This window comes from Malurus melanocephalus, unplaced genomic scaffold (genome assembly GCF_030028575.1).
Source record: "Malurus melanocephalus ecotype Western Australia unplaced genomic scaffold, MMel_1.1 scaffold_17, whole genome shotgun sequence".
Classification (NCBI taxonomy): domain Eukaryota; kingdom Metazoa; phylum Chordata; class Aves; order Passeriformes; family Maluridae; genus Malurus; species Malurus melanocephalus.
In genome coordinates, this window is record NW_026623249.1 from 2,244,213 (window position 1) to 2,313,758 (window position 69,546).

The 69,546-nt window shown below is 52.4% G+C and overlaps 3 protein-coding genes across 6 annotated transcripts in view; 1 reads left to right on the plus strand and 2 right to left on the minus strand.

Annotated features, from left to right (window-relative positions):
• Nucleotides 1–15,613: 15,613 nt before the first annotated feature.
• MFNG (MFNG O-fucosylpeptide 3-beta-N-acetylglucosaminyltransferase) lies at nucleotides 15,614–28,265 on the minus strand. Of its 2 annotated transcripts, none has more exons than XM_057387823.1 (8): nucleotides 27,401–28,265; nucleotides 22,740–22,788; nucleotides 22,110–22,212; nucleotides 21,868–22,021; nucleotides 20,770–20,855; nucleotides 19,319–19,484; nucleotides 18,724–18,809; nucleotides 15,614–17,893 (listed from the first exon to the last, which is right to left on the minus strand). In XM_057387823.1, exons 1-8 carry the CDS (start codon nucleotides 27,737–27,739, stop codon nucleotides 17,827–17,829), a joined length of 1,050 nt encoding a protein of 349 aa, XP_057243806.1. In that variant the 5' UTR covers nucleotides 27,740–28,265; the 3' UTR covers nucleotides 15,614–17,826. The 2 variants fall into 2 exon arrangements, with proteins under 2 accessions (XP_057243806.1, XP_057243799.1); XM_057387816.1 differs by having other exon boundaries at nucleotides 15,614–17,896.
• Nucleotides 28,260–49,078, minus strand: CARD10 (caspase recruitment domain family member 10). Its single transcript, XM_057387835.1, has 21 exons — nucleotides 49,015–49,078; nucleotides 45,915–46,133; nucleotides 45,451–45,588; nucleotides 44,795–45,120; nucleotides 42,827–43,009; nucleotides 42,339–42,494; nucleotides 42,091–42,216; nucleotides 41,753–41,947; nucleotides 41,516–41,653; nucleotides 40,662–40,777; nucleotides 40,367–40,407; nucleotides 39,577–39,694; nucleotides 38,920–39,100; nucleotides 37,976–38,099; nucleotides 37,393–37,633; nucleotides 37,057–37,126; nucleotides 36,626–36,725; nucleotides 36,150–36,308; nucleotides 34,466–34,587; nucleotides 33,727–33,842; nucleotides 28,260–33,496 (listed from the first exon to the last, which is right to left on the minus strand). Exons 1-21 carry the CDS (start codon nucleotides 49,019–49,021, stop codon nucleotides 33,289–33,291), a joined length of 3,084 nt encoding a protein of 1,027 aa, XP_057243818.1. The 5' UTR covers nucleotides 49,022–49,078; the 3' UTR covers nucleotides 28,260–33,288.
• Nucleotides 49,079–62,364: 13,286 nt separating this feature from the next.
• Nucleotides 62,365–69,546, plus strand: part of CDC42EP1 (CDC42 effector protein 1) — an 8,478-nt gene continuing 1,296 nt past the window's right edge. The window contains exons 1-4 of one of the 3 annotated variants that reach the window (XM_057387858.1): nucleotides 62,365–62,956; nucleotides 64,220–64,358; nucleotides 66,445–67,318; nucleotides 68,369–69,546. The exon at nucleotides 68,369–69,546 is cut by the window's right edge and continues 1,296 nt beyond it. In XM_057387858.1, coding sequence (XP_057243841.1) covers nucleotides 66,874–67,318; nucleotides 68,369–69,168 — 1,245 coding nt within the window. In that variant the 5' untranslated portion in view covers nucleotides 62,365–62,956; nucleotides 64,220–64,358; nucleotides 66,445–66,873 and the 3' untranslated portion in view covers nucleotides 69,169–69,546. Of the gene's footprint in view, nucleotides 62,957–64,219; nucleotides 64,359–64,443; nucleotides 64,589–66,444; nucleotides 67,319–68,368 lie in introns of all 3 variants that reach the window. The other 2 variants (XM_057387864.1, XM_057387849.1) reach the window with 2 other exon arrangements.

The following is a 69,546-nucleotide window of genomic DNA, read 5'->3' on the forward strand; positions in this document are numbered from 1 at the left end:
CATCCCCCTTCCCACCCATCACCGTGTGCCATTCAGCCCTGGGAGGAGGGGACAGTCGGGCAGGGAAGGCAGCCACGCAGCCTGCCTGCACTACCTTCGGTGTGTGCTGCCAGGGAAGGGAGTCTCGCTGGCAGCGTTTCCAGTGCAGGGAGCCAGCGAATCAGCCCTTCTCCCTCTCTGCCTCTTCCCTTGCCCATCTCCCCATGTCCCACTAGGGTACAGCTGGGTCCCATGGGTGGGGAAAACAGGCCGAGGGAGAAGGCTGGGCTCTGCCCTCGTTGCAGTCAGAATCTCTCCACTGATCTAKACTGCGGTGAGCAGTGACAGATTGATTTTACAGCTCTGCTTGGAGCCGGCTGCTGGCCCTGGGCTGTGGATGAATCAGCTTTCTCTAGTCCTTGGCTTTTATTTCATTATTTTACTGCAACCTTGCTCACAGGCAGCTAAAGAGGGAGCGACAGGGAGAAACACAAAGTTGGCAGATTTCCTTCCCTGCTCGTGTTGTCCCAGCCTCCCAGCTTGGCTTTGGGACTCCAGGAGGCGGGAGGGAAGGGATTGTTTTCCAGGAACTGACATCTGTCAGGAATGAAGACAGGAGGCTCCTTCTCCATGGGTAGATGTATGTTGCAGCAGCTGTGGGAGACAGAAAGGACTGTGCAAGCACTTCACAGCATGAACAGCATGAACAGCTCCTGCTCTGCCAAGACAATGCCTCAATCCTTGCCACGTGGAGGGGGACCAGTTTTCCATACATGGGGCAGCATGCTTTGCACTCAGTCTGTGAGTGCACTGGACACTAACCTGCTGACAGACTCCAGTGTGGAAGTGATTCCAGATCCTCCACTTAGAGCTGTGGACATAGAGGAGGGGCAAGGGCTGGACAGGGCTGTCTCCATTAGGCTGAGARATCTCAGAGCATGCCACAGATACAAGGTTCTCCTGGAATGAGGTTGCACCTCCAGGCATGGAATTGACCTTCTTCCCTCTCCTGGCTGTGGATATTGCAGACACTGSCCAGGGGAAGCCAGGGTTAGTTCTAACTCTCTTCGTTCTTGCACCATCAAGAAGAGCAACAGTGAACTCAAGAAAGGATGGAGCAACAAAATRAAGTGGCAGAAAAGTGTTGGGTTTTTCCAGCTCTGGTCTGGAACCCAGAGGGACAGTTCAAGCCAGTTTGTTCAAGAAGTCTGAAGGCAGAAGAGCAGAGGGACCAACCAAAGTGCAACAAATGTTCCTGTCTGCACCCCCAACAGCTCAACAGCGAACAGAAGTAAATATCTGCTCTATCAGACTTGCTCCTGAAAAAATCTCTTTGTCAGAGCTGAAGATCTACTCAGAGGGGCCCTCACCTGTGYTGGCTCCTGCTCTGCAAGTGGAGGAGTAGCCAAAGGAACCCAACACCAGTTTGGTCTGCTCCAGCCTTCTTCCCACAAGCTCACCTCCCAAGTGGGGCTTCACATCACCATGGGTGGTACTTTCATTGTAATGACTTCAAGGTGCCTTGGAGCTTTCTCCTGCCTTGTTCCAGAGCTCTCCTGAAATACAGACTGCCTGGGGAAGGATTATTCCTCAGAGGACAAGTGTCTGAAGACAAACAGCTGAAGCATTGTGAGCACCCCCAAGCTCACACATATCCTTTCTCTCCACCTGCCCCTGAGCAAACATCAGAGACTGGTCTTGAAGGTGGCCAGCACAGCTCAAAGCATCAAAAGGCAAGGGACTTTTCATCTGCTAAGGATCAAGGTGTGGGAGGAGAACGAAGAGGAATCAAGACAGGAAAAGGAGGAGAGAGGGGTTTCCCAGTGGTCTGTCCCAGCAAGAGGGAGTGAGGCAGCMAAGTCCATCTCATCCACTTTGTGTAATCTTTTAATCTCTTGGTTTTTAATCTTTCACATCAGGAATGAGACACATCCTTAAGAGTAGAAGAAATCCCAGCTGGAAGGRAGATGTGGATGGTGAAGCAGACAAATAGTGCTCTTACTTCTAAGCTTTCTGCCTTGTTCCCTGTCTCCATGTCTCTCTCTCCCCTCCTTCCTTTTTCCTCTCTGCTTACAAGCAATATTATAGGTGACCTGACAGACACAGAACACACTGAGGGTCTCAGCACCTGGAGAAAGGGCAGTGCCATGGCCTAGGTGAGGCGCAGGTCAAGCCCTCTCTTGGTGACAGTCTGCAGTGGTACACAGGCACAAGGATCGGTGCCCCAGCTCCTCTTGAAAAGCCCTTCTGTAGCCAGAGAGACAAACTGCAAACATTGCCAGCCAGGTCTCCTCTTGGCAGAGACAGGGTGACCTGTAGAAGCCAGGCCACCCCTCATGGGGAGAGGAGAGACAAGTTTTTGGAGGGCAAAGGAGGACCTGATGGCACTGACTTACTTGTCCCACAGCCTCGGGCTGGGCACTCCACATCTCAGCTTCTCCCATCTATCCAATCCAGTGGATAACAATCCTCACCTCAGAGGGTGATTGAGAGAGGTTAATGAATTAACATTCATAAAAGCTTTAGATAAAAGGCTAAGGATTATTACTGTTGTTATGCATGGAAACAACTCCTAAGGAGYATTTCCCATCTCCTCCCTCCTGGGAGCCTGGGGGATCATCTGACACAGATCCTGCCACACAGGAGCTCCCCCAGAGATGGAATTACAAGGCGAGTAAGGGAGAGGGCTGCAGGCTGCCAAAGGCACTAATCAGGGGAAGACAAATTGGGGCCACTCCATCAGCTAGCCACACGCTGGGCTGTGGGGCCGAGAGCCTCTCCGCKCACTCGCTAATGAGTGGTGACAGGTCCATGCCACTCCCGTCAAAGTTCAGCTGGAAAAGGCTGCTGACTTCTGACCATAGCGAGCCTGCCCCTCCTCTTGCCCTTTCCAGGCTGTCAACTGACCCAAGATAGATGCGCAAGGATTTGCTTTAAGGAAAGCTTAATCCCCAAAGGAAATGTCTGTGCTGCTGKCTTGCAGCACGATTCAGGAACAGGCCACGCATACATTCCAATCACAGGCATGGGAAGAGGCTAGCTGGGATCAGATTTCAGTGTCTTAAACCTTGAGCAAAATGTTTTCTAGGCTGGGGATGAGAAGTAATTCAAAGCAGAAGTCTTAACGTTATACATCTCTCCCTCACACACAAGTATAACCTCAAGGGAGAAAAGCCCTCCCCAAGTCGCCTGCTATAAATACACCAAACCATTTAAAATGGCTACGTTAAAAGAGAGCTGGTAATTTGATAGTGGTCTCCACTTAATTAGATTAGGCTCTTCTTGAACTCAAGGCCTGAAAGCAGCTGATCCTCCTTTCTTTTTCAGTATTAYCCCATCAGCTGCCGTGCAGGAAATTTTGCTCACCCATGTCTTGGGCAGCTGGATCACCARCCACATCTGTGGCACGCAGTGCAGAGCTCCAGATCCCAGAGGAGGGTGGCTGCACCAGCACAGTGCCCTGCCTGGGCTGCTCAGCGCTGCTGAAGGTAAACAGTGCTGTGCACAGCTTGGTGACAAAGTTCTTCAGTCACATCTGGGGCACAAATCAGCCTCTCTCCACTGAGTGGGTGGGAATTACATCTGAGCTAGGCAAATAGCAAACAGCAGTTAGTCCTCCCTGCAACAGGAGACCAGAGCAAAGCATTGCCTTGTCTTCTCAGGAGACTAGAGCAGATATTAATAAGCCATATATTCTACCAGAACATTTTTAAAATATCTTGTTTGCCCGACTTCTCACTCGGAGGGAAATAAGTGACCTGTTGGTAGGTTACTGGAGCTTTTTGGCAGAGTCTGTACCTGAAGATTATTGATAATAAGACAGAAAGTCACTTGGAAAGGAGAGCTGAAGCTGTTCTGGTCTTAGGACAATGAGTTGACTTGGTCTACTCTTGAGGGATTTGCCAAGCCTCCCTAGCAATGCAGTCAGTCAGTCATTACCTTTCTCCCTGGAGTCTAATCCAGTTCTCAGTCAAACTGAGGACAATTGTGGCACTGCCATTAAACTGCTGTATTGGACTGATGCCCTTCCTGTCCAGGTCTTCCAACCTCTGCTCAGTGCACTTTATTCTGTCACTAGCAGGGACCTGTTCTGCCCCCGTCACAAAACACCTCCAGATTTGGAGAATTAAAATTCCCTGACTTTTCGTTCTCCTTCAACAATGGAGGAAGCTGGCTTTAACAACAGACAATTTTCTATTCAGTATGTTCTTAATTAATAATAAAATATATGTCAGGTTGTTTTGTTGTGGGGTTTTTTTTTTATCTTCTCTTTTTTGTTAGTTATTCAGTTTGATTTTTTTTTTATTTTACCTCGTTAATGTAGTGGTGATTTAGATGCAGTTTCCTCTCTCTGCTGCTCTTAATGAGTCGTCAGCTTTATTCACTCTCACCCGCATCCTCATGGGAGCATGCTTTGATTTTCTAGTGGGTGCATGAAAACACAGATTAAAGCAATTAGACAGAAATAATCTTAGGGAAAGGGAAAGAGATCCAGAGCACCTAATTATACCATTTTAATCAAGATACAATTATGCAGAGACTTTTATAGATTATAAATTAACCAAACTCCAAAGGCAAAAAAGATATCATTTTAAATATGGTTCATTATGCTTGTTGTTTCTGCCTTGTGACCTCTCTCAAACTGGACTTCAGGGTTGATTTAGACAGGAATTGTGGACAGGGCTGTACAGAAATGGAGGAGAAACAGACTCAGAAGACCCTGCTTGCTAGGATCAGGGTCTGGAAATGGCCTGTGAGGGAAGGTGGGGAACCACAGCACATTTCTCACTCACTGTCCTCCCCAGTCTTTCTGCAGTGAGTAGGTTCACCTGCCGGTCAGTTGGGATTGACTGAACACCTCCAGCTGCCTGCTTGGCTCATGTGAGGAAAGCCCCAGTTCAGGTCTTGGTCTTGCTTTGCCCTAAAAGGCTGTGCTGAGCTGCCAGTGAAGGACTGTGGGTACTGTAGTCTAAGGAGCAATTTCCCAAGCTACAAGCATTCCAATTAGAAACACAGTGAGTGGGCAAACAAAACACATCAGGCTGGATGTGTTTCCTTCTGAACCCTGGAGGAACTTAAGCYAGCTGCTCCAGATTTATAGCTGCTCCAGATTTATTGCAGCAAAACCACAAGGCACTCAGGCTCTCAGAGCACGTAGGAAGGTGCTCTGCTCCTGCCTTCTCTGCASAGAGGATGCAGGGAGACCCCCACTCCCCAGAGCTCCAGGGAATCCCAGTTTCCATRTAGCTGTCATACTAACTTTATGATGGGGAAGGTGTGCGGACCTCRGGCAGAAGCAAGAGGACAACTCAGGCACCTCTGACCTTGTGGCTGCAACCCAGTGCTGAGGCATCCTGCTGCTCACTTCAGCCGTGAGCACAGCTCTGCARTCCCTCCTGCACTGGCATGTGGCACTCCTTGAGCTGCTCCCAGGTGACAAGATGACAGGAGAGGGCTCACTGCAGTGATCTTCAGCTTCCTGAGAGGTTTGCCACCAAGTTTTCTGAAAGGTTTTGCTGCACTGTAGCCTGGACAAAATGCTTCTCCGGAAGATTCTGCTGACAGGCACCTCTCACAAGGGTACCTCAACCCATCAGAGCTTCTCTCCATGGCCATGGACACCTGTGCCACTGGCCAGCAGTGCTGAAAGGRCTCCTGTCTTTTCAGGGCAATGCTCTCATTTGCCAAAGGACCAGCCCTGTCCATTTCCCACCGGTGGGTCAGTCCTGGTGACACTCTGTCTGCAAGGTGACAATGGCTGGGATGTGTCCAAAGCTGGTCTATCACAGCGACAGGTACACCACCAGGAAAGGCAGCTGGGAAAGGAAGGAAACTGATGGGTCCTACTGCTGAGCCTGAGGCTCCAAGGAGTCAAAGGGAGYTGCCCTTTCCCTCAGGTGCCCTGTGCCAGAGCCGTGCTGCACCCACTGCCTTAGCGGGGAAAACTCTGGTCTGTGTGTACCGTGTGTCCCACCCATGTCTGTGATGAGTGGTGGGACTGCTGTGAGCTGATGGAGACAGACATGGGAGGTTCCTGRGACAACTGTCCCTTGCATCCTCCTCATACATTTTCTCCTTCCCCCTCCCGCAGTGATGAAAACACGGCTTGCAAGGCTGCTGCACTTCATCATCMTCATCATCATCGCCTCCTTCAGCCGGGGCAAAGCCCATAAGGGCTGTAGGGTTTTGGGGGCGGCCCAGTTCCCCATCTGAGGGCTCGGTCTGGTGGGAGAGCGGTGGTATCGGAGTGCCCTCTGCTGGCCCCATTTCCGGACTATTTGGCCAGCCCAAGCATTGCACACCCCCAGTACCCCTGGAAAGCTGAGTCTCGGCTTGCCCCCACCATGCCCCGGCATCCCTGCACGGTGGGCACCACTCCAGCAGCCACATGAGACAGCCCACGGGGGACACGGAGCCCCAGAGGAGCCAGCATGGCAGGGAAGCGGGCACAAAACGACTGTAAATCAGTGATCCTCTCCTGCTTACCGAGTGCTACGGCAGAGATGTGGCAGAGACTCCCAGTGGCCTTTGGAATATGTGCCCAATTCTGGGGCAGGAAAACTCTATCTGCTCCTCTTTAGCTCAAAGAGGCAAGAAAATGAGCATTGTGATGAAACAGGCAGAGGAGGAACACACTCTCTCTCCCTTTGGGCTTGGTGCCATTCAAATGGCTGATCCTGTGAATGAGTCTCCACAGAGCTGGGGCAAAACATCCTGACCATTTACCTGTTCGAGGTGGCTGGGGACTTCCATCACATTGGGATGCACATACATCTTATTCCCTTACTCTTAACCCCAAATTTTCTTGCAGACCTCCCCCAGATAACTCCCAGTGTYTAGAGCACCCCAATTTTCCATGGTGAAACTGGCAGAGGAGATGAGTTGTTCTGCCTGGACCCAGGACATCCCAGTTCAGAGCCACCCGTGGATTCCTGAGTCATGCTAGGAAAGCTCCCAAGACTGCGTGCACAGAGTGGGGTCTGAAGGATTTACACCAGCAGAAAACCTGTCACACCATCTCTGGGCTCCAGAACCACAGAGGTGACCTTCAGCTGCTCTCAGGAGTGGAGAAGAGAGTGARATCAGAACCCAAGGAGCTCTCTGGAGCTGGTCACTGTGCACTTTGGCATGCAAGTTATTCAAGCAGGGATCACACTGACCTGACAGATAAGAGCTGAGATAATTAGCAGGGCTCTTCTCAGGCTCCTTCCAAGCTCAACTGCTGCAGAAATGCTGAATACCAGGTCTAGTTCCCATTCAGGGCAGTTGTTAGCTGGAAAGAGGTAGTGGAGACTGGTTAACTGGGGAGATGAYTTGAGTTTGGGACTCAAGGTATTTGGGGCCTCTGAGGGAGAGATGCAGTGAGGTGCTGAATATGCCAGTACAAGTGGGCCTGACAGAGCAGAGARAAGTCTCAGAGGAGCCCTGGAGGAGAACCCCTGAGGAGAAACTTCCTCCCACATGTCATGGATAGGCAGCTGAGCCATGCAAGCACTTCCATCAGGAACTGCCCTTTATAAATATTACAAAAGAGTGACAGAAAAATAATCATATGCAGTGGAAGGAGGGTTTTTTAATGGAGAAAAAAAAGGCATCCTGCAGCCTCATGAAGTGGAAAGGTGCTGTGCACTGGAATAAAACATTGAAATCGCTTAGACATGCAGTGCATTAAAAACTTCATCATAGGACTAACACATAGCTTTGCCACCCTCACTGGGACTACTTGTGGTCTTSAAATACCATGCATGGGAGGGAGCTATGAGTGGATACCATTCTTTGCTGGCCTTCATTAGAGTAACGTAAAAATTAAGCTGACAGCATCTAAGGTGAAATGAAAACTTCCTTTTCCCTCAGCTTTTCATTGAGCACTGCTGAAACCACTGTCCTTTTTCCCTCTCTGATAGTCATCAAAATGTCAAGCCACAGACAATGAGGAGCCAACCTCTGCTCCTATTAACCCCATGTGCTGCAATAATTGCAAGGCAGAAAAACTACTTTGCCTGCTAAGAAATGTAAATGTCACTTTACAGAGGACAACTACAATTTGACAGAAAATCCACGGCCTCTTCCAAACACTTTGTGAGCTCTTTTGGATGCCATGCTTGTTGAGCAAGCAAGGTGGAACACAACTGCTATTTTTCCAGACCCATTTACTCAATCCCCATCTGCAGTCCATTTATCTGTCACTGGATGGGCCTGTCACTGCTACAAGGGCTCTCGTTTTAAAAGGCACCAAAAAAAAGTGAAGGGCAGCCAAGACCTCCTTCCTTTCTCCTCACTAGACAAATTCAGATCCCCAAGATGTTGGCATGGATCCCATTCTCCATGGACCCCTGGCTAAATCCCAACCAAAGTGGTGTCAGGCTGGGAGTTCCCTGGGCTCCTCTAAATGAAAATGATTTTCTGCAATTGAAATTGAGATCCCATTATCCCAAACTGGATCACTTCCAAGTAGCACAGAAGCTTTCAGCCTGTTTTCTCACCYACGAGGTACCAGCTCCTACAAGTAAGTCAATACCCTTTACTGGTGTCCTGCAGCAGTGTTGGGTAACAGCTTCAGGGTTTGCAAAGCTCCTGGGGGAAGAAGCCTGTGATGATTCCTGTGCCATCAAAACTAAACTTCCAGGGAAAGAGCTGAGAGATAGAAATCCACATTGAAGTCCTGGAACAAGCCCTGACTACAACTCTCTGCAAGCTTCTTTTCCTCAAGGTCTCTCTGGCCTTCTGCCCCATTTCCAGACTGGTTGTTCTGTGTGGGCACAGCCCATGCGGKAAACAAAGACCAGAATTCTTCTGAGATACAGGAAATGCTTTTTATCAGATCTCTACCCAATCCACCCCTCCATTAGTCAGCAACTCCCACTGTCTGCCAGACTGCTTCAATTCCTTCTCTGTGAAAGCTTTCTGCCTCCACCACCCTGGAAGCTCCTCCTTGGATCGGGGGGAAGGCAAAGGGCAGTGTGTTAAATAGTTAACTCCCATGCTGAGGATGCCAAGCTCCATCAGCCCTACCACGGTTACAAAAAACAAAAACACTCCAAGTATTTTTCACCTGATCTCAACATGAGGCACTCCAGAGTACAGAGGGCTCTTYGAGAAACTCACAGCACTGTGGAAATAACCACAGAGAAACAACCAGGAGAGGGAAGGAGAAAAAGAGATGCAAAAAGGAAAGCAGAAAAATGCACACATTTGAGGGGAGGGGAGACACAAAGAGCAGTGTGGAGGTGCAGAGCAACAGAAAGTGAGCAGATGAAATTATATTCACAGATACCTGGCTATATGGAAAGAAAAGGGGAGGGGGAATATACAGGGGAGAGCACAGATGCAAGGAAAGAGAACACAGGGCATGGAAGGGAAGGGGRGAATCAGACAGGGAGAAAGGGAGGGATCTGGAGGGATTGCCTGATGTCAAATCTGATAGAAAAGAGGATTTATCTGCAAAAATAACCCAGATCTAAGCCACAGSTTCAGAGCAGCTGCGTACACAGCCACAGCACTATTTGTGCTTAAGCAAGAGCAAAAATGAGCTGGTGCAGGTTGCAAGGCAAAGCAGGGTCGTGCCACACCAGGAGGCTGCCCATTCCAGGCTCATCCCAGGCTGCCCATTCCAGGCTCATCCCAGGCTGCCCATTCCAGGCTCATCCCAGGCTGCCCATTCCAGGCTCATCCCAGGCTGCCCATTCCAAGCTCATCCCAGGCTGCCCATTCCAGGCTCATCCCAGGCTGCCCCTCGGCCTGGACCAAGACAAAGGAAGGCAAGACAAAGAAAGAAAGAAAGACAAGGGCGAGCAGGAGCGGCGGATCCGTTCCTGTCCAGGGTGCTGACCAGAGCCCGCCGCCTCCAGCCCCGGCCCGTTGTCCTCCTCCGGTCCTTTCCCGTCCCAGAGGGCAGGGGCCACTCTGGGGACTGCAGGCAGACAAAAGCATCTTCTCAGAGAGAGCTGAGCAGCAGGGAAAGAAATACACAGTATGCTACAAACAAAAGGTATTTTCCCCATTCCTCTCTCCTGCCAGTAATTTCAGCTGTGGGGCTGGGCTTTCTCAGGGCAGGACTGGATGACCAGCAGTAAAGTGTATGCTCATGGCTGGGGGAGTGAACGAGCATAAGGCACCTCTGGAGCTGCATTTCTGACCTGTCTGGTCACTGTATGGATTGGACATCCTCTCACTCCTCCTGGAGCCTCGGTGCTTACAAAAGGCTGTTTGAAGAGAGGTCTTAAAACCATGGTCCACCCACCGAGAGGGCAGCTGCTCTGTCCACACAGCAGTTTGGGCTGTGACTGTGGACTGCCAAGTCATTTCCAAAGATGAAATGGCTGGAATGGWGCTTGGCTTCCCCTGCTCTCAGCTCTAGGATGTGTCTCTGCCTCTTTCCAAACATCCTGGCCTCGGTAGGACATTTTTGTTCCAGAGAATTGCAGATCAGCTGCCTCACAGAGGAGAAAGCAGTGCCCAGGACCCTGAGAGAGCTGCTCAGTGGGCATCTACAAATGGTGCTGGCACAGAGTTGCAGAACAAACCTGTCTTTTCAAGATCAACCTGGTAGCAGGCCTTTACTACCAGCAACCTSGTTTTCCAATCCAGCACCAATAGTCTGGAGCAGAACAATGTGTTTTAAGAGCCAGTTGAACAAACATCTCACGGAAGGGGTATCAGGTGGCCGGCCCTGCAGCAGGATTAGATAATCTCCTKATAGCTCAGTGACACCACCTCACTAACTCTCTGCGATTCTAATGTGTGACCAAGGCACTTTTTCTCACACAGACCCTCGTGCACCAGACTAATGAACAGAAAGCCTTCTTTCCAACACTGAAATTTTGTATCTGCTTAACATGTAGCAGGAACTTGACACAGCATGAACATGATTCATGCCCTGAGCACATAAAAGCATGACTCCATAAACACCTTTCTCCAGGTCACTGTAAGAGGCAAAATGACTTCCAGGGATGCAGAGGTAGGGCACCAGTTGGGTCCCAACTCTCCAGTCAACTGAGCAAATCAGAAAGCTTTTAATCTACTGGGCCCATGTTACATGAGGTGCTGCCTGTCAGCAAGCCAGCCCCATCTTTTGGGATGACTGAAACCAGGAAAATAAACCAGGAAGAATCAGAACAGAACAGCACAGTCGCAGATCAGCCAGGATAAATTGCCTGCCTTGTGGCATCCCCCCCARCTCCTGGATGCATCTAGCTCCGGGCTAGACATGTGTCTAGTGGCTGGGCACAGAACAGCTCTCCTCGGCTGTCCAGCAGCCCACTGGCTGAGTAGCCACCCCTCTCCGGAGGGCCAGTGCCACATGTTTAAGTTGGAACATTATTCTCCAGTTCTGGGAAATTGGATTAAGGGTCAGACAATACTGACTGTTATTTACCTTTGATTAAAACCAGCCCTCCTCCCCCCGAGCCAGAGAGACCAGTGTTGCTGTTATTTACTCTGCTGCCAAACGTGGAGTTCAATCCCTGCCCTGCGGCACTCAATAAAAGTCAGTGCAGAGGTGGGCGTGTGCAGCAGGCAGGGCTGAGTGGGTGGAAGGGAGTGATTATCCAGGCCACCAAGTCCAGTTTGTTTCTTTTGCAGTCAGACTCTGGCTCAGCAAAGACAGGGGTGCTCTCAGTGCCTGCACCAGTGTCTCACRGGGCTGATAGGAACCCAGCCAGGGTGACTCCAACAAAACCCTGTTTGCCCCTAAGCCTGTCTCTGGTCCTCTCCCCTCAACAAATCCCCTTCCACACAGCTCCCCTTTTTGTTTATGTCCTTCTTTCTTTCTCTTCCTCAGCCTCCACCTTCACCTTCAGCCTCCCATCCCTGATTCCTCTTTCTGCCTTTTCCTCTCTTCTGCTCCCACTCTTTCCCACCCTCTTTCCCCCAGTCCCTTTCTCCTTCATCTCACTCTCCTCCTTTCCTCTCCCCCACTCTCCAAGCCGCTATTCCAGGACAATAGAGCAGATGGCAGGCTGTTTGTTTTATATGTCCCTTTGGAAAATCAGCTCAGCTGTTGAATCTGCGACTTTTGCTAAAAACAGCCACTGTCCAATACAGCTGAAKGCCAGGGAAAAAGGCGAGGGTAAGGGGGGGCCCGCTCTCCCTACCAGCTGCACCAAGACCCTTCTGCACCCCACAAGARCCCTGTCAGAGAGCCCAGAGAGGAGCTTCTCCTCTGCAGAAAATCGCCATGGCAARCAGAGAGAGCTCAGCCAGCTTCTGCAGTCAGCCTCAGTCCAGCCAAAGCTGATGCTGATGTGAGAAAGGTGGGGCAGTGTGGAAGGGGCAGACTCTTGCCAGCACATCAATCCTGCTCATTGCCCCAGCCTGCTGCTTCTCTGAGTGTTCATGAARGCTGGGTTGGTGGGGCATGCTCAGGCAGAGGCAGAGGACAGCACAGAGCAGAGACTGATGCTCTTTGCCAGCCCCACATCTCCTCCTGTGCTACTGGGGAAGCCATGAGTGAGAAGCCACCAACCAGCAATGAGTGTGTAAGGAGGGGAAGACAGTCCTCGCTTTTTTCTTTACAGCTTCCCCTTTTTTTTTTAACCCCTAAGCCCCAAGGTACTGGTCATCAGGCCAGCACTCATTATTTGCCAGCACAGCCATGAAGAGGATGTAGATTTTGTTCCAAACCCTTTGCTTCATCCCTCACTTCTCCCTCCACATGCACTTATACCAAACATCTTTCAGACCTTCATGGTATTTCTGGGTGGAAACTCTGCTCCTGAACTCTGCCCCTCCCTGGCCCAAAGACCATCTTCTTCTCCCTGCTTAAACAAGACAACACTGTCTCATTGATCATGCAAGCCCTCCACTTTCCCTACCCTGTCTCTGCTTTTAAGTAATTCAGAGTAGGCACCCTGTCCAGCACACAGTACAAGCCTGGCTCAGAACCAGGGCTGCTGGATTCTCTGCCAGTGCAATTGCTGGATATTTCATGGCATATCCTCCATCTGATAGAGCATGGCCAAAGGCACCAGCTGTATGTTCTCTTTGTGCCCCACTTCTGGGGGTGGAATGGGGAAAGCAGGGTTTCAGAATAGCAGCATCTCTCCCCATCCTAATGCCTTCTTTCATTGCATTTCTTTTTCCTACACTGCTAAAATCAACACTGTCTTGTTTTCAAGGAGTGGCAGAAGAGTCAGGGCCAGCAAATCCTGTTTAATTTGTTCTTAAAGTTCACTATGGATCAGATGCAGCTCCCAACAAAACCAAGAGAGGCTTAACCGAGGCACAGCCAGCTGTAAAATCGGAAGAGGCTCCTTAGCCTTGCAAAATCCTGGAAGGCAATTTAAACACAAGAGATAGGCAAGGAGCCCATTCTTGGGGTCCGTAATTAATCACTTACAGTTCAAACAGGGAGAGAGATAAGTCCCCAGCTGGATCAAAGAGGAAGTGAAAAAAATCTCAAGGAGCTGTCAAGGAACAGCTTTAAAGAGGCAATGCCCTCTGAGCAACAACAGCTCAGATCTGCACTCCTTTAACCTCCCAGGTATTTAGGCAGRAAGTCTACAGGAAAAACTTCTGCATCAGCTGATGAGAACAGGCACAGATACCTGAACATTTATGATGTCGCTCTTCTTCCTGGCCTTGCTTATGTCARTGGCAGCACTTGCATTCTCTCTAGTGGAACCACATGATGAGCACTATTTGGCACAGGAGAAAGTTCCAGTCAGTCTGAGATTCCATCTCTGGCACCAATTGCCAGCAGGCTCCTCAAGGAAGAACGCAGGGACAGCCCACGCCTCCCTGTGACCACGCATTCACTGAATGGAGGAGTCACCCACCCTCCTTTGGCTTTGCAGCCACCCCAGAATTGTGTAGAGCTAGCTGTCAAGGTTTTTCGGGGACTGAAAAGTTAATTAAGAACGGCTCACCCCACTCTGGACTGYCAGAAAAGCCTGCATTGCAAGCAAGGGCAGAATAAGTACCAAAATTAAGAAGCTAAAACTGCTGCAAGGAAGTGACTGCAACATTGATGAAAAACATTGGCTTATCTGGAGTGTTACCAAAAAAAAGAACAGGTTCAGGGCCAACCAAACTGATCTCACCTCTTCCAAGGTGAACTATGACTCACAGGCTGGCATCCTCGGTGGCACTGGGGAGCTGCAGTTGCCCTGATCACAAAAAAAAAAACACCATCCAGACCTGGGGGGGGCAGGCAATACCCCCTTTCCCACTCTTTCTGGGCAGCTCCCAAACAGCACTTTCAACACACTGCTGAAATTCCCATGCTCCTCCAAGGCCTCAATTGGTGGTTTCTTTCCTTCCAATCTCCTTTCTCCCTGTTCTTATTTCTCATCTTTTGACTTCTGTCTAATAAACTGCTTGTCTTTTGAAGGCTGCTTCTTTAGCAAGAAGCCTGGGGAGAGAGCTGAAGGCTGCAAGCTGGGTAMAATTTGGGTAAATCCCACAGTGGCTCAGGAATCTGCTTTTCTTCGGCAGCAGAGCTGTTAAGAGGAGTTGGCACCAGAGACAGAACCATTGTCTAGTGTTGCTATTCTTCTCTCTCCCCTTCAAGTCTTTAGCAACAACTGCAGTTTCCCACCTATTTCAACTAACTTCTCTTTCCCCTAAAGAAAGGGTAGTTATTAGCATTTTTTTTGCACTATCAAATAGGTTTTTCTTACAAAAATTCTTCACGCTAAGGGGAAAGTGAAGAAAAGATATTGTTAACATGAAAGCCTTACTTAATATTTTACATTTCAAATACTGTAACTGCGKTTTTTTTCCCCTCTTTCTCCTCTTTCTGAATTCTCAGTGTACAGTTTAAACATCATTATTAGCATTGGTTGCTATGGTGTTGGGCAGGCAGAGGTGTCTCTACTTGAAACCTTGAACTACACTTAATGTTGTACAACAGCAGGGTCATGCCTACACCCTTGACTCTGACCCCATTTTTCCCAGTAAAATATAAAGACCATATCTCCATTCCTTTGCATTCTTGGGAGAGGGTTGGTTTGGTTTTTGTTTTTTTTTTCTCCCTGCAATGAGAAAATGAAGTGTGAGCTAGAGAAAGGTAGATATAAAAAMAAAACCCAAAGAAAATACAAATTTAATAGACCCAGCAGAACATTTCCAAAATCTTTTGCTACATCAAGAGAAAGAGAATAAAAAAGGAGAGCCCCCTGAAAAGTTTCACATGAGATTGTTTCTCATTTTCCCAAGCAGCTAAACATTTTAATAAACTAGGAAAATGAGACTGTGAAACCACAACATCTGACAGCAAGCCCCAGGGGCAGGAACCATTCCTGAAACTAATTTTAACTCATGTTTTAACATTGATCAGATTTCATGTGGTGAATGTCCCATTAAGCTGTCTCTCTGTTCYTAGAGAAAACCTGGCTTCTTTTGTCGACTCAGAAGCTATTTTCTTCCCAGCATATTGTCGTCACAGGCATAGCAGGACTTTTCTGTCATTCATTCCTCCACAGCCCAAGAGATGCCCTGCCCCAGACATCTTCTCATCTGTTCTGTTTCCTTATGAGACRAGACATTTTCCACAAAAGTGGCACTTAACTGCTCCAGCAATGAAGCCCAGTCTTAAATGAGTCCCCATGCAGTCACTCAAGGACTCAACCCATTAAACATCTGATCTTCAGCCATGCAAAAGGCACCAGGTCAATTCAGACGGGGTGAGGCCAGGTTTCGGTTTCTCTGCTTTGCTTTTACCCCAGGGAAGCAAAGCTGCTGTACCAGTTTCCTCACATGAATCGCATTTTGCTCTGACTGTCACTGGGATATCTACAGACAGGAACAGCTTTTTAACTCAAAGTCTCCATTAACATCAGCTGAAAATCTGAATGAGGAAAAATGATATATCCAAGTAATGCAGGTTTCTCTTAAAGACTCCTTYCTTCTTACAAAAGCGTATTTCATCTTCTGGTTGCGTTCAAACCCAACAAAACTTGTCCTGTGGGGCAAGATTTCTTGGAGCTGCATCTCTCTTCCAACAGCTGTGTCTGTTTTGTGCCACGTGAACTCTTGGCTGGCATAGCTGTACGAGCCAAGTGCTTTGCACAACCCAAGGAATGGTTGTTGGCATAAGCTCGCCCCTGTGCWGCTCAGGATGAAGTGGTTCAAAGGGCTGTTGTGCAACAGAGGAAAGCAAGGTTGTGTGCAGTTACACCAGCTGACTCAATGCCAGTAAGAATGACCAGGCTGGGAACAGCTCTGCAGGCTCCTGACTTCTGTTTTTCCCGAAATTAAAGTGCTTGTTCCTTTCTACACCCCCCTTTGCAGAGGTGGAAGGTCTTTCTGACGCCTTTCCTTTAAACTTCATGTGTGCTGTGAAGGAGATGATGGTGCTTGGGGGTTTGGTAGGAGGTGACAGAGTGGCCAATTTTCAAAACAGCAAAGCCACAGTGACAGTCGCCTTTGGCTCTTCCAGCCCACCAGCAGCAGGCTTAGTCACATCAGCAATATCAAAGCTGAGCAGCTCTTTAGAGAAAGGGCATTTGTCCTTTCATCTGGAGATTACAGGATCTCTCACAGATCCCAGCAGTCTGTTTTCAAACGTTCTTTAAAGAGAAATACCTGTTTGTGGCACCACCTGCCATTTCAAACAGCCTCTTTGCCTTCCAGCTTTCCCTGCAACACTCTCCCCCAGCCATTTAACTGTGTGCACAAGGACAAAATGATGCCAAAGTCCGTTCCCCAGCAAGGACCATTGCCAGCTCTCACACCAGGCACTGCACTGAAAAAAAGAACCCTTCACAAACATGCCAGAAAGCTTGAAACCTATTTGGGCCCACTCCTTCCCCCTGTTGCGCTCAGCAGGGACAGCAGGAAGGCAGAAAGCTGCTATTAGCATCTGGAGGAAAGACCCAGTGACATAAAAAGCTCTTTGCCTTGCTGTTTCCATTCCTTCATGCCTTAATTTTTTTGGTTGGGGACAGAAGAGATTATAAAGCTGTAACCTCTAATCCGCTCCCGAGCACTCCATCTCCATCTCTTCCTTTCTCCTCTCTTTCAGCCAGTTCTAATCCTTTATGTCTCTTCTCACAGATAGGAGTTGGAGTCTAATCTCAGACGACAGGTTGGTAATTAGAGCAAGAGATTATCCTGACCTCACATCAAGAAGGTATAAGGAGACGAATAATGCAGTGCCATACAAGATCAAACCATCAGTGTTCAGGGCAGGAACCATCCTCATCTTGCTCAGTCTCCTCCTGGCTCCCTTACCCCATGCCCTCTTTTTYGTCCCAGCAGAGCAGGGGATTCCTCATTCTTTGTACTTCCTGTCCACCTCCCCCGTTGAGCAAGGACCATGTTTTTCCAGGATTCACTCAGCACAGAAATGGTTAGATTTTCCATTTCTATAGACCTTGACTATGCAGACACTCAGCAGGTCTGCGGCTGAAAAGTGTGGCAGTAGGGAATGAAGATTTGGAGGAAGAGGTCCTGCTCAGAGCATCTGAAGCCATGACATGAGCTGGGCACCACCCACCATGAGCTGGGCACCAGGGACACACACACAGGGCCCTTCTAGCCCAGCAAGATGCAGCCAGAGCACAGGGCAGCAGCAGCAAGTCCTCATCTCCACCCAGATGCCCAGCAGTCACTATTGGATCCTTGATCTGCCCAGAAGGCACATTGCTCCCTCCCTTGCACATATTCCAGCACAGACGAGAACTCATCCATGTGTGCAGCCCATCTTATCCATCTTTGGATGATGACAAGGACCTTGTCTCTTGTCCTGTGTCACCAGTATTGAGTGAGGACCAAGAAAGCCATCACAGAGCACCACAACCACCACAGAAAAGGCAAAACTGGGAGCACCAAGCTTCTTCAATGTCCCACTCCCCACATACAGGTGAACAGGTGTCACCCAAATCCACTGTAGCTGAGGCTCAGGCATCACCAGACAACAGCCTGCAGGCACCAGGGCGTGTCGGGATAGAGATGGCAGTGGAGTGATCGAAACCTGCTGGGGARAAAGCAAAGTAAGGTCAGAAGATGGTTTTTACACCAGCACACAATTGGAAGATGGAAGACCTCTCCCTCACGTCCCATTCCACATCAGGCATCCACCCTGGACCACAGAGCTCAGGACTGGTTRTTCACCTCAAGACGAGCAAAGCCTCCTCTGATACCCAAACCCAGCTCTCAGCCCATGGAGCCCAAGCTCACAGCTCACCCTGATCACACGTAGGGAAATGGGCACTGCACCAGCCCCTGCTACATGATTCTGTTGATGCTCTTTTCATCACCTAGCTGCTTCCCACCCCTGCTATCTCCAGCCAGGATCTTCCTACTCATGCTCTGCAAATAACAACTTTAGGCTTGTTCACTCAAAGAGGAGAAGGTAAATCAAAGAACGGTTTTGTTTGCAGTCAGCCTGAAATGAACCTTTTTCTTTTTTCCCTTCAGTTTTCTCAGCAAAGCATAAAATGAAAAAGCAAGCAGAATTTCCTTTCCTGAGTTTAAAAGAACATTTCTGTTCCTGTCCCTGAGGTAAAAGGTTAGCTTGTTCAGCCTCATAGTGGGAAATAAACAGAAATACWTTTGGCTTAGGAATTGTCCAAATAAAATCTGTCAAACGTTTCATTTCTTCCCACTCATCCAAAGGTTTGCAAAGTTTATAAGCATTCAAAAACCAGCTCAATGCTGGTGTGCCCCTCACCCAGTTAGCCATGTGACTGCAAGGTTTCTGTCCCTCTGTCCCTCCTGCACCTTGCTGGGCTGCCTCCCCCTCCCAGTCTGTGGTCAGGGGACTCACACAGCAGCAACAGCCAGAGCACGCATGCCCCATACCTTGAGGGATCCTCCTGGGGCAAGAAGGGGCCACTGAGCTCAATGACGTTGAGTTTGTTCTCAAACACACCATAGCTGAGGGTGACCTACAAAGCAGTTGTGAGAAAGGATTAGAGAGGATGAGGAGAGTTCAGGAGCAAGGAAGTTGCTGTGGGTGACAGAAACTCCCATTCTAGCTCTTTCTCTGCTGGCTTGGCCTCTGTCTTCCACATCTCTCCTGTCTTCCTTCCCATGATGGCCCACCCCACTGGCCCTTTGCAAGGCAGGCACAGTGCCATGTCAAAGGCCCTTTCCCAATCAATCATCATCTCTGCTTGTCCTTGTGCCACATTCTCCCAGGGATGCCCTCCATCCTCCCATCACTCCCCATGCATGTGCTCCTCTCCACTGCTCCCAGGGCACTGTGCCTGGCAACTGTGCTGCAGGCTACATCTGCTCCTTATTTCAAAGAAGCATTTGTCAGGAAAGCCTCCCCAGAAGAGCAGATGACTGATTCAATGCACATCAGTGCCATCAGTGGGATAACGTGCCTGTAAGCTCCCCTCCACTTCTCCTTCCTCGCACATCTCCCTCTTGCTTCATTTCCCCTCCTCACCTGCTGCACAAGCTGAGAGGAGGGGATGAGCTGCAGGTTCTCCAGGTGGGAGTGGAAGAGTGCGTTGGGAATCAGCTGCCCACCGACCTTRCACTCGATAATGAAACCCACAGTGCAGTCATCCGGCAGGCGGATGAGCTCGGAAGTGCTCAGGAAGTTCCTGCCACTGGAAGACAGTAGAGCTGTGTGGGTTAGGAAAAGGGTAGGGGCAAATGTAGGCATCCACTTGGGCAGGAGATTACTGAAAACCAGAGTAAATCCTGTAACTAGGCAAGAAATCCCTGAGTTTCACCTGCAAAGATTCAGCAGTGTGTTTGATCCTTCATCATTCCCAGCCATGCTGCCCCATGAATTGTCAGATGCTGTCTCTGATGTAYTTCCAGGTCCTTGGTAAGCTGATGCAGAGACTGGACACACTTCACTAAGTCACTTCTCCACCTGTTTGGGTGAACTCTGAGGGGTCAGATAAGCCCCCACAAGAGAAACACTGGGAGAACATGACCAGGTCCAGGAGGAAGAGCAAACAGGACATGCAGCTTGGATAAACCATCCATGGGTCCACTGTAATGTAACACCACATACTTGGCCACCTTCTGATGACAGACTAAACGCAGTTTTAAGGCTTCTGTAATTGGAATAGTTATGCAGTATGAAGCACTGTCTCCTATAACAATCCCCAGCCAGTTCAAATGTGTTCTAAGCATTTTAAAAATAGTAATGCCAACTTTATGACAGGTTAGGCATTATCCATCTGTGCCATTTTCATTTTACTCTATCTCAGATCATCCTCCTGACTGGGTCTACTATAAAACACACGTATCATAGGTTTTGGCTGAAGCAGCCATCTGGTGGGGATCAGATCTGTCCTTCTGGGTATGCTCATATCTGGCACAGTCAATGCCACCAACGTGCGTGTGAACAGCCTGTGGAATAACCTAGGGCATCATGGAATACATCCCTTATAGGCTGGGCTGACACAACCCTGGGGCCTACCTCTGTTCTGCCTGCATCAAGCTGAGGAAATGATAGCGGGCACTCTGAGAAGCTGAAGAAGGTTTGGGGTGAGGGAACAGAAAATTGGCTCAGGAGGAGGGTAGAGAAAGTTGGAAAGAGGCAGGCAAGGGGCAGATGAGATAGGCAGATAGGGAAATCATTTAGGAAAAAACAACAGAGGAAGCTAAAAGGGATGGGAAGGAATGTGGAGAATAACCATGATCTTTAAGGAGATGGGGAGAGAGCACTACATCATCCTCTGACCTTGCTGATGTGCCTGCTCCTACCAGTTTTCAAACAGTTGGCAAATGCACCATTCCTCCAACCCCACATCTTGCAGATGCACAGCACGCAGCAGTCTGCATCTCTGCWAACACCATATGCACAAACCCAGGTCTGATACCACCAGGAATTGATGTGCAGCCATTCCCCAAAGGCTCCCGTGCTCCCCAGCTCACCTGGCCCAGGGCACCATCTTCCTGGCCAGCTCRCGGCTGATGCAGAACCCAGCCCCTCCTGTGGCAAACCAGAAGCGCATGGATTTCTGGGGAGAAACACCAGAGAAATCAATGCAGAGGCTCAGATGATACCAGACTCCCAGAAATAGGAATGCTGGAAATCTGGCTTTGATGCCAGGACAAACACAGCCCTACTGTCACCCCAGCCCAATTGCTGCCCAGAAGAAGGACTTCCCTGGATTTTAATTCCTGCTAACTGGAACAGCTAAGCTCCTGCTGGAAGCAACAGGTGGGCTGCCCAAGGCAGGCTTATGTGCTGTCAGACACGTGTGCAAAGGCAGAGCAGCCTGGATGATCAAATTCAGTCAACACCTACAGACATGTTCAGACAAGATGGCAAGTTTTCAGCTGCTGCCCATTGCTCCTTGCAATATTGTGCCGGTTTCAGCTGGGGTAGAGTCCCCTTTCTTCATGGTGGCTGGTGTGGGGCTGTGTTTTGGATTTGTGCTGAACATAAGAGCTGATAAAACAGAGATGTTTTTGTTATTTCTGAGCAGGACTTACACAGAGCCAAGGCCTTTTTTTTGCTTTCTTACTGRCATATTGGTGAGGAAACTGGGGGTGCAGGGGAGKTTGTAAGGAAATACAGCCAGGACAGGTAACCCCAACTRACCAAAGGGATATTCCAGACTATATATATAAGACATTGTGATCAGTATATAAACTGTGAGGAAAAGGAGGAAGTGGGGGGACATTTGGAGTGATGCCATTTGTCTTCCCAAGTCACCATTACATGTGATGGAGCCCTGCTCTTCTGGAGGTGYCTGAACACCTGTCTGCCCACGGGAAGCAGTGATTTAATTCCTTGTTTTACCTTCCTTGTGTGCATGGCTTTTGCTTTCCTTACTAAACTKTCTTTATCTCAACCCCCCAGTTTTCTACTTTTTGCCCTTTCGATTCTCTCCCTGGTCCCCTCTGGTGGGAGAGTGACCAAGCGGCTGTRTGGGGCTTGGCTGCTACCTGGGGTTAAACCACGACAAGTGTGAGCTAAAGCACCAAAACAATAATCTGCCCCCGCAGCACCACCACAGGCTGTACCGTCTGGTTGTTTGGCAGCGTTTCGGAGGCCCAGATGGGTCGGTTCAGGCTGGGTTTGCCCAGGTAAACATCCCACGTCTCTGAGTAGGAGGACAAGAGCTTCAGGAGGGCCCGAGGGTTCAGGTAGTTGTCATCGTCCAAGTGGCAAAACCAGCTGGGGCAGAGAGGAAGACACAAGAGGTTTGCAGTAAGGAGGGTGCCTCCTGCTCTCGGAGGCTGTCCCCRCGGCAGCCCTGCCTCACCTCAGGCTGCTGGCCAGGAAGGCGTCGAACTCCGCGGCCATCTTGCAGGACAGGGCCAGGTGGCTGTGCTCAGCAGAGCAGTTGGTGAAGATCACATGGCCACCTGCCACAAGAGGGACAGCTCAGAGCCAGCCCCCTTAGCACAAGGATCACATGGAGGGCAGTTGGGCAGGAGGGAAGGGGTTTGTTCATAGACAGTCTCCTCATGGCCCCCCAACAAGCACCAAGCCCATGGTGACACGGACTCCACTCWTCCCCCTGCCAGGAGATGAAATCTGGACAAAGCCAAGCAACTTGGCCAGGACTAGGACACCGGCCATCCACACTTACACCCTGCCCACTGCCAACCACGATACAGAGGCTGAAGGGCTCTGTCATGTGCTGCTCCTTACCCATGGATGCTTTCAGGCAGACAGCACCCTGCCTCCAGTTGGCTGCATGCCCTGAGGAGGCACAGCACACCAAATCATCACCAGCACAGTTTGGGGCCCTCCCAGGGCACATGGCAAGGGGCATATTTCAGTGCTGGRGCAGGACAGCCAGCCCTCACACCTGCCCCCCTTTCAAGGCCAGGGCAGTTCAGAGTCTGAAGGTGGGATGGAAAGAGGGCATCACAGGACAGGTCATTACCCATTCTCCTCTTCAAGGCATCATCTTCTTCATCAGTGAAGATGTAGGTCTGGGGAAACAAGGAGAAGAGGTTACTCTCAGGGATGGGGCTGGTGCTGCTCCTGGCTGCTCAATTCTTTCTCCCACAGCTGGACATGGTTACAACATGGTTACCCCCCTCCATCCTCAGCTGCTGTACCCCCTCCCAGGCAGCAGCTGAACACAAGGGTGCCTGTGCTCCCCCTTCCTACAGGGCACAACCATCAGCGCTTGTATGGCTTCATTTCCACCCCCATGGTGCTCACCACTGCCCTGTGAACAGGGGACCTGTGACACTGAGTGAGGTAGCCCGGGATTAGGTGCAAGTGGTAGAAAAATGAAAGCATTGTGGTTAAATAATACTTGGGTTAAAAGAACATCTGCTTGTGTGTGAAGAGTGCACAGCCCCCTGCCACTTTCTGCCCCGTCCTCCTCCTCTTCCTTCACTTCCAGGCTTCTCTAATCCCCCTTGCTGCCATTATGTGGCACATCTCTCCCTTTTCAGAGCCAGGCGAGAATCAGGGCTGGTGGAGAAAAGCTTCCCTCAGGCAGAAAATGAGCTTTCATGAAATAAAAAAGGAGTCACAAGCCGTAAACAGTCTCCCTACCAGCTGCCCACAGGCTGGTTAAACACAGCACCTGYGCAGGCACAAAGGGAACGAGGCAGGCAGACAGCAGCTCCAGGAGCCCTCACTGCTCCCCAAGGCTCTGGCAAGAAGACTCGAGTCTCTACATCTCCCCACACCCACCCAACACTGGGAGATACATCCCTGTCTAGAGGACGKAGCAAGAGAAATGTGCACGTGAAACAAGGGCAATGAAGGATCCTCAGAGATCACCCGGCTCAAGCACAGACACCAGGATGGTCTCCTGATCTCAGATGGATCTCTCTCTGTCTCACTGAACTCACCAGAGCTGGGTGAATTACCCCCAACAGCTGAGCTGCAGCAATGGGCCATACACACATTCCCACCCCTCCAGTGAAGCCTCTTAGTTAAAACCACTTCCAAGGGGATCATGTGACAAGAAGCAATTAGCTGAGTGTCAGSTAAAGGAATTGCTCTGGGTCAGGGGACCATATCACAACCTTCAGGCAAGGCTGGGACTGTCAGCRGCATGGCATTTCCCTTGCCAGCATGTCAGAGTTAGAAATTTCCACTCTGGCTAATTTTTTTAATCTTCAGAAAAAAAAAAAAATCTGAAACTCTTGAAACATTTTGATATTYAAAAGAAAAAACCCATGAAATATTGTTGCTGGAAATTACTTGCTTAGAGATATAAAACCAACTAGATATCACGTGTCTAACAAGCATCAGATTTGATTGACTTAAAATAGCAATCTGCATCTTTTCCAAATTTTCTACTCATAAAAATATTCCGAGGTTCCCAGTTTTCTCTTGATACATGATGAGAAATGTTTTTTTTTGCAGACACCCAACATGTTTCTTTGGAACCCAAGGATAAAAGTACATTGTCACCACAGGCAACACCAGACTCTCCAAAATAACTGGGAAAAGGGAGCTGGGAGTGTAGGGACTAGGCGAGTCTGATTTTTTTGGCTCTTCCAAACTTTGATCTCCATGGCACACCTGGCTGTGCTGAATAAATGCAAAAGAAGATCGCAATAGCACAGGCAGCTGCCTCCATCCTGAGGGTGGGAAACCTGGAACAGCAATTGCTGCCAGAGATGAAGCACAGCACATGAAGCATCCCTCTATCCTGGAATGGAGAAGATGTCTGTGTAGGAAAGGATGTCTGCTGGACAGCAGTGCAAGCAGTGATAYGGAGCCACTGCATCAAACAGCTTTTTCTGGCAGCTCTCCGTGAACATAAGAGCCCTTGCAATTGGTAAATACTAGGCTTTGATAACTCTTCACCCCAAACTGGAGAATGAAAATAAAATAAAAAAAAAAATTAAAAACTAGGAAAAGAGAATAAAGATATGGAACCTGACAATCCAGGGCTTTGTTCATCTCCCAGGCTCCCAGGGTATCCGTTCTCTGTGAAGAAACCCTCTCCAGAATGCAAACACTTCAGCAGGGTTATTATTGTGTACTGCACAGAGAATAGACTCAAAACCTGTGGTGCGTTCACAACACTAGAAATCTGAAAGCCAGCTCAGGATGGGCCATTCAAAGGTTTCATTTCAATTGGCTGGATGTGTGGGCTTCTAAAAGGAGGGAGGGTGTTGGAATTAGTTCACGCTACCACACAAACTCCATTTCACACCAGAAAGCTGGACTTCCCTCCATCAAAACTATCTCCATCTGGGGCCAACAGTGCAAGTCACTTCAAGATTCTGCCCAGTCTAAACAAGGATTAGAACCAACACTTGTGTTTAGATTGAGCTTTTGCTGAGAAAAAAAGTCTTTCACTAAAATGACTTTCATGTCAATCTCCTGTGGAAAGCTTGACATGGATCAGTTCTCAAGAGGGAGAGCATGGTCCAGCAAAGAGTGCCCACCTCACACTTCCCCATCTCTCAYCAACTGCATGTCTTCAGATTAAACAGAGCCGTTCCAGAGACAATCTCTTTCTCTCTCTCTCTCTCTACCCCAAGAGTTCAACACAGAGGACTTTTAATTTGGCCCCCATACAGTCTGTCCTTGACATCAAAACCACAGCTGCTCCTGTCTTCTGTTACAGCCACCTAAGCCTGACCTGGGAGGTCTGGGTTGCTTCCTCCAGGAAGAAACCAGGCAGGCAATCCACTCTGAAGCCAAGCTTGGCATCAGCAACATGGCCAGCTGCTAAAATTTCCCTGCTGGCCATTGGTGGAGAAAAACGCATGGAATTGAGTGAGTTCTTCTGAAGAGCAAGTGAGACACTGAGACGCTGGGTCAGCTTTAGGAGGAGGCAGCCTCTGCACATCAGGACTTCTGAGACTTGGATTTCTTTGGGACTGACTCCTAAAGCCTGTGCCTCTCCATAAGGACTCAGTAATAGCAGGTCAGACGCACTGTTCCTGTTCCCACAACAATTAAATGTCCTTTGAAAATTGAAAGCCGTCTTTTTTTTTTTTCTAAACAAGGTTTTCGATAATGTCAGATTTTCAAAACTACCCCTTTCCCGTAAACTTTTAAAAAATCCTTAAGCAGGAATATATTAAGAAAATATTTGATTTTCATGTACTTCTCTTTACCTCCCTTTCCACTTCCACTCCCCTTCCCTCAAAGAAAAGCAGAAGAAAAACACAGAAAATTGAGAGGGGAGAGGAAAATACTGAGCTTGTGACAAAATTTGATAACACTGAAAAAAATGTTTCAAAATGAATGAGGCCCACTCTAGCCTTCCTTCCTATTTTCCTGTTCAGTCTGTGTAGCTTTCCCAGAGGCTGGCAGCCGCAAGAAAAATGCAACACCTCTTTCCAGGTTTGGACATCACTTGCATGCCAGAGGGGATCAGATRAATCTGGGGAGCTAGTACCTAATTCCAATCATCAGCAGAATGGCCAGGCACTGGCTTGTCGAACAAAGGAAGGAAAGGTGAATTGCTCCCTAAAAGCCCACTGGGAAGGGAAGGGCCCAGAAGCAATATCCTAATGCCAGTGCAGCCATGTGGCTGGGTTTGGTTTCTCCAAGGAGTTGCTGGGCCAGAGCCCGACGGAGAGGGGAAGTGCATCTGGAGGAAGAAGCAAAGCACCTCAGCTGCTGAGAGGGACACGCAGCCAGGAGAGGAAGCATGCTCAAAATAGGACACAGCTTCCTGTGACGACYGCAGCACATCAGACAGTTGCAGCACCGTGAAGTGGAAAACCATCCTTACCCAGAAAACCCCGCATTGCTTCAGGTGCTCTCCTACCCAGTACCTCCGCCCCCATCCCCCTTCCTCGCTGAAGCCTGAATTTGCCTTCTAGGCACCCATCACACACAGGCAGAGGCAAAAAAAACCACCCTTCAGGGCAGCCCCAGGATTTCTTCTGTCTTGAGGAGCAGCTCTGCGAGGGAGGGAGAAAACCACTGGAGCTCTGGGGAGTACTCCTGCACACCAGTAAGCCAGTCTGCACAGTACCACTAATGTGGTGCCCCACATCAGCTCCTCTAACAGGAAGGAAACTCTCCAAACTCTGTTTTAGCAAAAAGTGGAAACATCAGGCCCCCAGTTGAAAAAAAAAAAAAAAAAAAAAAAAAAAAAAAAAANTTCAAGATCATGCGCATGAAAGCATCTGCCCAAGAAAGGAAAGTATGGATTGGGCTGATATGCTGGGGGTTGACTACAGGAGGTCCTCCACGTGTCTGCCTTGTTCTCTTGCCCACTGCACCGCACCTTTCCAGGGCAATAGGTGCCCAGGCACAGTGGAGGTATCCTGAGGAAGGGCCAGGGGAGCCTGCCAGCTCCAAACCCAACAAACTCACRGCACCAAGAGTTAGAAAACCACCATCTCATACAGGCACAGGATGGTCTGTGCATTCAGTCTGGGGTGGCCTCTCTGCCAGCCTTTGCCATGAAGCAGCTCCTGGTGAAACATTTTGCTGGATAGCATCTCCCTTTGAATGCACAGCGAGAACAAGAGAAAAAGGCAAAGTACTGAGGGGCACTACAGTGCCCAGCCTCCTCATCCTTTGGCTTTTATCCCCTTCCCTGACACCCCATCCCTGCCCCATTACCAACCCCTCCTCTTTAGTCAGAATCCACACACTCACCTGCTCGCTGGCCTGGGATATCCACGTGTCCAGGAGCAACTCCACCCTGCTCTGGTGAAATCTCTTGGTTGTCTTCACAGCTATGAAAATGTCCCCAAGTGTCAGGTTTCCCTCAGTCCTGTGTCCCTCCGGAGGATGGAGTCTGAGGTCCTTCTGCCCCCTGCCACCAGCTCCGTCCGGGCTGCCTTTGCTCTGTGGCCCTGGTTTCCCCAACATACCCTCCCCGATCCCTGAGTACCGAGCTGTTTCCTGAGCCTCACGGTGCCGCATGGAGAGCAGAGCCACGCTGGCCAGGAAAACTGCGGCTCCAGAGACACCGCGGATGAGCCGCCGGCCCATGGCTCCCAAACAGACCCCGCCGTGGCCAGTATCCTATCGAACGAGGACAAACTCTGCCTGTACCTCCACGTGAAGCTGTCGGCTCTTCTGGAACCCTCCGAAGGCACAGGATTAGTCAAGAGCAAGGTCTGAACAGGATGTGGTCAAGGAACGGGGTGGGCAAAGACCAGGAAGCCWAAGAGTCAGCAGAGCTGAAGGATCCCAGTGAAGCAGGGAGGATTTCCACATGTTACGGAGGGCTCAGTGACCCAGCGAGGCAGGGACACACGACGGGGAAATACACCGAGGCGATGGCACGTGGCTGGCACAGCCTGCCAGGAGGAAAGCGAGCATCCCTSCTCCCCACGGAGCGGCCGAGCGTCCCAGGCTGGGTGTTGAGGGGGCGGCAAAGCAGATCAGAGGCACGAGTGGGAAGTGTGGACCGAAGGCATCAGTTCCCCAGAAGGCACCAGCCCACAGATGCGAGCCGGGGGCTCGGCAGCGGGCGAGCGGCGGGACCAGCGCTGCGGGGACAGGGACAGGGACAGGGACAGGGACAGTCTGCGGCGGGACTGCCTCCCCACCTGCTCCGTCCCGCTGCTCCTGCTCCCTGCCAGCCCCGGTCCCGCCTCCGGGCACGGGGCGGGGCGCCAGCCCGGGGGAGGAAGAGGGTGGAGGGGGGAAGGATGGAGAAGGGCGGAGGTGTACGTCTGACGGTGGGTTTGCCGGACCAGGGCATCCGCGGCCTGCGACACTTCCGAGGTGGCAAACGGCAGGTCTGGGGGGACAGACCTGTTTCTTGACTGTTTTCCCCGCTCCTCTGTGACAGTCCAGTCCGATCTCTGCAGCCCTGCTCATCCCCAGGGTGCTCTCGAGGGAGGAGGGGACACGGTGACACTGCTGTGAGCTCCGGTGAAGTTAAGGTGTGGGGTCCTATATTGCCCTTAGGAGGAACGATTTTTCTCCAGGAATTCCTCAGCCCCAAAATTTTCCTGTGGACACAGGCCTGAACTGCTGCCTCTGGTTTTTAGTCCCAGCCTGACTCCCTGAAGCAAGATGTGTGCTCCCTGTTGTCCCTCCTGCCGCCACACTCCAGGGTCTCAAGCTGGGGTGTGACCCCCACTTCTGATACCCATCTCTRTAAAATATGACTGCTCCTGAAGATCCCTTTTCCACTCCCTCCAGCCCCGCAACCCCCTCCTTCTGCCCCATCTCACACCCCCACCAGGATGCCCAAGGACATTCTGGTGCCCACGTGGCTGCAGAACCAGTGACACTCACAGGAACAGGTACATCAGCAACCAAAAGCATGAGGAAGGCCTGCTGCCACCCTTTCAGTTGTAGAATCAGAGAATGACTCAGGCTGGAAGGGATCTTAAAGATCCCTTTGCCCAGTTYCAAGCCCTGTGCTGTGGGCAGGGACACCTTCCACTCGACCAGGTTGCTCAGAGCCCCATCCAGCCTGACCTCAAACACTTCCAGGGGTGGGGTGCAGTGCCACACTGAGTTTATATCCCACCCAGGTCCTTGCCCCCTGCAGCAGGGCTGAGCTCAGCAGCTTGTCTCTTGTGGCTCTTGTGCTGTCCAAGATGAAGATTCCTTTTCCCCTTGCCTGGGCAAGGAAGCGGGGATGTCCTCTCTCTTTGGAAAACCTCAGAGACSTGCAGGCACAACAGCAAAGTGCCACCTCCACGTCCTTCCCAACCTATCTCACTTCCCCACCAATCTCCCCGTGCCACTTTCACTCCCAGCCCTCTGGTTGCCAACAAGGGATAGGGATATCAGAGACCCTCAAAAGGTATGAGAGCCCCTTCCAAGACAAAGACCATGATGGAAGGGAAATTTTGCAGTCAGCACCACAGATGGCTGCATGCTTTTGGTGGTTCTGTTAGGTATGGGGTAAGTGACCATGCAGTCCCCCACTTCACACCCCTTTACAGAGTATCCAGAAGGATACAGAGAGACAACCAGTCCAGGAGGGGGATGATATCCCTACACCCACCGCAGCTTCCCTGTGCAGCAAGCGTGGGGACAGCAGGATGGCAGTGCTCTACATAAGCTGCCAAAATCAGAGCGCCTCCTCAGGGAGCTACAAGCTGTGGGCTTCCAATCTCAGCACACCAAAAAAAATAAAAATAAAAAGTAATAAGCTGGGGCCCAGGAGAAATGGTGGGGGTGTGGAATAGTTCCCTGTGGAAAAGGGCACCTCCACACCATGCAAATGTCAGATCATGGGACCTTAGAAAGAGGGGCAGGGCAGCAATCGGAAACCCTCTGTTCCACACTCCCGCCGTGTGTCCAGCCATAGACACCTTCCAGGCACACAGGGAGGACCTGCCTGCAGGGCTAAAACCGTGTGCTTAGTTTCTCCAAGTCTCAGACACACTTTCACTCCACCCCTGTCCCTGGCTACAACTTTTTTTCTTTTTTAAGGAAGACATCACCGAATCACTTCTCTTCCCTCCTCCCCTGTATTTCTCCAAGTCTCCTGCCTTCCCCTGAAGCAAGAACGTCTCCAGAGCATCTTCCATGTCCCTTTGGAGGGTCCCTGCCAGTTTTATTTTTAGATCCCTTTGAATACTGATGTTTTCTTACTCTGATTTGGGGCACGGGGGGAGTCATTCACCTTCAGGCTTTACATTACTGCAGGGATGTGAACCTGGTGTGACTGATCCACTGCCTCTCTGCTTAGTACTGGGATTGCTCACATGGCTGGCCACTGCTCCTGAACCAGAAATTAACCTCCCCRAGTGCTCCTGCCACATGCCAGCAGCCTCAGGCACCTGTAAAGGAAGCCTCTATGGCTTCAAGGCATCCTGCACCTCCCAGCTCTGGCTTAGGAGATCATTGGGGAGGTACAGGTGGGACACGGGCACAGGATCCTTAGTGACGGCCCCAACAGACATTACAAATACTATTCAAAGCTAGCTCATACAGAGCATGGTGCCAGGAAACTTTGCTGGGGCAGGAGACCACTGTGGGCAGGGCTGGTGACTTCCCAGGGTGACACATGTGCCACCTTGACAATCCCTTCCCTAGAGAGAGAAATCTTGCTCTGGGTGACTCTTTACAGGGGTTTGCACAAGGCTGTTACAGCTGGTAATTGGTGCCCAGGGGTTGTAATTGTATTTGACTGTTACCTAACCCGTGACTCATTCCTCCAAGCGGGCAGCCATCCCCCCAGGAGGTAAAAAGAAGTGGGCCAAGGTGTGCAGGGCAGACAGGGTCATTTATGTTTGCCTTGAAGCCCTCTGCCCCACTTCTCACCCGTGTCCAGAACAAATTAAGGCTGGATTTTGAAAGCCTTGGGGGAGAGGAGCTGGATAAAGAGAGAGCCTGGAAGAAGCCTGGGAGCAGGGGAGGCAGCGCTGCCACTGCTTGGCCAGCTGGGCAGTGCCAACCTGCCTCCAGCAACCTTCCTTTGCCTCCCTTTCCTTCTGGCTGAGAGCACTGATGGCCCAGGGCAGTGCTGGGGATGGGATTCTTTGGTGGGGGGCAGCAAGTGCTAAGCTGGGAGCACAGCCTGACTCCCCAGAGTGGAGGGGCTGCTGTAAACCACCTTCAGCCTAGGCCACGGGGCTGGGACTGGTTCCCAGTGCCAGCAGAAACACCAGGAAGTTTCAAGCCCTGAGTCACAGTGCCTCACACCCAGTGTTTTCCCTGAATACTCAAGCACTACTTTTTTCCCCCCCGCAAAGATGCAAATTCCAATCTCCAAATCTATGATAGGGTGAATGGGAGCTTGTTTTGGGATTTGTCTTCTCATCAGCTCAACAAGAATCCCACTTTGTTTGCCTGCAGGGCAAGCACCCTCCCAGGGGACTGGCTGTGCCGGGATGCTCAGGCTGCATCCCCTGGAGTGGATATCACTTGGGAGTTTTCATCTGGAGCCCTGTGCATGCCAGAGCTCCCTTCCCTGAGAGAAGAGTTGCATGGCTCCAGGGCAGAGCGAGGACTTTGCTCTACATTTTAGTGACTGCAAGTTAAAATCTTCATTTTCTTTCCTCCCCCCCGCTTCAATCTTGTCCTCATAAAAGACACAGGCAACTGGTTTAGAGCCTGAAATAACACCTCACAGGGGACTCGTGAAAATCAGCAAGTTTATCTTTGCTCAGAGCTTCCCAAGTGCATGGCACCAGCAGTGCCAAATCAGAGGGGCAAGGAGGACACAGAGAGGACCTGCCTCTGGTGCTGGTTGCCCATCTTCTCCCACTGACCCCAGAATCAGTGGACTCTGCCTGACCTTGTGCCCTAAAAAGCCTCCCAGAGCCACAGACTTCATTTTCCCCTGGCATGCCTCAAGAAAGAACACCTACCATGACGACCACCACTTTGTACAGTATCCCAGCACCCCCTTTCCATGGCAGCTCTGGTAACGGTGGCTGTGTAACAGCATTCAGGACTATGCAGCCTAGGTGAGCACTGCTGTGGCTACCCAAAGCCTCCATTCTCCATCTGTTAAGAGTCTGAACCCCTGTTGGCCCCATGTCAAGAATCCCCCTTTGCAGGGGCACTGTCCCCCTTTCTCCTAGCACCATGGCTGGGCTCAGTCTCCTCGCTGTCCCCAGGAGGGTGAGATAGCTGGCTTGTCACTTCACACTAACCAGGGCACGGAGGGATGCAAAGCTCTAGGGATCCCTGCCAGACACAATTCAAAACTCAAGYGAGTCTTTCCCTGACTTTCCTAAAGCACCCTGACCAACACCAGTGCTGGGGAGAGGCAAAGGACTGAAAATCAGGGACCAAGTAGAAAAGGGAGGGAACACTTAACCTGTCCTCTCCCCACACTTCTTGCTGCCCTACAACAGCAAAGGCAGTGCTCTCTCCTTCCCCTGGAGGGCTGGACAGTTGAATCTAGAGGAGAAAAATAACCCGTCGTGCATCACGCGTGCCTTTCCAATAACACACAAGCCCATAGCCTGCCGCCTGTTCCCATTATGAATGGTATTTAATTCTCCTTTACAGGCAGTTTGCCAATAAAAGGCTCCATTAATAATTTACAAGCAATAAAGAGTACAGCTCCTATAAAACGAGGGTTTGTTGCAACCTTAGTGTCACTCTGGCCGCAGCAGGTCACAGGCACACGAGCCACGCTCCCTGTGCCTTGGGGCTGGAGGCGAGGTAGATGGGAAGAGGGGACCYGGAGCACACGGTGCCACCAGGCAGGGGAGATGGTGGTGATGGGAGAAGAGCTTCAAATGTGTGTGAGAAATGCTCCTACGCAGCCTGATCCCACACAGTTCCCCTACGTTCCCTATCTGTCAGTCTGACCACGTGCAAGGGCAGCCCAAGGTGACAGGGAACAGCCCACAAGGGTGGTTTCAACCCCCATGGCAGAAGATATCTTCCCAGTGAAATGCAGAAAGCTCAGACAGAGGAGGCACTATGTGTTACTTCCTGGCTCTTGGTGGCCCTCAAGGGGATGAGAAAGGCTACCCTGGGRGGCCTCTGCTGCCAGCATCCCCTCAGGGAGGAAGAACATGCTACCTGGAGGGACCTGGGAAGGCAGGGACCTCTGAGAGCAGCTCTCGGGGACAGTAGGTGACAGTAGCCGCTCTGCTACCCCCAGTTCAGTCATCGCCCTCCTCGACCCACAGTGGGYGGGTTTGCTCCTGGAAGATGCATCCACGAACCACCTTGGGCAGCTCCTCAGCGTGGCTCCAGGCGTGGGGCTCCACACGGGCCCAGGAGCACGGCAGGGTGTGGAGAGCCTGCTCCACAGCACGACATGTCTTCAGCACCTCCAAGTCCCGCTGGCCTGCCTTCCCCAGCAAGCTCCTGGGCAAACACAGGGACAAATGTTACCCTTGGCATAAAGAGGTGGCGTGGCAAACCCCCCCAGGATTGCTCTCTCACGCACAGAAAGCCAATTATTCCCCTCACAGCGGCCAACCCCAGCACACACATCCAGTGCTCTTGCCTGATCCTTGCTCTCTCTCTGAGCAGAGACGAGGGCTTCTCTCTCCTCCCATGACACCCTTCATCCATGCCACGCCGTCCTTCCTCACCTGAGTCCTCTAACGTTCTTCTCAGTGACTTCAACATGGATAAYGATGGGGTATATTTCACTTTTAATTAGATCCCTCACAGCCTCAACTCCCAGCTCTAGCAGGCAGTGTTTATTCTGGAAAGGAAATTGAATAGATTTACTGATTTAAATGGAGAAAAAATAACCCTGGTCCCTGACAGTTACATTAAATCAAATCCCATACTGTGCAATATCATTGCTTTTCCAATACTAATTCCATTAAAAGTGAGATTTATGGACAGTGCCAATAGAGAAGGGGAGAATTAAAAAGCAYGGTCACCCACTCCAACACTGCCAATCCAGTCCAAGAGCCCACTGAACCCCTCTCTCAGCCAAAGCCCATCTTCACATCCCCTTTGTCATCGCTGTCACCACAGTCCCATATTTCTGCCCTGAGCAGAGTTGTTGCCACCTTGGTGAACATGAGGAATGTGAGAGCAGGGAGGTCMCTTCTGAGTATGGCATGTCCCACTGCCTCCCCCACAAATCCTCATTTGCCATTTATTTTATCTGAGCTCATCAGAGACTCAGAGAAATGTCAATATCTGCTGCTCCACAACTCCACAGCACCTCGACCTAGAAAACTCTCTGAATAACACAGCCCCCAAGCAAGCAGCTCCTTCTCTATTACCACCCCATTCAGCTGCCCTCTCCCCTCCTTCCATCCAAATGAAATGCTCCCTTCTGGCTCTTTCTCCCCACACCAAACACCTCAGCACCTTCTCCATCACTTCCCGAATCATGCAGATTCTCCTGCTCTCCCTCTGGTCCTGGGGGGCAGCTCTAGACACAGGGTGCTCCTGAGCGTGGGTTGYGCTGGGATCCCCTCCTGCCAGCTTCTCTGCAAGCCAAGAGGAGATAGGAAAATGGAAATGTCAGCTCCTTCTCCCTCTTGCACTGACTTCCTTCCTCAGATCCTGCCTTGCATGGCAAGAGCAGCACCTTGTGTTGTACCACAGCAGCCTAAGCTGGCTCACAAACAGTAACCAGCCACTTCCCCACTGTCCCAACCTCTGCCTAACAGTGTGTGGCAGAAAAATAACCACTTTATCTTGCCAGAGAGGTTTTCTGCAGGGTTTGAGAGTGACACAGGTTTATAGATGCCTCCTGTAAGTGAGCACCATGGCTGGGGAAGCAAGCAGAGTGGGTGCCTCCTGAGAGAGTGGGAGGAAAATGTTGATGAGTTGAATCTCCTTTTGCTGGTGGCACGGTGCTGCTCTAAGGCATCTCCCCACACTGCCACAGAAACTTGAGCAGGGATCATAAAAAGGTTTTTAGCAGCTGCTTGTCCCTAAGATAGAAATAAAGTAATATTTTTAGCAGAAGGCATGTTTGGAACTGGGTCCAGAGCATGCTCCAGTTTTCCCAGGGCCCAGGCTGGCTGGGCATCCTCTGCTTCCTCTGTCTGGTGGCACAGGTACTTCCCAGCTAGACCTGGTGCCTGCAAAGCCACGTTTCCTTTGCAGGCAGCAGGCTTCTGTGGAAGACCAAAAGAAAATACAGGCAGCAAAAACAGCTTGGGGCTCATGGATGTTTTCATTCCCTCTCAGCAGGCAAAACTGGCAGGGGACAATGGAGTTTCTGCCCTCARTGTAAATTCCCAGTCGCAGTAAAAGCTTGGAAGCAGGTCCCCGTGCAATGTGAGGGGGACCCTGCAGAGGGCTCAGCAGGACAGGATATATGGCCAAGTCACTCAGCTGACAAGCCCAGCAGCCAAAATGTTCAGAGCCATCCTTCAGCAAACCAGAGATTTTTCACTACCTCCATYATTACCCCRCAAACAAATAAACCAACTCATTTTWCAGTCCTGCAGATGGCAAAGGGAGAACTCTGAACACTGGGAAAGGAGAGCACTGGAGAAGTAAGGAGTAAAGAGAGAGTTGTCCTCTGACTGAACATTCCCTCTGAGAGAAATGCCCTTTTTCCCAGCAGCCTCTTCAGCCATGTGTCAGCCTCATGCTGCTGGCAGAAGGAAGGGGATAACTGCACTAAGGCTGGATCTTCCCATTCCTGGGCAGGAAGAGCTGGCATGAAGTCAGCCTGCAAATCCCACATCAAACAAGGGTTTCACCTCTGGGAAGAGCCACCCAGAGCAGCAAGACAATGTTACACCATCACCCACCCAAGGGAAGAGAGAAGATCCCCCTGCCTCAGGTGATCAGAAGGGAGGGCTGGCTTCCCTATGGGCCAAAGGGATAGGACACAGCTAAAAATAGCAGGGAATATCTTGCAGACACTCAGCCCAAAAAGTGACCTGTCAACAGGTATTACTAGGAAGACTAAGATATTCTGAAGAGAGACCTCACGTGCTTTCCCAGACTCTTATGAGACCATAGCTCAAACTGCCAAGAAAAGAACAACTCTTCACTGAACTGGACTGAGCAGCCACTCATTGCTGCTTACCTGCTGGGCACACCTGGAAGTCCAGGCGAGAGGTGGGCAAGTCCAGCAGGTTCCTGATGAGCCGCGGTGCAATGCAGCTCGGGGACAGCACCACTGGACGGGGTGTCTTGACCAGCACAGGGCGCACCAGGCTGTATGGTTTCAGGCTCGTGTCTGGGCCTGGAAGACAGCAATGAAGAAGAGAAAGCCAAAGGTGAGAACACAGGAGACCAGATGGGCCAACAGACCTCCCATCCTTCTGTACCAGCTCCTCATCCTGAATCATGGAGGCACCTACCAACCATCTCATGTCCCAGGAGAGACCCTGCCCTGGTTACAACCCTAACTCATGGACAGATACCCTGGATGTAGACCCCTTGCCCATTTTCTGGGACTCTCTTGAGTTACACAGCTGTTTATTCTTCACTAAAGTTGGATGACATGGGTACAATTGGCTCTCCAAGGGTGACAGGGCAGGCACAGGGCCAACAGCTCACCTGAGCAGGGGTCTAACCACAGCTGCTGAGGGGGCTGTTCCGGGCTCCTCTGTGGTTTGGGTTTCACCAAGCGCAGCTGGCCCAAGGCCCATTTCTTTAGCTGAGGAGAAAGTGAAGGCAATTAGGCTGAGAGCACTGACCTTTTCACACATGTGCAGACTTGGCTTGCTCTGGCAAAAAGGATGGMGCACCCTTGCAAAATGCAAGGGATTGAGTCTGCATTAGGTTTAGTCTAGGAAGCAGGGATGTGGTAGAAAAGCAGCCACAGAGCAGTAATACTGCCTGGCCTAAAAGCTGTGCTGCTAAACCATCTCCAATCTCTGTACGAGTTGGTTTTACCAACAGAGTGGGGCAGGTTGCATCTGAGATGGATGGTGAGGTGGCCATGGACACACACACACAYAGCTCTCATTGCCACTTTTTTGGCTTACATTGTTTCTGTGGCCYCTCTGCTGCCCAGGCATCTGGTGCTTCTCCTGGATCTTCAAAAGCTGATGAGCCCTGAAAAGACACAGAGCTCRCACTCAAGCAACTTCAGAGGCTCCAGGGACCATAGCCTGCTGTGATCCTCTTCACCAGTCCCACAGAAGCATAGGCACGTCAAAGCCCTCACTCACACTCCCAGTCCCCCCAGGGCTCCCAAACACTACCACACTGATTCCCGTACAAGAATTAGACATCCCACACCATTAAGAGGCCAGTCTGCACCCCCAGGACTGATAGGGGACGATCAGCACAGACCAGTGGGGCAGGTACCCCCTGCTTACCTGCTGTAGTTGGGCACGGTGCCCTTGTCCAGGTCCCGCGCGGTCAAGGGATCGACACGAGAGCAGTACCACTCCAGCCGGCCCTTGTGCATGGTGTCCGTGACRTGCAGGATCTCCTGGCACTTCACGCACAGCGCGTAAGGGTCTGACGGCTCCAGCAGGGATAGGTTGGTGCGCACGTAGAAGGAGTCTCCGGAAAATTTCTTCCCTTCCTCCAGGGCTGCCCGCAGAGGCTGGTATCCTGGAGCGTGAAACACAGGTCACCGCTGGTGGGGACATGGCAGATGGCAGTCACCAATGAGAAAGCCGAGTCCCCAGCACAGTTGTGATGCTATGGATAGGGTGGGGTGCAGAGGAGGCAAACAGACAGAAGGTCTGTACCTCCATCCCGTAACTCAGAGGATGTCACACCAGACAGGGAAAGCTACCGGAGCTATGGCCAACCCCTGTGTCACACATGGTGGCCTAGGACCAAACAGGAGAGGAGAGAGAATAACTGATTTATCTCCAGGTCTGGGTGGAGGGTCTAGAAAGGGAGGTAAAGAGTTCAGGCTCAAAGAAGACCCAGCTGCCAGCTCCTTACCTTCTAGGTCTAGCTGGAAGATGAGACTAGAGGGCTCATCCCAGTGCAGCAGACTCAGGTAGGCAACCTCCCGTGTGCAGTTCTCCAGGGAAAGCACCTCTTCCTTCAGTGATGGCACCCTCAGCTAGCAAGGACCCAATGCCATTAGACCTAAGGGCTGGAAGAGCATGCATCCCCCAGGCTTCCTCACCCACCAGGGTTACACAAAAAGTGTTAAAGAGTGAGGGCAGGTCTGGGAAAAACTCTGAGGACAAAACATCCTCAGTCTGCCCCTGGCTCCCTCCTCTGCCTCTGAAATACCTGCTGCCAGCTATCACTCAGTCTGGATGGTGAGCTGTCATGAAAGGAAATGTGTGTGTSCGTGAACGTGTGTGGGAGCAGGAGTACTGGTTTGTTTTCAAACGGGATATTAATTCAAGCAGCACAGCTGTATTTCAAGTGGTGTCATTCTTGGTAAAACAAATGCCTGCCCCTCCCTCCAGGAGCCTTCTTCAGAGCAATTATTCTCTACAGCTCACAAGGGTCACAAAGGCCTGAGAAAACTTTGCTCCAGAACTGACTGCTTTGCAATGGACATGTGCAGGATGCAAACTGCTCTGAAAAACCACAAGGTGACAGGGACTCAACCGGAGGGTGTCAACTTGAGGGACACAAAGCCCTACTGGCATCTTAATCGTGTGACTCCTTTTTGTTTCCCCCTTCTCACAGCTCAAGGAAGTGTTTCAGAAGGTCTTGGCATTTTTATATGCACAGGTACACTTGAGTGCCATGAGACCTGGGTGGGTGTTTGAGAGGGAGAGACAGAGAGCAGTCCTGGAAAATTAGAGAAATGGAGGTGGACTTCAAGCTGGGCAGTGGTCAGCTTGCACTGGGATCACTCCACATTCCTTGCATCATCTCAGGTGCCCTGCAAACCCACAAAGTGAGCCCATTCCCAGACTCACCTCAATGAGCCGGCATCCTTCCCTGAGTCCTGCTTTTTCAACCCGTGAGCCTGGTTTGACCCACTGGACATAAATTCCTGTCCTGTTCCCTCCAAGGATGGAGATGTCTGCTCCGAGCCTCTTCTCCTGGGGTGAGGGGATGCTGGGATGGCCCACACTAGTGAGCTGTACCACCAGTGACCTGGCAAGGAGAAATGCCAAGTCTGGCACTTGAGGTTTACTGCCCTTCCTAAGAACCAGTCCCCCATGCCTTGTGTCCAGCTACAGGGTGTTTTCTGCACCACAGAGCTCGTGTCTTACAGCATGCCCATCACCAGGGCATGCAGACAGAGCTTACAAAGCCCCACAACCCCCCTCTATCCCACCAGCCCCATCACCAAAGCCAAGCTGGGCTCCCACAATCCTTCCATACCCACACAGATGTGTGTTCAGCCCACAGCCTCATCCCTGCCATAAATTTTTTGCAGTGTCCTATTTGTTAAGTCCAGCTAGGAAGCAAGAACTATAGGATCTTCACTTCTCTCCTCTCCCACTAGAGAGAAAGAGCCTGCAAGGGGAGGGGTAGAAAGGAAGGGTCTCTCAAGTGTGGTCCCTGGCACCACAAAATGTCCCCTCAGGCACTGCCACGGCGTGCCCAGCTCAGAGAACAGCAGTCACCTCCTGGTGACCTCCTTGCATCTGGAAAGAGTGGACAAGCAGATCTCCGACTTCACCCTGGTGTAGGTGCTGCTGGAAGAAGAGAAGGTCCCCAGCAAGGTGCTGGCAAAACCGCTGCCTGGGAAAGAGCAAAAGGGAGAGAGAGAGCACTTCATTTCCATTAACACCACAGGGAGCTCATGTTCTGGGGGTGGCAAGGGTCTGTCATCCTCTCTTGACCATTTTCTAGCATCTGACTGGGAAACCAAGGCTGCAGGGAGGCTCTGGATGGCGACCCTTCAAGAAAAGGGTTTTCCACTTTTCCTGAGAACAAGCAAATCTTYGTTCCCTTCATCAGCATTTTGGTCAGAGGGCAGCAGCAGCCAAGGCCACTTGGATGTGCCCAGAAATCAACCAGCAGCACCCACCACAGAACCTGTCAGCACCAGGAGCTTCACTCCAGGAGATTTACAACCCATCACACAGGTGGTAGCAGATGAAAGGAGTATCCAGTAACACCCCGGGGCAAAGGTATTTCCCTCTATTTCCCTCTTCTACTACCTGCTCCTCTCCAACAGCTCTCCACGAGTCAAACAGAGCTGCCTGCTGTGCAGAGGACAAGCCAGCTTTTCCAGCTGCTGTGCCTGACAAGGCACAGGGGGATATGCAGGTCCACAGCACTGCACTACAGGTGCAGARCCCTCACAAGTGAGCTGCACAAGCCAGAGCTGGGGAGAGGGTCAATTGTCCAACTCCTCTACCCACAGCCACCACTTCTTTTTAGCTAAACCCATTGAGAAAATCCTTGTACCTGATGCATCTTCAATGCTGCTAAAGGAGCCACAGGACAAGCTACAAAGGAGACACAAAGTGGATCTGTAAGGCAGGAGCTTTTCCAAAGCCTGTTTGCATCCCGTTCTCAGTCTCACCTCCACAGACTTCCCCACCAACCCCAAGCACCCCTGGAGCCAGCACACAGCTCCCAGCCAGCCTTCCCACTCAGTTCCCACTCAGTTCCCACTCCAGGTTCTCTCCTAACCCTGCCAGGCAGCTGTCCCTGGACTGCACAAACCCCACAAAGGAGACAAGCAGCCCCCAGCAATCACCTTTTGTAGGGCATGCACCTCTCCTCCCGCTGCCGACGGAGGATGGAGCCGATGCAGGGAGGAAAAGGGAAGGTGGAAAGGCGGTTGATATCCTTCTCACTGTCGGGAGTCACGTCCTTGGGCAGAATGAGACACTTAGCTTGCTAACATCAACACCCAGCATCACTTCTCTCCTCCTTTCAGGCCAGGGGAGTAAACAGCTCCTCGGGTACCACAACCCTCTTTAGGATAATCCATATCCCTCCAAACTCTAAGGAGCAGCTTGCTTTCCCAAGCAGATAGCTCAGACAGAGATCCATGGCACCGCATCCCCATCTTTTTGTAATGTGCAAGCTGTGACAGCAGTAGCAGTTGAAGAGAATATCCAGCCTTGTCCTTATATTTCTGTTTTAGCTACCAAGCACCCAGAGGTGTGAGTAACCTGTGGGACTGCCCAYTTTAGGGTACGCTGGGATGACAGCTCAAGGAGTTAAAGAAAAGAACCTGACTCCCTTAAAAGCAACCCAGTGCTGCTAAAAGATTCAAAAGAGCCTGGATTTCTCCTCCAGTATATGTAGATTAAATATGTGTAGATTAAACAGCATTTTGGGGATGACAGCATTTTACACGAGGCTGTTGATTTCTAAGGTATCATGTGGGATGAARTTTTGCTTGCCCCTCTTTCCTACAGTCTGAGGCAGCATTGGCCAGTTTGATAGAGACTGTGAGAGCAAAGCTTTGCATCCGAGATCTGCTCACACCTTACACATCACCCCATGCCCAGCCTTCCATCGAGTCACAGCCTCACAATGAAGTCACTCCAATGCCTCTATGGCCCTCTGGGCAGTATCTCCACCACAGGCTCAAGCACTCACCATGCTCTGAATGGCTGAATCCCCTGGGAATGGGGTAACAGAAGTCCCCAGAGTATCCATGAGTCCAGTTGTAGGGTTGTCTACGAGGCTCCAGGTGCTACTGAGGTTGGAGCAGAGGGAGTAGGAAGAGCTGCACATCTGGGAGAGAAGTGACTCCATCAYCTCATTTGCATCTCCCAGAAATCAGTCCTGACCCCTTTGCCTTCCCTCTTCCCCTTTCTTTCTAGCCACCCTCACCTTGCTGAGGCTGYGGCCGCCTTGGCACCGCTGCAGCTGTGCCTCCAGTGTGCTTTTCAGCCCTTCTGCCTGGCTCAGCTTGCTTAGGAGCTCATCACGCTCCTCCTCCAGGGCCCGCACACGTTTGCGGTACTGGTCCTTCTCAATCAGGCTCTGGGAGTATTGCAGCTGCACCCCCTCACGGCTCTGGATGGCCTGCAAGGAGCCAGAGCTAGAGTGAGAAAAGGCACAGAACTGTTAACCCACACCTCCTACCCTGGCACAGTTAGACAAGATCCACTGGGGAAGGAGAGGCTATCCAGAGCCCTGCTCTTGCTGGGAGGTGAAAAGCAACTTACCTGGTCCCGCTCTTTCTCGATCTCCTCCAGCTGCAGCAGCACCGTGTTCATACGATGCTTGTAGAGATCACAGTCCTTCTGGAGCGTCCGGTATTTCAGCTGCAGATCTTCCATCTCCTGCAGGTACTGGGAACAGCAAGCAGCAAGCATCAGCTTTCCCAAAAGAGATTGCTTTACAGTTCCCTCCCTGCCCTCTGTTCCAGGCCCTGCTCGGTGTGCAGGGACAGGGGCCGTGATGAATGCTCTACCTTGTCCCTCAGCTCTTCGGCCCACTGCAGCTCGTTCTGCAGGGAGTTGAGTTTCTGACAGAGATCCTGCCGGTCGTCTTGGGCTTCCTTCCAGTCATGCTCCAGGATATCCAGGAGGATCTGCTCAGAGCCTGGCACTGGGCCCTCACCAGGTGTCTAGGAGGTGAGAGGGTACTGCCACTGCACCAGAAGCACCACAGGAGTGACAGCCCAGAGCACTGACTGGCACTACTGCCATCATCATCCTGCACCAATCTGCTGTGCACTCCAAGCACTAAGTCACACTTGTGAGCACAGTCAAGAGTTACAGAGCTGGAAACCAGCACCCATCACCACCCAGACCCAGACATGATGACAGGCACCACGTTGTGCAATATGCTCAGAGGATGGGACAGGTAAGCCCAAAACAATGACTTCCCATCTTTCCAGTGGCTATGTAAACAGCCCTAGGGATGGCCCAGGAAAGGAGGTGACCTGGAACCTGGTACCTGCAACATGCCCTGCAGCTCCTGCAGCGATGCCGTGAGCCGCTGGTTCTCAGCTCTCAGCTCGGACACGGCGTCGGGGTGGCCCCGCTCCTCCGCCTCTCGCTGGGGCAGTGCGGACGCCTGCCTCCGCAGCAGGCTGCACTCCTCCTCCAGGCTGGAGACTTTGCATTTCAGCTGGTCCACCTGAGACCCAGAGAGGGAACAGTCTGACACACACAGCCCTGCACCTCTGCCTTATCAGTAAAGCGGGGCAGAAAACAAGTCTGGAGGTGAGTAAGGCACAGGAGGCAACCACAGGCAACCATGTGAAGGAGCATCCCACTGCTGGGCCAAGGTTAGCAGCACAGCTGCACACAAAAGCTGCTCCCTCAGGGAAAGGAGGGAAAGGCACTTGCATAAGCACATTCAGGATCGTCTCTTGGTGCAACAACTTTCTTGCTGCACTGTGGATGCCCCAGGGCATCCGCCTTGACGGTGRGTGGATGTGGGACCTCTGGTAAGCTGCTAGGGCCAGCAGCTATGAGGATCTCAAGGACTCCTAGAGCAGCAGAGAAACAAATTCACAGCAGAAATATCCACTGGGAGCTACTGAGTGTGGGGAGGCCACCACTGGCCTGGGAGGTATTTGAGGTTCAAGCTCCTGGGGGCTGCAGCATATCACAGGGGCATCATCATTCCCTGGCCTGGTCTCACACCCCTCCACCAGGTCAGGAACTTCTGAGAGAGGTCCTCATAGACCTGTAATAACTGATTAGATTGAGCGAAGAACCAGTTTCACAGTTAAGTAAGGCTTTGAGAGGAAATGGGGCTGCGGAAGCCTATCAAAGCCRCCAAGAAGCACTGCCAAAATTGCCAAGGAGGGATTCAGGAACTGAATTACTTCTGTAAATCTGTCCAAAAGACCTAGAATGACTTTTGAGGACCAGACACTACTGGACTTCAGAGTAAGGAGGGAAAGAAGGCAAGCTGAGACCCACTTCCAGGGGAGTTTCTTCAGCCTACAGTTACCTATAAGTGATTCACCTCCCTGCTCTTCCCAGAGGCCCAGGGGCAGGCCAGAAAAATGGTGGGGGAGGATCCCAGAAAAGAATGAGGTATGAAAGGCTCACAATGCTGTGTGAGTGGTTAACATCCAGACTGGTAGGGGGAATGCCAGGAGGCAGCAGAGCACTTAAAAATATGGTAGGGCTGTCCTTGCCCAGGCAGGAAATGGGCGTGTGTCTGCTGGAGGTGAGAGCTTGGCAGCTGGAGTACAGTGTCACGAACTCCTTCCGCTATGGAGGGCATGAGTCTTACACACRTCATGAGAGACATGAGGAGGCGGTGGGGAGTGGCAGGGGGACCGAGTCAGGGCCAAAAGGCTCCTCAAAGCAGCAARGTGGGCTGGGCAGCTCCAGGCAGCACCCAGCGTGGGCAGCTGCACAGACACCGGCCTCACTAGGGAGGGGAAAAAGCAAACCCTTTAAGGGGAAAAAGTAAATACGAACATGTAGCTTGACAGAGCCAGCTGCCTGCCACCTGCTGTGCTGCCCATGGAGCAGAGCGGGCAGCACAGAGCAGCAAGCACATGCAGGAGCACACAGGGCATCTTGTGGTGCCAGAGGCAAGGCTGAGTGCTGAAAAATGCCAGGGAGGGCTTCAGCCCAACTTCTGGCTCCTCTAGGTGATGCACTAGAAAATCCACTTTGAAAATCCACTAGAAATCCACACTTTGAAAATCCACTGTGGCAGGAGCTGGTAATGTATCCCCAGCTGTCTCTGGGCAGTGAAGAGCSTCCTGCACTGTGCCCATGTCTCTGCAGGACACATTCCCATCAAGAACAGGACAGCGGCCCCAACACACATCCCATGTGCCATCAGCTCCTTCACGCTCACAAGGCACCATTTTGGACATCTGTGTGCCTCCTTCTTGGCCAACAGACCCCCACCACCTCCCGCTGCCCATCCTGGTGCTCCCCAGGATCCTACCAGCARCTGCAGGTCCCTGCTCCGCAGCACAGCCACATTCTTCTCCTCGCAGAGTTGCGCATAGCGCATGGCCATCAAGTAGTTCTCGTCCTTCAGCCTCAGCAGCTCCACGCTGTTGGAGTCCCACTCCTCTCTCAGCCGCTGGCAACGCTCCTGCACCTTCAGGAGCTCCTTCAGCTGCTGCTCCAGCCGGGCCTGCTCTTGCTCCAACATCTGGTTTTTCACCAGGAGCTGGTGCTCCTTCTGCAGGTGCTCTTTCCGTTGAGCCCTCACCTTCTTCACCTCCATCATCAGGAACTGAGTTAGTCCCTCAGGGCCTTCCTCATCTGGGGAGAGACAAAGGAGAACCTGTGCCTGGCTGCTGAGACAGGGGTGACCCCAAGAAATAGATTTGCCCAACGCTCTGTTTTCCAAAAGGTGACAARTCCTCCTGCCGGTTTGCAGCCTGTGTTGTCCCAGGCTTGTACCACCACAGTCTGTCACACTTGTGTATGTGACCCCCTCCCTGCTGTCAGTTCCAGAGCACCAAGCTGTCAGGATTCCTCCCACACTGGCAGCATGAACCCAGTTTTTATGTAGGCATGTGAACTTGCACAAATTTCTGGCCCTTCCCATGCCAACAGCAGCTGAAGGGAGAACAGAGCTCCTGCCCCTACCCAGGATCATAGAGCAGCGCTGGGCTGGCTCCCTCCCCGTGAGCCGTGTGTAGTGCTCTGGGTAGTAAAACTCCAAGGATTCCAGGAAGGCTTCGTAGCCTCGCTTCCCACGGCGCCGAAGKATATCCATCAGGTAACCTGGAAGAACAAATAAAGAGCTAGGATGAATTCCCTGTAAAACAGAGAAAACCAACTTCATGATATGAAGGAAGCATCTCCACCAGTTCTACTTCTATCCACRAAAGTGGGAATGGCTAAAGGAGAGAACGGGATGAGAGCACTGCCCTCCTCTGTGTGCATGTAGGGGGCAGCCCAGGGGAGGATCAGAGAGACAGTCTGGGTGCAGAGCACCTCAGAGAACAATGAACCTGAGGGAGCAGTGCAGTGCAGCATCCACTGTGTCAAAACTGGGTTATCCCCCACAAACCAGGCCCGTCCAAGTGCAAGTTTGTGTCTTCTCCCACCTGTCTGGTTGCTCTTGCAAGGGAATCTGCAGGAGTTCAGYACCTCCTCCTCATCCTGCTCATCGATGACACGGCACTGGCGCAGGTATGGGGTGAGCTTGGCTGGGTTCAGGGAGCGGGTCAGCTGGTGTCGGGCACTCTCGATCTTCTCCCAGATGGTGTCTTCCTCCTCCTCCTGCTCTGGAAGGCTGCTGGCTTGGAGAGGCATATTCTCCACAGCTGGAAGGATAAAAGGGAARGATAAAACAACGAGCGATGGAGGTCCACAGGTAAAAGGTGTGAGCAGGTGTCTTGGCTTGAAAGACAGGTGCTTGCCAATGAAGGCAGGGACCCTCCTTGGAGTGGTGGATATGACCCCCCTTCCCTCCGAATTATTACAGCTTTGAAAATCACGGGCTTTCAGGCAAGAATACTGGTAAAAGGGAATAACAATTTTTACTAATATGTACAACAAGGTGAAACAAGTAACAGCAACGATAGCAACAGCCAACCCAGTCACAAACCCAATGACAGCCTCATACAGAGATACACCCTCCCCTTTGGTGCAGTTACGGTCCCAGTCGGCAGGGGCGCTGTTGGCTCCCGGCCAGGCAGGGCGAGTGTGATGATTCCCCGGTGGCTGCAAGGGACATTGTAGCACAGGTCCTGGCTGGTTCAGAACTCCTGCATGGCCAATGGTGGACACAAACCGGCAGAGGTGGATGGAGAAAAGTTCCTCTGCAAACTCACACCGGAAAACGCCGATCTCAGTGCTCCTCTGGACAGCAAGAAACCCCAGAACGGGCAGATGAGCAAAGAGAAGAGCAGAATCCCACAGCTGCAGACGGGATGCAGCAGAACGCAACCACTGCAGCTGGAATCTCAGGGGTCCCCGGCAAGGCACAGGGGCAGAAGATCACAGTGCAGCAAACAGGAACCAATGAGCGGAGATGCTGGGCTCTGCAGAAAGCAGCAGGCGAGCTCTCCCCCGCTGGCAGCAGGTCGACCATCCTCCCCCGAGCCAAGCAGGGCAGGAAGTGAAACTACCCCCTGCCCCCCCCACACACACACACCCTCCCCGAGCCCAATACTCCCGCGAGAACTTCCCTCTCTCCAAAGAGAGGGATAAAATAAAATTGACAGGCAGGAGGAATGCCCAGGGAGATCCTTCAGGTGGGGCTAGGTTCTGTTGTCTTCACCAATCACCCAGCCATCAAAAGGATGACCTAGCAATCAGTGTATCCCAGCAACAAAATGGGAAAGAGAAATTCCCCAAGAAAAGAAACAAAAGGAGAAACCTTAACCCCCAACAGCAGGCATGGGATAATAGCAATAGAGGTATGATCGTGCAAATGATCCATTAGTCTTGTAAATGGGACTTAGACACATTAGAAAATATTTTACATATAAAGGGGCTCACCAGGATCTGGAGTGTCTACCTACAGCCTTAGATATGCAGAAGGCAAATTGTGCATAAGGGAATTATAAGCATATACAGTAGGAAGTTTAGGGAAGGTATCACCTTCATCTCTCAAACATTCTTAAATTCCCCCAAACCATCACACACCTTCTCTTTTGCCACGCCCTGAGAACAGCAAACTCTCAGGACCAAGAGTTTTCACAGCCTGGTACGTGCTTTCTCACACTTGGACTGGAGAGGATCCAGCAAATGAATCCCTGGCACTGTGCACTAAGAAYTGGTGACCAACAAGTTCTCAAGGGTCATCCCACAGAGAAGCTTGGCCACAGGCAGTGGAATCAGCAGGGGATCACATGAGCATATCTTACATGTATCTTCCACACAGCTGAAAATATGCAGCAACAAGGCAAGCACCCTGCCAACCAAATAAAGTAAGAGAGAGCCCTTCAAGTGAACAGGCCAAAACCTCTTCAAGCCACAGYGAACCTCCTCCATTCAGTCCTAGAAGCTGTGATGGAGCAGATACGGGCAATGTGCTCTCTCCTCAGCTGTGGATCAACTCAAACCGTGTTAGCTATTTTCACATGAGAAATGAATTCTGTTTCACAGGCCAGCACAAATCCTTTTAGCTGTCAAGGCAAAGCACAGCAAAGATCTCCTGACACTTAGAAGACATCTCTCCTCCAAAGTGCTGCTGGTGCTGGCTTCCAGCTTTGGTACCCCAGGCATACAAACAACCCCAGGGGCAGGGCAGAGGTTCACATTTCATGGGGGAAGGAAATGCCCTGGTCTTTTTTCCTTTTCTTTGGAAATTTGGGGATGGGGTTCTGTCAGGGTTTCTACCTTTCTTGCATTACAAATTATCGAGCTATTTCAAGTACAAATCGAGCTATTTCAAGTACAAATCAAGCTATTTCAGACCGACAACCTGCACAAGGAAGATGGCTGAGAGAACTGTTAATCATTCAAATACAAACACAGGAGGCTTGGGGTCTGATGGATGAAAGATAGCAGGGACAGAGAATTGTTGACATCACGAAAGATTTCCAAGTGTCTCATTTCCTCCACCAAAGAGTTTAGGAGCCTAAATACAGATACAGATATGGATTGTTCTAGGTTGAATAAAAACAAACTCTTTCTCATATAAATTGAACTCTTATTTGAGACTCTTGCCACAAAGACACAAGCATGCTGGAGGAGGACGCAGCAGCATGTCACAGAAGTTGTTCTGTTTCAAACTCCACAGCAGATTTACCCCTTTAAGTCCAACTATTTCTCCAAGAAACTCAAGCCGCTTGTGCAAGCAGCGACCAGCTTCTCGGCAGGCAGGCTCGGCAGAGAGGGAAAGGGAGAGGGAGGGAGAGAGAGGGGGAGGTGGGCGGAAGATTCCAGAGCCGGTAGCCCCGCTCCCGCCTGGTGTACCCCCACTTCCCGCGGAGGGAGCGCTTCCCTTTCGCCGGTCTGAAGGCACTCTTGGATAAATGCCGAGCCGGAGGCCGTTCCCGAGGAGGTGGGTGGGAAAGACGGCAAGAAGCGCAGACATCTTCCCTTCCCTCCCACCACCACCACCACTGCCGAGCSAGCGCCAAACTCTGGGCCCGGGGCGATGCCGACGGGCAGCCGCTGCCTCCGCGGCAGGAACAGCCCAGCGGGGCCCCGCCGGCCCCGGGACCCCGTTCCCGGACGGGAATCGCCCCTTACCTGCCATCCCCACTCCGGGCGGCTGCTCCCCGCTCCGCTCCGGGCCGCCGCCTCGCCGCTCCGGCAGGTGTGTCTGAAGAGCTCTCCCCACCCTGCCGCACTTTCCCACCCTCTTTCCCTGCCTCCCTCCCTCTCTCCCTCGTCCAGCCGGCTGGAAGGAAGCCGGCAACCCCTCGGGCTACGTCGAGCCGAGCTCTGCCCACCTGCGGGGGTCGCGGGGCACTCACCGGGGAGCGGGGGCGGATCCCACTCGGCCACTCCCGGTTTCTCAGGGCCTCCGGCTGCTCCTCACCTGGGCCAGCCGGGGAGGAGTTTTTCTCTGCGTGTGTCCTGTCCTTCTAACTCGCTTCGGTCCCCAGCCCCGGGATGGATTTTCTCCCCGGAAGGACGTGGCTCGCCAGCCACTTCTCCTACAAAACGCACCCAGCCTCAGCCCCCGACATCAGCCCCCGACAGACCAGCGGAGGAACGGGGGTGCCCGCCTTGTCCAAGACCCTGCCGGGGCAGAAAGGGGGTCTCCTCAGGCAAGGCACAGTGCCCTTCCCCGAGCTCTGCCAGCAAACAAGATATTCATAAGGAGAAGCTTTCTTTGGCTCCAAGGCTGCAGAAATTGCAGCCAGGCCACCCGAGGTGTAGGACTGSCTCTGGATGGAGGGGGGATCCAAGCAAGGGGGAAAAAATGAGTGCTGGAAAGATGCCTGATCCAGACCAAGAAAAGATCCCACAGATTTTGGCCCCAGTCAGTCCTCAGCTGTGTCTGTGGGTGGAACTGGGTGTGGAGACACCCTGGGGCAGCGTGATAGAGATTTACCCCAGGGCATGCAAGGGCTTGCAACCTGGGCCTGACCCAGCACTGAGTTCCCCAGGCCAGGAGTGGATCCCGGGAAGCTTTCCTCTGGTCCAAGCAGCCATGGAACTCCCAGGAACAGACCTGTGTGTCCACATAGCATCCAAAAGTGTTCACACAGAGTACCCTCCACACCTCCTGTGTACTCACTTGCCCAAAGCTGTACATACCACTGGACAAAGAGGGCTCTCTCTCTCAAAGAGGGAGAGATTGAATTGGACACCATGGTTCAATCCCAGCATCAAGGACCCTTCAAGRCTAAGATGTTTTTCATTTTCTCTAGCAACCCTATTTCACTATCATTTCATCCCTCTCAACTATGTCAGACTTCAATAGCCAGGCTATGCTGTGCAGGTTGTGTAAAGAAATCCCACTGCAATATCAAACTCATAAGAAATGGGAGTTTCCTGATTCTCCCCAGCCTTCTGGTCAGCCCACAGTGTAGCCCAGAAGGCTGCTGTGCATCCCTCCAGGGCTCTGGAATATGAAGGAGCCCTACATTGTTCCTGCTCCTGCCAGCACACCCCCAAGAGGGAGGTGCCCTCAGCACTCCACCACTGCAGCTTCTAGACCCTGCCTCTGCATGGAAATCTTTCTCTTCTCATTCCATAAGTGRAGAAGTGGAGGTCTGAACAGGGCCACTTCACTAAAAGATTTCTGCTCTACCCAAGCTGAATATAGTTTGTTTCTCTTCYAGGGCCAGTGACAGACACATCCCCTTTGGTCCCCACAGGGCTCCTGCATCAGATTCAGTAAGGTGATTTGAGGGAAGGGACCCTTCACGACCCTTTCACCATGCTGCTAAGTTCAGCACAGCCATCACCCAGCAATAGAGAGTGTATCTGTGTGGTGCACAGAGCACACAACCTTTTTGTTGCAAAACATACACAGATATTGAGCAAACTCCAGGCACACGCACACACATGGAGCTTTCAGCAAACTGCCCTTGGATGGCATCCATCCCAACAGGTATCAGTTGACACCCCAAACACGTGAATTTGTTGGGGACTCACCCTCCCTGCGAGGGGTCCCAACAGCCCCCTCCCCTCCCTTGTGAGCCAGCACTGCAGAGCTCCCACACAAAGGGCRCATGCTGACCCAGGACCACCAGAGCACGGCACAGCTCCTGTCTGCAGTGCTTACCTGCAGCCAGAGGCATCCCGCTCAGTGATCAAAAGCAAGTACGAGCAAGGCTGCCTGCTGGGAACCCCTTCTGACTCAGGCAATGTCAATTTTTGCCTGCTAGTTATTCTCCCAAAAACAACCCAGGTCTCTCTCTCTCCCTCTCTAGTGAAAAGATTTCCTGAGCCGGATATTATGCCGTGATAGAAGATAAGATCTTCGCAAGCCTGACAAAAGTCCCAAAAGAAGAGTTGGTTTCTCTCATTCACAGAGAGAGAGAGACAAGCTTGAGCTGATGACAAAGAAAGAAATCCTCTCCCTCCACCCACCGTGACCCCACGGGCAGTGGCTGCACTGCTTTGTGACTCAGAGCAGTCAGACATCAGACAAAGCTGGTCCCACATCAAGAACAGCTAAAGAAATATCTTCACCCTAGGTTGCCCACGGAAGAGTCTCAGACGTACAAGTCGAGGGAAAAATAAATAATTCAATAATTGACTGGTACCGTATAAGGGCAACTGACTAAGTGCCTAATTTCCTTAACTTTTTTATAAGCTGTATTACCTGTTCTCCTTCATGGAGAGTCTCTGAGCTCAGCAGGTACTCCAGGAGCAAGAAGATCCCCCCTGGCTCTGGTAACTGGGCTGGGTAACTGATCCCGATGGATCAAGGCAGTCAGTTCCTGAGAGGAAAAACACATTCCATAGCTGCTTTTTGGCCAGGCTGTGGAGGCACAGGGATACAATGCTCATGCTTTGGAGAGAAGCTGCAGTTGTATAAGATAACCCCAGTTTGCTGGAGATATGCAGTTCCACCAGACTGTACATGCTCACAGCAGGTACTACATTTCCAAAATAGCTTTACCAGTAGTAGTTACTTTTGTGYTGGCACACTTGAATTTACATTAGGAATGACACTGGGATGTTTGGGTGGGATTTTTAGTTATTGKATTGTTGGTTTGGTTTGTTGTTTTGGTTTTTTTTTTCAAATCCTAACTACTTTCCAAGCCGCACGGGCTCACACAGGAATTCKGTAGCAAGCTAGCAAATGGTGAGCCACGCGTCCTTTCTACCGCCAGAGGCGGGGCTTACACACAGGGGTCACAGAGGGTGACAGGCTGCTGGGCTTTCTGCAGAACCTTGCGGTGTGGAGGGACCGATGGCACTRAGAGGTCTGCGGGATCCCTCCAAGACAAGTGAGCCGTGCTACGGAGAGCTAGGCTGGGTATGCCGCCCACTGCATTGTTTGCCCCCTCCTGGAAACAGCTTTAGGAAGGTCTGAGGCGGGGCAGGAATTCAATAAATTCCTGCTTGTGTGGCTAAAATGCTATCGGAACAAAGCTCAAGCTGCGGTTACAGATGGTGAGCTGGGTGCTCTGTAAAGTCTTGCCCTCTCTTTTGGGAAGCACAGTGAATTTACAAAGCTGCCCTGAAACTGCCTACCCACACGGTGTCCAGCACGAGAGCCAGTCAGAACATCTTCAACAAAATATTTCTTGCTTGATCCTTCTCCTCCCTGCCCCCCCCCCCCCCCCCCCCCCCAACCAAATATGCTGTTCTTCTTGCAGCCTGGTGATTTGCAGACATTTAGGACTTCCACTGAAGTTTTAGGCAGGAGGTTTGCTAAGGTGTCCAGGGTGATCTCCCAAATCAGGTTGGGGAAACGAGTTTGAAATAACGCCCTATTATAACAACTTCCACCTTGCAATAGCTGTCCCAACATGATTTGGTGTTGTGAAAAAACTCTCCACAGTTTCTGTTCCTGCGTGGAACAAAACAAATGCCAAAAACACAAAAGAACTTGTGAAACAGAATTACCAACTCCAACCTGTTCTAATCGGTTCATACGCTGCTTCATGCTGGATTAGTTAACACACACAGAAAAAAAAAAAAAAAAAAAAAAACAAAAAAACTTTTCCTAATGACATTCATCAAACTCGGTGTTTATATTAACAGCGTTTGCAAGGACTTTGACTACCTGCTCTTCTTCCAAACGCTTTCAATAGCAAATGTAAGACTGCTGCAGCACACTGTGCAGTGGTTATTCTCTTCACAGTGGTGGCTGCAGAAGGGAGGAGGAGTGGCATTTATAGCCGGAAGGAAATGCCTGTATCTGTGTGGAAATAGCAAAACAAGCAAATATTTCCTTCGGCATTCCTCCCCCTCACCACACCACACACCCATTGCCTGGAGCTAGAGGAGGCAAAAGCATGTGGGAGCCTTTTCCTAAGGTATTGGCAACACATCTCTGTCCTCATTAGGGCATCAGAGGCATGCAGGGTAAAAAGGAAGACCTGAATTAGAGCAGAATGACAGGATTAGAGTCACTGGGATGAGCTTTCTCGCCCAGCTGTCCCTGGCACAGGGGCTCCAACTCAGCAGTTGCCTTATTCTTAAACATATCCCTGTGGGATTAGTCCCAGCTTTCTTCCCCTSTCTCCCCAGAATATAAGCCAGTCAAGGGTCCATCTCACTGCTCATTGTGAATCCAGTCTGGTTGGCTGCTTCTGCATCACCCTGTGCAAAAGGACCATTAAAGTCTGCCCTCGACTGCACAAGAAGGGTCTGAACACTGACAGCACAGAGGTTACAGTGAATACAGGGGAGCAGTGTCTGCTCTCCCCAGATATGACCCTCTCTGATTAGAAATTGGTAGTGAATTCAGCTCTCCAACAAATGATCTGCCTTTGTTCTTCTTGGTCTGTAAGAGCAGAATTTGTTTCTCAGGGAGGAGAGGCACATGGACTGAGGGTGTACCCACAAACAGTAGGTACCTGCTTTGAGAAGAAAACGAATGGCTTTCCAAAAGGAAAGGTGATGGGGAATGGAGCCTATAGAGGGTACAAACCCAATGGCATTTCAACCGCAGCAAGCAGCAGCTCACCAAACCCTTAGCACCTCCTTGCACGCCAAGGCTGCAGCCACCAGAGGTCAATGTGACCACGTCAACCTCAAGCAGCTGCACAGAGCCCCTTTGAAACTGGGACGTCAAACAGAAACATGAAATAGTGTTTTTCCACCTCTTAGGATATAACTTCGGGGCAGATTTTCATGTAAACCAACATTCAAAGCAAATCATAATATGAYCTCAGCATTATCCTCGAATAAAAAGAGCTTGAGAATGACAATGTCCCCAGTTAGCATCCTGCAAACCCGCTGAATTGAGACTCTTACTTGCCCGTGGACCCCACAGGAGCTCCTTATATCCCGGGCATGTCTCATCCTGCTGGCTTCAGTGTCACCCAGATGTTTTCACAAATCCCACCCTAAGTAGCAGGAAAGGGGTGGAAATGGGCAATCTGTCCTACCAAGTCCCACTTCTGCTCACTTTAGGGTATAGGTTGGTCATAGTAAATGAGGTTTATCCCAGATCCAGGCTGGCTGAATAACACAAGTAGCTGACCTGCAGCCAGAGAAAGGCACATGGGTTAAATGAGCAGGGTCATCAGTCTGGGTTAGGAGTCAGAGAGAAGATGAGAGTGAGGAATCAGTGTCCAGATAGCTTTTAACAGCCAGCCATTCCTTTGCACTCCCACGTGTACCTGTTCTCCTCTCCATCTCCCCTGTGTCCACCCCTAGAGCTCCTCAGTCACGGAGAAGCCCTTTCCATCCTGGCCTCCCAACCCCTTCATCATCTATGTGGGTACCACCTAGTCAGAGCAAACAAGAGATGATCCCAGTCCTGTAAGGCTCCTCTCCTGAGCTGGTACATAAACATGCCCCAGGGTGTTCAGCTGCCTGAGTCCCTGAGTCACTGTCGGGCTGAGACTGGCCAGATGCTGATGGAGGAAAGACCTCAGGGGTGAAACCATCCCACAACAATCATTATACTAAACATGTGCCATAGTAGGGAAAGGGACCGGTCAGGACTGTACCAGGATCTTTTCATCTTGGCAGAGTAAATCTGTGCAGGACATGAGCAGTGAGAAGAACTGAACACATGCTACAGCCTCTGGAGAYGGCAGAGAACAGCCAAGTGCTACCATCACTTGTAACACTCCTCCAGTGCCATAGGGTGTCACCACCCCACCAGGCAACCCCTTGGGGAAGGAGGTGGTTGGGCAAAGCCCAAATGCTTTTAGTCGGTCTGGCCTTAAACTGGAGCCCTTGCAAAGGGAAGGATTTGAGCCAGGGGCTGTGCCTGTTCCTGCCACACAGATGTGCTCCCTGCTTCTGACTGTGAGGCCTTTCCCAAAACTTTTCACAGAAGGGCTTTAAACTGAGAGACAGCATGTTTAGATTAGATACAGGAAGAAATTCTTAACTGTTGAGGATGGTGAGGCACTGCAACAGGTTGCCAAAAAAACAGTGGATGCCCATCCTTGGAAGTATTCAAGGCCAGGTTGGATGTGGCTCTCAGCAAACTGGTCTGGTGGAAGGTGTCCCTGCCCATGGCCAAGGGGGTTGGAACTGGATGAGCTTTAAGGTCCCTTCCAATCCAATTTTATTAGTCTATGATTCTAGGACCTACATTGCTCCCAGCTATTCTTATCCTACAGCTGACTGGAGACCATCGCTGCACTGAGCCAGCCCACTGGACCCCCCTGTGGGACTGCAAAGGGGCCATAACTCCCGTCTGTCCATGCTAATGCTGCCTAGCTGGTTGCCCATTTCCCCTTCGAAGAAGTCACACCCTGCCACATAAATGCTATCCCTGGGCTAAAGAGTCACAGTCAGTCGCTTGCTGGAGCCCGCCCAAGAACAATGAGCTTTCCAAGCTTTCCCTTTCTTGGGGGTCTGGTAGTCACATAAACAGGAAGAGCCTGGCCCTCTCCCTCCCCCTTGCATGGCTCTGCCTCCCTCCCCTGCTCTGCAGCGGACGCCAGCGTGATGCAAGCCCCAGCGCTGGGCTGCCTGGCCCCCTCGGGAGGAGCTGCTGGCTGGCCCCTGACCTCCAGGCTCCGCATTTCCTGTGGCAGACACGGAGGGAGACGAGGCCCCTTCTTCCAGACGCTGGGGCTGGGCGTAAAAAGGGGCCTCTATGGGCCAGCCTGCAGGGGAAAAGGAAAGGTCATGGTGGTCCTTTGCCTGCAGAAGCCCGAGGTCGGAGGAGGCAAAGATGCCAGCAGCTCCAGCAGAGGTGGGAGCATGGCTGGGACAGAGGCGTCCGGTCTAAATGACAGGGCAAGGGCCGTGCTCCCACCCCAGCCCTGCAGCCAGCTTTCCAAACCCTTCTTTATCACCTAACATTTATTTTTCAAAGCTTTGTGGCCTTCACTCCTAAAACCAAAGGCAGCCACAGCAGGTCTGGGCTGCTGCCCAGGAGGGACAGAGTCGGTGCCTGCAGGAGAAGGGTGCAGCTGCAGAGCCCAGTGCTGTTAACCCTCAGCAAGCTGAACCCAGCTGCAGCAATAGGTGCCTATCCTAAAATTAAAAAGCTGGGCTGCTGCCTAGGAGGGTGTTACCTCTTTCCCTCAGGTCCTTCTAGGGAGGATTAAGCAGAGACAGGCATCCCCCACCCCCCACACATCTCCCATGGGTCATTACAGGGAACAGGACTCAATCATCAGCAGGAACAAGGAAGAACAGAGCCTTGCTGAGGCATTCCGTTTGAGAGGTCCCCATTCCTGCTTGGGCTCTGTGCATCCCTRGCTTGCAAAGGCCCAGGATGCTGGCCAGATGTGGTACCTGCTCTTCACGATCTGGCAAGAGGTGCCGGATGCCTGGGGAGAGCAGGGAGGAGGGATGGCATCCCAGATGGAAACCTCTGGTATGCGTCTGCACTGATCTCCACTCTGCCCTGGAATGTGCCGGCCAGCAGCATGTGGGAAAGTGGAGGCAGCAGAGACCTTGGATGTATCAGCTCCCCGGCTGAGTAAACAAGAGGAGCCCTGGCAAGCGTTCAGTCCCAAGTATCCAAGACCTTGAAAAAAGGGGGCTGGAAACAGGGAGGTTCTTCTGTCCCCTTCTTGCTCAACCTTTGCAAAATACATCCCTTACCTCGCCCCCACCTCAGGTGCTAACGCCACCTCCTCATATCCCTAGCGAGTCTGGGGAAGAAGTGTGGGGACAGACTCTCCCTRCGGAGTTTGTAGCACCACGCTGTTAGATCTAACATCCGGGAGAGTCACTGCCTCAAAAGGAGGGTCTGCAGAAGAAAGAGGTGGAATAAAAGGATTTATCATCCCCTACCATGCACACATATCCATGTCCCTTGGCAGTCTCCCAGACAGCAGGGAGCACAGAGCAYGGAGAGAGCTTCCACCAGCAGTACTGGCACTGCCTCGGGGAGCAGAGTGACACCTGGGACACAGTACAGCTTCCAGATAAATGTCTTCCCAGCCCCAGCTGGGGACATTCCCACTGGGAGCAGGGGGAGCAGGCTCCAGCCACGCTCCAGGTTTCACAGGCTCAGGAGAGGCTGCGAAACAGCGCATTCCCCAGTGCTGTTTGGAAATGTGTTCACACTGCTGTTCAGGTTGCCAGCATTGCCTCCCTTTTCTCCTCTATGAMGTGCATCCACTGAGTCAGCCCCTCATCCCCTCTCCACTTGGGCACAGGAACCTGGGGAAGATCCCCCTGCATCCCACCAGTGGAGCCCATCGTCCCCCGAGGGCTGAACTCCTGCAGCAGTGGCGCTAGAAGGTTGGATGTTGTGCCTTCTGGCCACCGTCCCGTGTCCCCTCCCGTGTCCCCTATCGCTCCTCGGCAGGCGCAGACTCCTGGAGAATGAGCCATTGTTCCCCAGCCCTGCAGCCTCTTCCTGTCCCTGTAGGGCTGTGAGACAAACAAAAGCAGAGCCAGACGCCATGGGGAGGAGGCTGGATCTGYTCCACTCCTCCAGATCCCGCAGTAACCCCACAGGCGGGCAGACGGATGCCTGCCTTGGGGGAATGGGCAGGGACACCCCTATTTTTAGCTGCTTCTGCATCCCCTTCCTTCCGTGGGCCAAAAATACATGGGCTGGATGGACAGGCAAAGTCATCAGGATTAAAGAGTTGTCCAGGCCTTGGGTCCAACCACTCCCCTGGCTTTCACCTCTTCCCTTTGACCAGAAAGTATTCCCCAAGCATGGTCTCCCACTCCCAACATGGATGACTTAACTCTTCATCCCCATACCGCATTCCCAATACCTCCATATTCTCTCTCTGTACATTGTACCCTTCCTCATCCCCGCATCCCACTCCTCCTCTGCTCTATGGATGCATCTCCCATTCCTTGATGGTCCCCTYTGCCATGCCACACCAGCCCTGGGAGCCTACTCCTTCCCTTGAAATCCCCCAGCTCCTCCTTTCCCCAAAACACCTTTCTGCATCTCCTCATGCAATTCATTTCCAAAAAGCTCTTTCCTCCCAAAGACCCAGAGTTTCCTGCTCCTCGCCCCCATCCCCTCCTTCCCCACTGCATCCCTCCTACTCTCGCTTTCTCCCCCTTTCTCTCCCCAGCCAAACAATTTCCATCCCAGCTCCTTCCAGCCTGCACAGACTATAAACTCTGTAGATGTGCTCCCTCTCCTTGTCCTGCCAAGGGAACATATTGGCAGGAGGGCAAAGAGATTCCCAGATGCCCCTGCACACAGAGAGCTGCTTCTCCAAGCACGAAATTGATATCTAAGCCCTCCYCCCACTCCCTCCTGCATGGACTTTTATAGGGTCTATGAAAAAGAACTGGAGAATCAAGTGTGGGGCTGTTCTGGGGAGATGGAGTCTACAAATATAAATATATGTATCTTTATATTTACATCTCCTTTCCTAGTACACAGAATCAYAGAAGAGTTTCCAGGCCACAGGCAGCTGTTCCTGGATTACTTCTGGTTTATGCAACATCCTCCCTCCCTCTCCCAGCTATGTCCCAAACCCCGCTTCTCTCTGCCCATGTAAAACTTGGAGGGAGAGCATAGATCAGGGTGTGTCCTGGGGTCTGTCCCTCCATCCTCTCACCCACAACACCCCACAACACTCACAACAGCCCTACAGCACCCCACATCCCTGGCAAGAAGACAGGACTAGCATACCAGGAGGAAGCTGGGGAGTGTGGGGGGAGGAAGAAAGATGAAAATATTTGGGATAGGAGGAGATGGGCAGAGGGAGGGAGGCAGCCCGCCAACAAGCCTGGGAACTCATCCGTACCTCCTCCTGGGCTTTGGCAAACCCCGAAGCTTTGAGTTCCCAGCCCTGCTCCCAGGGGAAAAGCACACACTCCCCGCTTTGCAAATCCCACAAGCAGGACGTGGTCATTCCCATTCCTTCGGCCTCCTACTGCTCCAGGGGARGGAAGCTGGAGGAATTGGTGGGGGAAATCAGAAATGGGTGTTTACAGGGGTTGATCCACCCCACTTCTAGCATGAGTGGGTCTAAGCCAACATTGCTGCCTGTCTGGTGGTGCTCACCACAACCCCCCCCACTTTCCTTCCCCAGTGCAACACTGGGATTCTGGGAACCGGACTGCCCCAATCCCTTTCTCTGCTTATCTCAAAGGCAACAGCCACAGTGGGGGGGGGGGGAGGGCTCACAGCACAGGCCCAAAAATAGGTTGGGCAAGCACACATCTGGGGGTTCAGCCACAGGAGAAGTCACCCCAGTGGAGAAACTATAGGGCATGAGGGACCCAGTGCCTACAGAGCCAGAGCTGGCATCAGACCAGGGATGCTCTTGGCAAGACGCTGGGTGCTTAYACCTATCCCTTGCCCCAGGGTGTCCTCTCCTGACACCACTCTGGCTTGCTCACCCTAAAACCGGCTTTGCCTTCTCCTCATCCCCGGGGCAGTGAGACATGGACTGAAGGCAGCACTGAGAGCCATGGCTGGGAACAGGGAGGAGGGACCAGTCAGCAGGGGTGAGGGGAGCTGGATGAGGCCATACCAGGGAGTGTGATGGGGCAAGGGAGCTCTCTGCACCCYCATCCCTAGCATGGCAGGATTCTGTCCCCACCCCACTGCTGGCAGTAATTCCCATATCCATGTGGTGTGCACCCTCACAGCCCAAGAGGAGAATGGAAACATCTGGAAGTCACCTGCAAACGAGCAACACATTCAGTTAACGAGGAAATATGAGCTGGAGACCCTGGGCAGCAACAGGATATCTGCTTCTCGTGCGCTGAGCAAGGCACCCCCTTTCCTACTGAGCCCCCTGCCTGCCCTCCATCTTCAGGAAATTTCCAGCACTCTTGTGCTCTTGGAGCTCCATCTCTGGCAATTTTCCAGGGAAAGAGGGCAAGTGGGAAGGCAGCAAACAGAAATGACRGGGACTATAAACCCAGGGGTGAGCACCCTCTCCACAAGCTGGAGTGCCCTCATCACCTTCCCTTGGCTTGCCCCAGGCACTGGAGAAAGGGAGTAGGGGCATTTTCCTTTACCAGAGGTGAGTCCTGTATCAGCCTCCTTCAGGCGTTGGCTCTTGCGAGCAGGAGRCACTGCAAAGTGAGATAAGATGAAGGACTGAGCACCAGGAAGTATGGGGTAAAGACTTCAGCCCCCCTACATCCGTCCATTGCTTTCTCCCTCCCCATCAGACTGAGCTACCCATAAGACCTCAGCCCCAAGTGGGAGGGATGAGTGCTAGGAAGATGAGGGGATGCAATTTGCACAGCCCTGTCTTTGATGTTGTGGTAGTCACAGTCAATCCTCATTTGGGAAAGCTGCTGGGCTACTTGTCAGCTCCATGATAAGCCCAGTGGCCGGTCTCTCTGTAATGATGAGACTGCCTGGGGCTCAGGGTTACAGATGAGATGAAAGATTGGGGTGGCTGAAAGTAAATGAGGCAGCTAGGCTGGGAGGGACCCGGGCCTAAGCTCCTGCCCCAGGGCACCCATGGGTGGTACATGACTCTGCAGCACTGTCCAGCCCCACAGCCACCTCTCATTTGTCAGCCGAGGTGGACAAATAGGCTGAGAAGCAGGATTGTATGCACTGACTTTCCAGGCTGCTGTATATGAAAGAAGGGAGTATCGRTGTAACTGAGCAGCCAGAGGCCAGGATGAGTACTGAGAGCCAGAGCTGGTACCTACCCTCAACCTGGGGGACTCCAAAGCACTTCACTGCTAGACCTAGAAGTACAAAAGTCAGAGCTTGGCTGGCATGGCTGCAAAATCACGGGTTTGGGGAAGGGTACTGAGGAGAAGGTATTTCCAGATGCTTTCCTGGAAATGAAGCCTATCCTGGCCCGGAGCACAAAGGTGCTCAGAGCAGGAGTGAGGAGGAGGAGGAGGAGGCAGTGGAGAGCCGGCCGCCCTGCAAGAAGCGGCACGTGGCCCCTATCCCATCTGGAAAAGATTTGTTCTGCATTCCCCAACGGAGGCGGCTACCATTGCCCRGGCTGCACTCCCTGACACAGCCTCTGCGGCAGGGCACGGGATGGGGGCAAGAGGGAGCCCCTCAGGCAGGGTAGGGGGAAGTGCACGGTCAGGCCATGCAAAGAAAGGGTCTTTTCCTGCCTCTCCCAGCACTCCCATTAGCTTCCATTGAGCAGGACCTAGGGGAAGGAATGCCTACCATACCTCTTGCAAGCCAGAAGGATGCATGTCATGATTTCTCATCCTTTCCTCACTGATGACAGTGCTCATCCCCCATCAGAGCTAAGCTCCCATCTTCCTCCAAGATGCAGACCCGCTTAAAGTACCACCAACATGCACAGTCCATACGATTTTAATTCCTAATGGAAAAAAAACTTACACAGAAGGCAGMAAGCCCAACTTCCATTTCACAGAAAAGAAGCCTGAGAACAATACCAAACCCTACTACAACTACATAGCAAACCTCCCAGCAATAAGGGAGGTTTGCTAAACCCATCCAACCTTCTCCTCCACCCCAGCATGAGCCACCCAAGCCCAGTGAACGGCCAGGCTCCATTTTGACATCTCTGCAGACATCTTGTCATCCCTTCAGCCAAGCCCTAACCCCAACAAGTCTTGTCTCGCCTTCACTAGCAGAGACACCTCCCTTCTGCTCAACAGGGCTCTGAGTAGGTGCTTGTGCCTGGCCAGGTGGTCCCCAGCAGAGTGACTGAGCCAAACCTGAAGGCCATGATGGTCACCAGTGGCTCTGGTGATGCTACACGCACCAGCAGTTTGCCCCTTATTGGCACCAATAGCGTCTTCTGTCCTGTGACCATCAAGGGGTAGCACACAATGCCAGAGGGATGTGGTGCCCCATGTGTGGGCAGAAACTCTGTCGGGTGCCACCAAAGAGCACCCCCTTGCATTTATCCACCGCTGCCCCCTCACGCTGCTCTGACACCCTGTTGCTGCCGACATGATGCTTGTCCCGACACCGTAACGCTTGTCCTGACCCTGTAACAAATGCCAGCCTGGCCCATGTGGTCTTCAGGGAGGTTGTCATTCTGTTAATGCCCAACCCAATACTACCCACAGGTCCTTGTATGACCACCCGCCCCCAGAGCCCAGTCCTGACTGGAAGTGCTGCACCGCAGGCACTGGCGACTTCCTGCTCTCCAGCATGGGATGAGGTGACCGTGTGTGATACCTGAGGGGTCACACACGCACAGGGTTCAAACCCCTGTCCTTTGTCCCGCAGCCAGGCTCCTCTAACCAGGTTAGAGAGTAACCTGGCCTTTCCCTTCCCCCAAGCCCATTGTAGCAGGCACCCGGGRGCAGCAGGCAGCCAATGCCGGCAGACGGGAAATGGCACTGGGGAAGCGGGGAGGAGGAGGGGAACGGCAGAGAAGTTCCTGAAGTTTTCTGTCCTGGATAGTTGGAATAAATCTCATTTTCTCTGGTCTCCTTGCGGAGTCGAGGATTGGCTCGGCAGTGCTGCAGCCCGCCCTCCTCCTTCCCACGTCCCCTCCCCGCCAACTTCGCTCCCTCTCTCCCGTGGCATCAGGGCGTCAGCCTGGGAGAGCAAGCCGTGGGGGGACAGCAGTGAGAAAAAGAGGAGGACATGTCCCCCCTTTCTCCTCCGCTGCGTTCCGGAGAACAGCACCAGTAACCCGTGGAGCAAGTTACAGCAGCCTGCGGAGAATGTCTCGCAACTTTTCGTCTGGAGGACGGAGAAAAAAATAATAATCCTGGTTCGAAAGAGGTAAATCCCGAAAGTTTTGATTCATCAGTTTGTAGAGCTGGGGACAGGGGGATGTTGGGAGGAGAAGGAAAAGGGTGGAGAGGGTGTTTGAAGCGGGGAGAAGCGGGAGGGGTGGCAAGGCGATAGAGACGGGAAGGATGACGAAAAAGAAAGGGAGAAGAAGGCAGGAATGCAACAGGAAACTGGGAGTGAGGAGAGGGGAGACAGGACAGGGGGGAGAGGCGGGAAGGGAAGGGAAGGAAAGGAAAGGAAAAGGAGTGAGAAGAGGGTCCTATGGATGGGGGAAGGCAGCGGGATGCTTATCTCCCAACCCTGCTCTGGATATCCCTCAAAGCCCCACAGACTCTCGGCACCTCAATTTTGGGAGTATGGAGGAAGAAAGGGAGCTTTTTCCTAAGAGGGCAGGGAAGGGATGGCTAGAAACTGCCCACCTCCATAGCTTCAGCCTCCCTCTATGTCCCAGTATGTCTGCTTGGGAAAATATCCTTGTTATATGGAGATATCACTCTGTATATATATAGCAGCTGGCAGCACAGGAGTCAGATTTAGGCATCTGCCTCCTGCTTAGCTCTGCTCCGGGGAAGCCAAAAGAGGACCAACCCAACCAGCCGAGCCCCTTTCCCCCTCCCCCAAAAGCCTGACCCTGCTGGCTTCTCCCATCCCAAAACAGTCACCCAATAGGGGAACCTCTGCCTCCCTTTCTTAAGGGAAAGGGAGGCTTTTCGTCACTCAGGAAGGCTGGGAAAGCCTTCCTGGCCACCCACAGCCATTTCCACCCGCTCTTCCTGCTGTTGAGACCACCCCAAACTTCTCACTCTCTTCTGGAGTATGTCCACTTTGAGGGAGGGAAGAGGCTGCTTTCAGCAGCTCTATCCAACTAGACATCTGGATTATTCCACACCCCCCCCCCCCCCCCCTTTCTGGTTTCCACTCTTCCCAGCAAGCAGAACGGCTCTGGCCATTCCCAGCTAGTGGAAAACCAGTGGTAACCAGCTGAACTTGGGGGGGAAATGGGGGAGGCCGGGCTGGGAGGAGGAGGTGCTGGCAGTGGGTCTTTGAAGGTGGGGGGCTTCACAGAGGAGGCATGGAGGGAACCTGGGAAGGGGAGGTYGTGATGGGCTGTGGGCTTCCTGTGTTGGGAACTGGTGAACGTGGAGGGCTGCCAGATGGAAGCGGTGGCACCGAACAGTGAGATGGCCAGGGAGAGGGGTCCCTTTGCCCAGTGGAGGAAAGGACAGCACATAGGTTACCCTTTGCCCGCAGAATCACGAGTTTCTTTGGCATGGAGGAGTCTGTTTGGGTGAAGAGGAGGCCTCAAAGGGGCAGGGAGTCACACCAGGGGCAGAAGGAAAGAAAAGAAAGGAAAAAGGAAAAACAGGCCTGCCAGAAACCTGACATCTAGGTAGGGTTGGGCACCAGCTGCTTCACTCCCTCCCTCCCTCCCTCTCTCCCTCTCTGCCTCTCTCCCTCCCTCTCTCCTCTCCCAGTGCCTGCTGCCTGCCAGCATGCAAGGAAAGACAGGGGCCGGGAGGAGCTGGCTTGCTTCCCTGTGGTGACCAAGAGACAAGGAAGGAGAAACACTTTCCTCCACCTCGCTCCCTCACTCAATAGTTGTCCAGACAGAGAGCAAGGGTATGCTGTCCTCCCACATCCCCCCTTTCCCTTGCCTCCCCACCCCATTCCAAGGTGTGATGTCCCCCATGGGGGTCTGCAGGGTAACTCGGTTGCGCAGGGGACTTGAGGTGGGGTAGGAGGTTCTACCCCACAAGGTAGCCCTGGCTGGTGCAGCACATGCTAAAGGACACAATTCCCACTTCTCAGGGAATTGTGCAGAGGAAAGGGAAAACTTGAGGGCTGTAACTCACCTAATCTCTTCTCCCAGGGTCACATACTTTACTGGGAGATTCTGGGGATAGCTCAAAAATATGGTTGCATCTCTCTTGTGGGGTCCCAAGACCTACCTTAGGATGCCCCCTAGTACTTTCCTCTGTACTCCAGGCGAGCCCTGACCCAATGGCTATGGGTGCCATAGCCAGAGACAGGAAATAGCTCCCCATTTGTCCCCTCACCCCAAATCTGCCACATGCCTGGTTTGTCCTGGCTGTGAGGCAGCACTGCATAGCCTCTGTGGGCGGGAGGAAGACATGAGCCGCACGAGCCATGGAGCTGGGGGCCAGCAGGAACCCAACCTGCCACCAGCCACTGCCACCCCAGGAGGCCACTGCCACCCCGGGGACGCAGCCAATGGTGCCGGGCACTGCTGGGGGAGGTTTGTTTTCCCTTCCCCAGTCATTAACCCCTGGCAGATAAGAGGGGCCCCGGGTGAGCAAACAAGGCCAAGGCAAAGCGAAAACACATCTAGCCAGGCAGGAAAGCAATTTCGTGTCCAGGATTCCCCTTCACCAGAGATTTTGCCATGCTGGCACTGCCTGGCTGCTCCAAGGTGATGCGTGGATGAGCAGGAGAGGCAGGGAATGTGGCAGGGGGAGACAGATGGACCCATGCAGCAGTGGGGTTCCAGCACATGGAGATTGAGACATGTGAGGCTCCTGCATCACCTACTGGAGTGCTGTCCTCCACAGCCAGCCCTGCTGGAGTGACCCAGCTCCGACCTGACGCCCCAGCCACAGAACTGAGCCCAGGGAGGGATACGTCCCGAGGTGGCCACTCAGGCCACTGACACTCTGAGATGCCCCACATCCAAATCCTCTCCTTTCCCCAGCCCACCCTCTCCCACTCACTACCCACACCAGGGTATCTACCCATCTGAGAGTCGTCCCCATGGACTGGGGATGTTACCACTCGGCCATCATGCATCCAGCCACTGCTTCCTGCCTGCCCCTCAGTGCCTCTGGGACCTGCCTGAGTGCAGGGACCCATCCCACCTTCTCCTCCAACCCCAGGCTATCACCTCCCTTGCCGTGCTTCAGCTTTCCCTGTCTGCAAAGCAGCTGCCCTCCCCACACTGCCCACTCCCTGCTTCTCCAACATGTCTGCCCAGCACCCGGGGACCCAGCCAATGAAGGACAAACAATGCAGTATACAAATATTGCATTTTTGCTTACCACCACTCCTCCCTGAGAAGCACATGGGCCCCAGGCCTCGCCCTCTCCTCAAGGGTTCATCTGAATAGCAAAAACGAGGGAGAGGTTTCTCCCCCGAGGAGCTGGGGCAGCCAGGCAGGGCACTGTTCTGGGAGGAGGTTCTGCCTCGGAGGGAAATCCTCAGCCTGTGTTGTGGCGTTGGTATGGCAAAGCTGCTTTGCAGACAGGAAACTGAGGCATACTGAGGTAGGTCAGCAGGGTGAGGCGAGAGCACATGTTTTTGGAGGAAAGCCTTTTCCTTCCTCCCCAAGAGGAGAGCCAGGTGAGGGGGAAGCCAATAGCGACTTATGCACTGCCTTTAACCTCCCCAGTTCTATGGATGTAGCTAAAGGTTGTTGGGAAAATCCTGTCCAAGGGCTTCACTGTTCCTCTTACCTTGTTTAGGTGGCCAACAAGGGGACCAATGCACTTGCCCTGCCAGTCCACTCAAAGCTCTCATTGCTGCCTGCTGCCCCACCTGTGACTGGCTCCCACTCACCCAGTGGCAGCAGAAGACCTCTAAATACACGACCCGACACTGCTTCAGGGGACCTCTTCAGAACTGAGGGTGACTCAGACCCTCCCTGGGGACATCTCTGTGCCACCACTGTCCTCACTACTGAGAACTTACCCTCTGAGGGTGATTTCATGAGCACGACGTAGCGCAGGGAAGCGGGAAACCTGCCAAAAGCCAAAGTGACGTGCACTGTGACCCCGAGAGCATCGGTGCAGGAGCCATGGGAAGGCTGGGGATGTGACAGACCACCCCAGTGCTGGAAGCCTGGTGAGGGCTGATTTTTGGAGCTTTTTCAAAGGCAGAGTGAAGGGTACAACATGAGCCTGGGGAAGCTGCCAGTGCTCAGCTGGGTGTCAGGCTCCCATGGCAAGCGGCGGCTGAAGTCGGAGCTGACGCCAGACATGATCAGCCCGCCGCTGGGTGACTTCCGGCACACCATGCACGTGGGGCGCGGCGGGGATGTCTTTGGGGACACCTCTTTCCTCAGCAGCCATGGTGGGGCCGACACAGCCAAACCCAACAACTTCTTCGCCCGGACACTGCGCCACGTCCGCCGCACACCGCTGAAGAGACGGGGCAGTGGGGGCCAGGCGGGGGCCTCACCTGCCCCCCCAGCCATATCACCCATCATCAAGAACGCCGTCTCGCTGCCACAGCTCAACGAGGGGATGTATGATGGTGCCAGCGGAGGCCGGGGTTTGACCAGCAAGTTCTCCTTCAAAAGTGCCTCCAACAGCTTCTCCAAAACACACCAGGCTTACGGTGAGTGAAGCTCAAGGCAGAGGCTGGCGCCCAGGTACTGAGCATCCTATGCATCCCTTCTCCATTGCTCCATGCCGCAGTTTCCTCTCCAATGAGGAACTTCAGGCTCTTGRGAGAGATGGCATATTTAAGACTGCCCAGTCTTGACAATCCCTGTGAGCAGATAATCCTAACCTTACTCTGAACCATGGTCCTTGTTCCTGCTCTTGGAGGGTCTCCTCCCAGGGTGTCCCTCAACATGGGGTAGGGTTGGTTTCTCCCTTTCTCCCTCTCTCCCATAGCCCTACACAGCTGGCAGCCCGTGTGGAGTAGTTGTAAGGGAGTGCACCCGATCTACCCCCAGCCCTACACCTTTCTCATGAACAGCCTCCCCGAGGAAGCCAAGAAGGTGCTGGGACAGTGGAGCAATTCCTACTCCAAGGTTATGAGGTCAAGGGAACCCATGGCACAGCTTTCCCCAACTCCACACAGATGCTCTTACCCTGTCCCTAGCTGTGCCAACCTCTACATCTCCACGTGCTGCTCCTCAGGGATTCCATCCACCCTTCTCCATTGTGTCTACATTTCTGCCTGCCAGCCAGGGTGCCCTTTAGGGAAAGGTTGTGGGAAGGACAGGGCAGGATAGCTGTGTGGCTCCTCTCCTCACAGCACTGCCCTGTGGCTCAGCTCGTCCCCAGCGAGGGAGGTCTGGAGCAGAAGGTCTCAGGGTGGGGGTTGGATCTGGGGGGGCTTCAACAGCCGGGAAGGTGGCTGGGCTCAGAGGGAAAGGCAGGCTGAGGCAATGCTGCCATCTCCTGGTCTCACCTGCCTGGCTCAGCCCCCACTGCCATCTTACCAAGCCCAGAGCCCACCCAGAGACCCTCTGCTGTAACTCTGGGCTGGAGATGTCCACAGAGACACTGACCTATCCTTTAGAGGCCAGTGTGGCACTGATGGGGCGTGACCTGAGCCACCTTGGCAGTAGTGTCCTTTATCCTCAGCAGAATTAAGTCAGGCTTCCTCCCGCCAAGCTGTTCCCTTGCCTCACCAGCCACACCTTCTGCCTCACAGGGCTGGAGTCCGGATTTTGCACCATCCCTCGTGTCCCTCGCTTGGAAAAGGGCCAAGAGAGCACCTTCCCCGGGGAAGATCAGCTGGATCGCTCCGACTCCCTGCTGTCATTCCGCCTAGACCTGGGGCCCTCCCTGATGAGTGAGCTACTCCAGGTGATGAGCTTCTCTGAAACCAATGGGAACGAGGTGGGGGAGGATGGCCCACACCTCCTGTGCGATGAGGGGACCAAGGACAGGGTTCCTCCACCAGTGGGTGCATCCCAGGAAGAGGACAAGGCAACATCCAGCTTCTGGGACCACTCCAGGCAGAACAACTTGTCGGGAGCCAGCTCACTGCCAGGTCTGTCGGTCCATGCCAATGGAGAGGCACATGCCATTGAAGGCGCTGGAGGGAACTCTGACAGGGCTTCCGGGCCAGGGGCAGCACCCAGAGGGTCCCTGTGGCAGGGGCACTGGAACGACTGCACCATTGAGGCAGGAGAATTTGACCGAGCAGCCCAGGTCCTGGCCCGCCATTACGGTGGGACTAGCACCCCACGCAGCTCGGAGAAGGGCGAGGGTCCCCAGCAGGTCCGAACACAGACCCTGTGGGAGAGCCCCAGCAGCAGCTTGTGGGGGTCACAAGTGACAAGGCAGAGCCGGTCCCCCGAGGCCAGCTGGAACCAAGGAGAGGAGGAGGTTGAGGAGACCAAGCTCTCCAGCCTGCAGGAAAGCTACAGTGATGCCCGAGGGGGCTGCAGCAATTCTTTCGAGTATGCTGATGAGGAGGAGGAAGAGGATGATGAAGTCAAGGTGTGAACGGCCATCCCTCCCATCACAAGCCCCTCCAGAGACACTGGTACCGGGATGTTTGCCCTCCTCCCTGTGCCCCACCCGCTGGTGCCTGTGTTACCAGCAGACCCAGTGGGTGATCTCCTCACCAAGTTGGGGCATTGGGTGGGCCAGAAAGGGGCAGGAAGAGAGCCCATCTCCTGGGGGTTTCCCTGGGGCTGGGCCAGGCTGCTGCAGAGGGCCAGGGGGCACTGCAGAGCCAGGCATAGCACCCCTTCTCCAGCCTCACAGCCATTAGACATCACAGGAACATTCCCATGTGCCAAAGGAACCCCAAATCCTTCCTACCCCATCCCATTCTCCCCAGAACCCTCTGTCTCAACCCTCAGCCTGGCCACACCAGCA